This window comes from Patagioenas fasciata, chromosome W, assembly GCF_037038585.1.
Source record: "Patagioenas fasciata isolate bPatFas1 chromosome W, bPatFas1.hap1, whole genome shotgun sequence".
In the NCBI taxonomy this organism is placed as follows: domain Eukaryota; kingdom Metazoa; phylum Chordata; class Aves; order Columbiformes; family Columbidae; genus Patagioenas; species Patagioenas fasciata.
The window spans coordinates 38354875-38426963 of NC_092559.1; positions in this window are offsets into that span (position 1 = coordinate 38354875).

Below are 72089 nucleotides of genomic sequence, written 5' to 3' on the forward strand. Positions count from 1 at the left end.
AACTCACATTCCTGACAACCTGCTTGATTTTCAGAGAGGCAATACACAGCAGCATGTAATATGTACTGTAAAACTCACAGATAACACATTGATAGCAAACATTAGTGTTCTCTACTGCTAATTTGAACACTAGTGCGTCCTTAGCTTCTAAGTTTTCAACCTGCTTATTGATGGCCTCTTGAAGATGGTCAATAAATTGCATGTAATTCTCATTGGGACCCTGATTAATAGTTGTAAATTATTTGGCTGCTATGTTGGTTTCAGGCACCTCTATCATAGCTTGATATGCAAGGTCTGTTGACTGCCTCAGGATTTCAGAAACTAATAGCGCCTGTAATTCTGGTGTGCCAATTAGTGTATCTTCTAAGAGTTGGGGGATACCCGCCCATTTCAATGAATCCCCATCGTTCCGTCCTAAATGATCTATAGCTGTTACATTGCATACGTCAAATTTTGCTTTGAGTCTTTCATGGTTTTTATCTGATCTCGGGGAAACACGTACATATACTCCTTTTCCTTTTAACTTTTAAAGCAAATGCTGCAGACCCTCATCCTCATCCGAGTCATCAGATAACGCGGACTTGAACGGTGCTGGAGAATCATCAGTAACAGGGGGGTTCAGGGTTTGGAACAGTGCACTTTTTTTTTTTTCCAAATCTAGTCCAGGGAAGCCACCCCTCTCTACTGTCTCTGCGTGTTCCTGTTGCTCTTTTAATCCTCTCAAAGTCTCCAGCAACAAGTGCCATGTTGTTAACAGTTCAGTTGTTTCTTTGGATCTTTCAGTACTGCTTTGCCCCATAGTAACATCCTTCGTAAAGTCAATTCCAGAAGGCTAATACCCTGCTTCTTCAGAAGCAATTTCCATGTAGATAATATAATACCCTCTTCTTTAGATAAGTTCCACCCCCTCCCCATTCCCGGTAGCTCACCAGCTCTTGGCGTGGTGTCTTTTCAAGGATCTGGATCTTCAGCTGTACCGGGCTCTGTCTCCCCAGTTTGTCTTTGGCTGTCACAGCTTCACCGTTGTCTCTTCTTCATGCGAAATCCTCTTCATGCAGGATCACGTTGGGGTCACCATATGTCTTGGTTGAGACGGACAAATGACATAGACCAAGTTCTTCCAGGATGAAAGTAGTAGATACCATTTATTGCCACAAGTGCATTTTCATGCAATTTTAACAATTCGTGTGTCTCTTCACTATTGGTTACAAGTTACAGCAGTAACATCTCATTGACTAATTTTGCTATCATCAATGTTACTCTTTTACTCCCTTCTCTCTCACAGGTACATCCTTAACATCTCCAGATATTCCTTTACTCCCATCTTTCTCACGGGTAGGCCTTCATATCTTCAAGGCTAATTTCTGTTCCCATGCCCTCCGTCAGGGAATCCATGGACCCACCGTAGTCCCCAACTTTGTTACCTCACTATCAAAAAATTTATTGTTGCTTCTCTCTTACGAGTGAAGTGCATCCCTCTCACTCCATCCACAATAGTCATCTCTCTTGAGCAGGGTAACCAGAGCTAACAAAATTACTACTGGGTGGAGTATCCCGTAGTGGTTGGTGACCACCCAAAAAAGTTTCCCACCATTAGGGTTCTCCATCCTTTTTTACCCTTTCTGTGATGCGATGTATTTCTTCCACATCATGATGGATGGTAATTAGGGTCTTTTGTACATTGTTTCAGACATTTTCTAACAGTTGATACAAGTCATTATGTCTTTGTAGTTTCCTCACCAATGCAGGATTCATTCTAATGGGGATAGGAAGTAGGAACTAAGGTATAATTGGACTGTAACAGTTGATAAGACATAATGGAAACTGGATAACTGAAACCACATCCTACAATGTCAGCAAAGCCACAAGCACAAGTATTTTAATGATTATTTGTCTCTACAGTGATGTTATCTATGGATAAAAAATCGCAAAGGGTTCTTATACAAACACATCCCTTTCCAATATATAGGAGTAGAGTTCCAGGGGGTTTTCAGGAGTTTAGATACCTGCCCCATAAAAATCTATGAACTACCTCCCCTTTAGTCCTGTTAACTTTGTACTACAGTGGGTTACCCATCGATTTTATACTTAGTCATGCTGCAGTGGTCATCATGGTTAAAAGCACCAAGAGTAGTGAGATTTACCACTTAGTCTTTTCAGTGTATGGATTCTTCCAAATATAGTCATTCGTTAGCTGGTTGGCTATTCATGACCTGCTTGACATGAGAATGGTGTATCCAATTTTCTCTTCCTAAAACTTAAAATAAGAAAACAACAACAAAATAAGAACATAGTAGGACAATATATGGCCACTCCCTTCGAGGTTATAATTTGGATTTTTGTGAAAACACCTTAATTAACACTTCTTCCCCAGGCTTTCTGCCACGTAACTATATTTCAAGTGGTGTGGGTTGATACCACTGAGCATACTTCTTTTTCCTTCAACGTCTTGTTGCATATATAAAACATACTGGATCAACCATTCATTTAAGAGTTTAGTCCTAGTGGGACAAAAGTCCCAGATACAGCTAAATGTCTGCTAAACACTGTTTCTGCTAGTGACAACCCTAGAGGTTGTTGAGGGGTATTTCTAATATCACAGTATCACAGTATCACAGTATGTTTGGGATTGGAAGGGACCTCGAAAGATCATATAGTCCAATCCCCCTGCTGGAGCAGGAACGCCTAGGTGAGGTCGCACAGGAACATGTCCAGGCGGGCCTTGAATGTCTTCTCAAATTTAAGTGGAACTTCTTGTGTTCCAGCTTGATCCCATTACTCCTTGTCCTATCATTGTTTGCCACTGAGAAGAGCCTGGCTCCATTCTCACGGCACTCACCCTTTATATATTTATAAACATTAATAAAGTCACCCCTCAGTCTCCTCTTCTCCAAACTAAAGAGACCCAGCTCTCTCAGCCTTTCTTCATAAGGGAGGTGCTCCACTCCCTTAATCATCTTTGTTGCCCTACGCTGGACCCTCTCCAGCAGTTCCCTGTCCTTCTTGAACTGAGGGGCCCAGAACTGGACACAATATTCCAGATGGGGTCTCACCAGGGCGGAGTAGAGGGGAAGGAGGACCTCTCTCGATCTACTGACCACTCCCCTTGTAATACACCCCAGGATGCCATTGGCCTTCCTGGCCACAAGGGCACAGTGCTGGCTCATGGTCATCCTGCTGTCCACCAGGACCCCCAGGTCCCTTTCCCCTACACTGCTCTCTAATATGTAATTTCCCAACCTATACTGGAACCTGGACTTGTTCCTGCCCAGATGCAGGACTCTACACTTTCCCTTGTTAAATTTCATCAGGTTATTCCCCGCCCAACTCTCCAGCCTGTCCAGATCCCGCTGGATGGCAGCACAGCCTTCTGGCGTGTCAGCCACTCCTCCCAGCTTAGTGTCATCAGCAAACTTGCTGATAGTACACTCAATTCCCTCGTCCAAATCGTTAATGAATATATTGAATAATATTGGCCCCAGTACTGACCCCTGAGGCACTCCACTAGATACTGGCCTCCAACTAGACTCCGCACCATTGACCACCACTCTCTGGCTTCTCTCTTTAAGCCAGTTTGCAACCCACCTCACTACTCTAGTGTCTAGACCACACCTCCTCAATTTAGCTGTGAGGATGCTGTGAGAGACTGTGTCAAAGGCTTTACTGAAGTCAGGGTAGACCACATCCACCGCTCTGCCATCATCCATCCACCTTGTTACATTCTCATAAAAGGCTATGAGGTTGGTCAAGCATGACCTACCCTTGGTAAAGCCGTGCTGACTGCCCCTAATGACCCTCTTATCCCTGATATGCCTTGAGATGACACCAAGGACAAGCTGTTCCATTACTTTCCCAGGGACAGAGGTGAGGCTGACCGGTCTATAATTACCCGGGTCCTCCTTCTTGCCCTTTTTGAAGACTGGAGTGACACTTGCTTTCCTCCAATCCTCGGGCACCTCACCCGTTTCCCAAGACTTGGCAAAAATGATGGAGAGCGGTCCAGCAATTACTTCAGCCAGCTCCCTCAGCACCCGCGGATGCATCCCATCTGGACCCATGGATTTATGGATGTCCAGACTATTTAATTGCTCCCTAACCCAGTCCTCATCGACTAAAGCAAACTCCTCCATTGACCTGGCTTCATCCGGGGTCTCAGGGGTACAGGGTCCCCCACGACAGCCTCCAGCGGAGTAGACAGAGACAAAGAAGGCATTCAGTAATTCTGCCTTCTCTGTATCTTCTGCCACCAGGGCACCCACTCCATTCATCAGTGGGCCTACATTGTCTCTGGTATTAGTTTTATCTGCTATGTATTTGAAAAAGTTCTTTTTGCTGTTCTTGACCCCTCTCGCCAGCTGTAATTCTAAGGAGGCCTTGGCTATCCTAGCTGTCTTCCTACGTCCTCTAACAGCGGCCTTTATTCCCATAGCACTATTTTTAAAAACTTTATCTATTTCAAACCCACTTGGCTACATGTTCAAGCCATTTTATTTTTAGGAGTCCTGTTCATTCTTTCTACCTGTTCTGAGGACTGCAGATGATATAGAACATGTAACTGTCACTGTATATCTAAAATTTTATAAGTGTTGTTTAGTACAGTATACTGCTGTGATTTCCCTTGAAAGCTTAATAGCTTCAAACAACATTTGGATTCCAGTTCCTTCAGAAATATTTATTTTCTGCTGTGTTAAGGAATCCTATTCTTTCCATAGCATACTTGTTGCATGACACAATCTGAAGGCATATTTAAAGTCGGTATAAATACTTACCCGCTGATTGGGCACTCACTGGGAGTTGTAGAGGTTCTTCTTCAAGTACTTTCTCACCATTGCATAGCCCGTGTGTCATTTTCCAATCACATAGTATGAAAATCCATTAGTGAAAACGGTTAGATTCAAGTTCTCTAGAGGTTGATCCTATAGATCATAAAATCATAGAATAGTTTAGATTGGAAAGGACCATCAAAGGTCATCTAGTCCAACCCTACTGCAAGAACATCTTCAACTAGATCAAGTTACTCAGAGCCCTGTCCAGCCCAGCCTTGAATGTCTCCAGGGATGGGGCACCTACCGCCTCTCTGGGTAACCCGTTCCAGTGTTTTACCACCCCCATTGTAAAAAAATTCTTCCTCATGTCTAGCCTGAATCTCCCCTTCTTTAGTTTAAAACCATTACCCTTTGTCTTATTGTAACAGGCCGCTTTTAAGTACTGAAAGGCCTCAATAAGGTCTCCCTGGAGCCTTCTCTTTTCGAGGCTGAACAACCCCATCTCTCTCAACCTGTTCTCATAGGAGAGGTGTTCCATCCCTCTGATCATTTTTGTGGCCCTCCTCTGGACCCTCTCCAACAGGTCCATATCTTTCCTGTAATAAGTAATGATGCAGTACTTGAGGTGGGGTCTCACCAGAGCAGAGGGACAGAATCATCTCCCTCAACCTGCTGGCCACGCTTCTTTTGATGCAGTCCAAGATACAATAGCCCTTCTGGGCTGCAAGTGCACATTGCTGGCTCATGTCCAATCTTTCATCCACCAGTACCCCCAAGTCCTTCTCTGCAGGGCTGCTCTCAATCCCTTCATTCATCAACCTGTATTGATACCGGGGGTTGCCCTGACCCAGGTACATGACCTTGCACTTAGCCTTGTTGAACCTCATGAGGTTTGCATGGGCCCACTTCTGAAGCTTGCCCAGGTCCCTGTAGATGGCATCCCATCCCTCAGGTGTGTCAACGGCACCACTCAGCTTGGTGTACTCCACAAACTTGCCGAGGCTGCATGCAATCCCGCTGTCTATGTCACTGATGAAGATATTAAATAGTACTGGTCCCAGTACAGACTTGTAACCAGTGTCCATCCAGACACTGAGCCATTAACCACTACCCCCTGGATGTGAATATCCAGTCAACTCCTCATCCACTGAACAGTTCACCCATCAAATCCATATCTCTCCAATTTAGAGGGAAGGATGTTGTGTGGGACCATGTCAAAGGCTTTACAGAAGTCAAGATAAATGACATCCATAGCCCTTCCTTTGTCCACTGATGTACTCACTCCATCAAGGTCAATAGGTTGATCAGGCAGGACTTGTGTCACTGTTTACTGCAGGGCAACAAAGTGTGGCAGATGCTCTCTATTAACCCCTGCCCTCCCCACTAAGGAAGAGGAAGAAAAGGGAGAGAGACAAGTTGGAAAGTTTAAAAAAAAAAAAAAAGCTTTACTAACAATAAACACAAGTAGTGTTCTCCTCTGTCCACCCAGTTGCACGGAATCATGAGGGAATCACAGAATGGTTGGAGTTGGAAGGGACCTCTGGAGATTGTCTAGTCCAACCCATCTGCTAAAGCAGGTTCACCTAGAGCAGATCACACAGAAATGCGTCCAGGTGGTTTTTTAATGTCTCCAGAGGAGACTCCACAACCTCTCTGGACAGCCTGTTCCAGTGCTCTGTGACCCTCAAAGTAAATAAGTTTCTCTTCATGTTTACATGGAACCTCCAATGCTTCAGCCTCTGCCCATTGCCCCTCATCCTATTCTTGGGAACCACTGAAAAGAGTCTGGTCCCATCCTCTTGATACCCATCCTTGGGATATTTACAAGCACAGAAGATACAAAAAGACCCAGCAGATCATTACCTGTCTGCAGGACTGGTGTCAGGAGTAAAAATTTGGGCTTTTTGATCATGTTTATATGACACCTAGCCTGCTGGAGACAAATAGGTTGCACCTGTCTCAAAGGGGGAAAGGATCCTTGGACAGGAGTTAGCAGGGCTCATTGAAAGAGCTTTAACCTAGATTTGAAGGGGGAAGGGGAGAAAGCCAAGTACAGTAGAGACAAACCCAATGTTTGAGGGATTGGGTGCTAGCAAGGCCCTTCTGTCTGCCATCTCAGTGGAGGTTTGCAAATGGAGAGCAGTGTGGCAGAAAAGACACGAGGGTTATTGATGTGTTAGTGTTCCTAAAAACTGGATCTCTCGTGCAGGTCCCTTGACCTTGCTTCATTTTATGGCAAAACCAGCATCCAAAAGAATATGAATTATTCATACACCTTTCTCAAAGACTTCTTTCTCTGTGTCGCCCCATACAATGATGTCGTCAATATATTGCAAGTGTTCTGGAGCTTTACCTTGTTCCAGCGTGGTCTGGATCAGTCCATAGCAGATGGTAGGACTGTGTTTCCATCCCTGGGGCAAGCGACTCCATGTGTACTGGATGCCCCTCCAGGTGAAAGCAAACTGCGGCTTGCACTCTGCTGCTAAGGGAATAGAGAAAAATGCATTAGCAATGTCAATTATGTCATACCACTTAGCTGCCTTTGACTCCAGTTCAAATTGAAGTTCTAACATGTCAGGCACAGCAGCACTCAATGGTGGCGTAACTTCATTCAGGCCACGATAGTCTACAGTTAGTCTCCACTCTCCACTAGACTTACGCATTGGCCAAATTGGGCTGTTAAAAAGTGAGTGAATCTTACTGATCACACCCTGGCTCGTCAGTTGACGAATCAACTTCTGGATAGGAATCAAAGAGTCTCGATTGGTGCGATATTGCCGGCGATGCACCGTCGTGGTAGCAATTGGCACCTGCTGATCGTCAAACATCAGCAGTCCTACAGCAGAAGGGTCCTCTGAGAGACCAGGCAAAGTAGACAGCTGTTCAATATTCTCAGTGTCCACAGCTGCTATACCAAATGCCCACCAATACCCTTTTGGGTCCTTAAAATACCCTCTCCTGAGGTAGTCTATGCCAAGGATACATGGAGCATCTGGACCAGTCACAATGGGATGCTTTTGCCAGTTTTTTCCACTTAGGTTCATTTCAGCCTCTACTGCAGTCAGTTCCTGGGATCCCTCAGTCACTCCAGAAATACTGATGGATTGTGTTCCTTTACAGTTTGAGGGGATTATCATGCATTGAGCACCAGTGTCTACCAAAGCTTTGTACTCTTGGGGTTCTGTTGTACCAGGCCATTGTATCTGCACAGTCCAATAAACTCTGTTGTCCCTTTCCTCCGCTTGGCTGGAGGCAGGACCCCTCTAATTTGTGTTATGCACAGTCTCTGGGTATGAATTAGAGGTTCCTTCAAGAGGATCAGAATCTCTTCTACCCCTTCTGGAAACTGGAGCAGCCATTTTCCTAGTATTTTTCCCTTTTAACCCACGTACTTATTCCTGAAGTTCTGAGGTAGGTCTTCCATCCCATCTCCTCATGTTTTCTCCCTGGTCACGTATGAAAAACCACAGTGTGCCTCTTTTTGTGTATTTCTTCTGTCCTCTCTCTTGAGACTGAAAACACCTTCTCCTAATAGTTGAAACATAGGTTTGTACAGGTTGTGAATGGAACTTGTCTTCTCTGAGTGCTATGATTTCGTTCAACAGCTTTTCAAACCAGTCATCAGATTTTTCACACAGTTTCTCCACAGTCAAGGCACAACCTCATAAAGAGCTAGCAAGGCTGTCCTCAAAGTCCTGAAGCTGCTTAATCACTTCAGCAATGTTTTGTTGAGCTGCAGCTGACCAGATCATTGATGCCAATGACTTAGCATATGCCAGTGGTGCGCTTTGTACAAACCTGTGTCACAAAGGTCGTGTACAAAGGATTCTTTCTGGGTCTGTCCCCTTTTGGCTGTTTGGCTCAAAATAGATCTCCCACACAGCTAATTCTCTCAGGAACTGGATACGTCTCTCCCATAGTATACCATTTCCCTGGATTACATATAACATCTTCCTTAAAGGGAAACCTTGCCTTCATGGCTGTCAGGAGTCTACTCCAGAGGGTGGAGGGGTCATTCTCTCTTGAAATTGCCCTATCAAGGGTGGCATCCCTTGACAGAGATCCCAGCTGCTTGACTTTCCCACCTTCTAGTTCCAGACCATCAGCTCCATTATCCCAGCACTGGAGTAGCCAGGTTACAACATTCTCGCCTTCATGACAACTGAAGTCTTTTCGCATATCTTTCTGCTCACTTGGAGAAAAGGATTGATTGGTCACTTCCTCTCCTCCTTGTGTTGATGAGGATGCCTCTTGGGGTGATTATGCCCCTTGGCCATCATCTGCAGCATGAGCAGTCCTTCTTGCGACTCTCTTAACACCAGCAACTGATGCCAACATGGGCTCACCATATCTCGATTTATTTCCAGAAAATTACTGTCACCAGTATTGACATAATTACAGTGGCTGTTGTGGTTGCAGCAGCAGCAGTGCACAGTGTGGGGGGGTAGAGTAGCTGCCTTGTCAGTCTTTGAGACTGGAGAAGCGGCAGTCGGGGGGGTTTACAGCCTTAGCTGCTTTGCTCTGTGTAGGAGCTGGAGATGCTTTGTCACTTGCTGAGGCTGTCAGGGGGGTTACGGGTACTGTAACGGTAGCTTTCGCTGCCTTGCTCCATTTGGGGCGGGCAGCAGCCATAGCCATGCCTGTTGCCGAGGCTTGAGCAAACACAACATAAGTCTCAGGAGTTAGAAAAAATGCAATCCTCTTATTTAACCTCATCTCTCTTATCACTAGCATGAACTGACACACATTCAGCAAACCTGACAATACCAACAAAGTACGGTCAAAACTCCAAGGATATTCAAAGCTCTCAAAAACATCTGTAATCTGTCCTAACGTAAAAGGAAAGGTATTATTAGTCAGTTTTTCTATAGATTGGCTTATCAAATTGAAACAAAGGTAGGTATATTTCTCTTTAATCTCTACTGGAAGTTTCTCTAGATACAACAGTAATGAATATCAATTCATTATCGGCTGGAGTATAATAAAATAAACCAGTGCCAAACCACAAAGTAAAATCATCACCACCATCCAGTTTCCAGATGTAATAGAATGCACAAAACTATTAGTGAAATATGACCAGCACAAATAAGGTAGTGCAGAACACAGTGTAGAGACTAATTGATACAACTTATGCCACAGCATCTTTAAACCAATGTAATTCAATCTACTTTAATACTACTAGATGATGTCTAAAGCACACAGACCTGTGAACATCTCAACCCTATGAGCTGGCACCATGCCAAAAAATTGAATCTGCGCCACAGTATTAAAAACACCAAAATCTCCACATTTTGCCCCTTTTTAGTGTCAAATTTTAGCGTTTTCAAGCCCCACATGGGGGCCAATAGATCTGGCATAATTTACTACAGGGCATCAGTAAACCACAGTAGATGCTCTCTGTTACCCCCAACCCTCCCCAACAAGGAAAGGCAATAGGAGGAAAAGGGAGAGAGACTTGCATGTTGGAAAAAGTTAAAAAATCTTTACTAATGCTACTAATAAATAAAGAAAACAATTCAAAATGTACAAATTCAATCCTGAATGTCCCAGGGCGGCGCAGTGCTGCCCATGGCGGAGCCAGCATTGCTCCAGCAGCTACAGAGAAGGCACCTGGAAAGTCCTGGTCTGGACTCCACAGCAAACAGGAACTGGAGGCCTCCCATACCCCTAGGGTGAAATCGGTGTGCTCAATTCAGTCTCTGAAATGCCTGTATACCGATGCGTGCAGTATGGGGAATAAGCAGGATGAGTTAGAAACCTGTGGTTGGGCAGGAGACTATGACCTGGTGGCAATTATGGAGACATGGTGGGACAGCACACATGACTGCAATGTGGTCATGGATGGCTATGTCCTTTTCAGGAAAGACAGGCCAGTCAGGCGTGGTGGTGGAGTTGCTCTTTACGTGAGAGAGCAACTACAGTGTATTGAGTATTGTCCGGGCACGGATGAGGGGCGAGTTGAGAGTCTATGGGTGAAAATTAAGGGGCAGGATGGCAGGGGTGATACTGTTGTGGGTGTCTATTACAGGCCACCAGATCAGGGTGAGGAAGTTGATGAGGCCTTCTACAGGTAGCTGAGAGCAGCCTCACAATCACAGGCCCTGGTTGTGGTGGGGGATTTTAACTTCCCTGATGTTTGCTGGAAGGACCATTCAGCCAGCCAGACACAGTCCAGGAGGTTCCTCCAGCGCACTGATGATAACTTCCTCATGCAGATGGTGGAGGAGCCAACTAGGAGAGATGCATGCTGGATCTCATCCTCACTAACAAGGAGGGTCTGGTCGAAGCAGTAAAGGTTGAGGGCTGCCTGGGTTGCAGCAACCATGAAATGGTAGAGTTCAGGATCTTGTGTGGCAGGAACAGAATAGCAAGCAGAATTGCAACCCTGGACTTCAGCAGGGCAAACTTGGGCCTTTTCAAGCAATTGCTAGGGGAAATCCCATGGGCAAGGCTGCTTGAAGGTAAAGGGTCCCAAGATAGTTGATTAGTGTTCAGGGACTGCTTCTACTGGGCTCAAGGTCAGAGCATCCCGACACGTAGGAAGTCAAGGAAGGGAGCATGGTTAAACAGGGAGCTGCTGGGTAAGCCCAAGTGGAAGAGGAGAGTTTATAGATCATGGAAGGAGGGGCTGGCCACTTGGGGAGAATATAAGGCTGTTGTCAGAGGGTATAGGGAGGCAACTAGGAAAGCTAAGGCCTCAGAATTAAACCTGGCGAGAGGGGTCAAAGACAACAGAAAGAGTTTTTTCAAATATGTGGCAGATAGATAAAACTAACACCAGAGGCAACGTAGGCTCACTGATGAACGAGGTGGGTGCCCTGGTGACAGAAGATACAGAGAAGGCAGAGTTACTGAATGCCTTCTTTGTCTCTGTCTACTCTGCCAGAGACTGTCATGGAGGAACCCCAAAGTTAGTTAGGGGACAACAGGGTCCAAAACAATCTTTTATTCAGTAAAATTGTTCAGGAGATTGACCGGTGAAAGATGGGGTTTTAGCTCTCCAAACTGACTGGAATACAGGTTCGGATATCAGTTGAGTAAATTATTAAGGGGCAGCAACTAATACAACAGGAGGTCCACAGTGTGCATGCACGTGGCTTCACCAACAACAATGCCAGAGCCGTCCCTGAGTCCGGGAAGAGTACACACTTGCCTGAACACACGTGGGATTATTTTAAAGGGATACACGTACTCGTATTGAGTACAAACGTGTACACTCCCGATTCTGCGAGGATTACTTTATAATACACTCGCAATCCCGCAAGGAGAAATACACTTGCAAATGTGCACGGAATATTACACATGCTTATGTGGAAGCACAGGAGGAAAACACACTCGCGATTATGCGAGGAAATAATTTATACACGCCATGGAAGCAGGGGCTGGCCACTTGGGAGGAATATAAGGCTGCTGTTAGAGGATGTAGGAAGGCAGCTAGGATAACCAAGGCCTCCTTAGAATTAAACCTGGTGAAAGGGGTCAAGGACAGCAAAAAGAGCGTTTTCAAATACATAGCAGATAAAACTAATACTACAGGCAATGTAGGCCCACTGATGAATGGGGTGGGTGCCCTGGTGACAGAAGATACAGAGAAGGCAGAATTACTGAATGCCTTCTTTGTCTCTGTCTACTCTGTCGGAGGCTGTCCTGGGGAGCCCTGTACCTCTGAGACCCCGGATGAAGCCAGGTCAATGGAGGAGTTTGCTTTAGTTGATGAGGACTGGGTTAGGGAGCTATTAAATAGTCTGGACATCCATAAATCCATGTGTCCAGATGGGATGCATCCGTGGGTGCTGAGGGAGCTGGCTGAAGTAATTGCTGGACCGCTCTCCATCATCTTTGCCAAGTCTTGGGAAACGAGAGAGGTGCCCGAGGATTGGAGGAAAGCAAATGTCACTCCAGTCTTCAAAAAGGGCAAGAAGGAGGACCCGGGTAATTATAGACCGGTCAGCCTCACCTCCATCCCTGGGAGAGTAATGGAACAGCTTGTCCTTGATGCCATCTCAAGGCATATCAAGGATAAGAGGGTTATTAGGGGCAGTCAGCATGGCTTTACCAAGGGTAAGTCATGCTTGACCAACCTCACAGCCTTTTATGAGAATGTAACAAGGTGGATGGATGATGGCAGAGTGGTGGATGTGGTCTACCTTGACTTCAGCAAAGAGTTTGATACAGTCTCTCACAGCATCCTCACAGCTAAATTGAGGAGGTGTGGTCTGGACAATAGAGTAGTGAGATGAATTGCAAACTGGCTTAAGGAGAGAAGCCAGAGAGTGGTGGTCAATGGTGCGGAGTCTAGTTGGAGGCCAGTATCTAGTGGAGTGCCTCAGGGGTCAGTATTGGGGCCAGTATTATTCAATATATTCATTAACAATTTAGATGAGAGAATTGAGTGTACTATCAGCAGGTTTGCTGATGACACTAAGCTGGGAGGAGTGGCTGACACACCAGAAGGCTGTGCTGCCATCCAGCGCTGTAGAGGGGTTGCTGTTAGATGGAGATTTGTTACCGAACCAGCCAGGAATTTCAAGGCTGGAAACAGGACCTGCCGTGGGAGAGAAGCATCTTCGAAATAACAAGGCCCCAACATGGTGTAAATCAACAGACCTGTCAGCAGTGAGACTTCAGCACGTGGACAGCTCGTGAACATAGATGATATCCAATTAGCAAATGCATGCTTGGAGCGTGGACGCATGATCAGAGAACAGTTGCATATATAAGGAGGTTTGTTTCTGTAATAAATGGCTTTGTGTGATTCACATTGAATCAGAATGCTGAGTCCTTTATCGTTCCAAAAAATGGTGACCCCGACGTGATACTCTGAATGGCGTCTCACTACAATCAGGGAAAAGCCTGGAGCGGCCCAGCCGGAGGCGGTTCACCTGGACTGGAGACTGGACAGAGGCGTACGGATGTCCCGGGGATAAATTCGTCGACGGATCACCGGAAAAGGTGAGCGGCTGAGGGCAGGAGGAGGGAAGAGTGAAGTTATGGAGCAAAATGTATTTTCTGAAGAACAAGCCGTAGTTAAGCTCCTCCTGCATATTCTTTCTGTGAGAGGACTTAAATAGGAAGAAAGTAACATACGTAGACCGTTAGTTTGGTGTAGAATTAACAGCTACCTGGGAGAAACCGAGAAGGCTTTTAAACTTGAACTTTGGGACGATATAAGGCAGAAATTATGGAATAAGGTCAGCAATGGAGATGTTAAAGAAGCTAAATCATTAGTAACTACATGGAAGCTTATAAAAGATTTTAAGGCTGAACGGTCTGCTGCTGCTGGAGTTTTTGTAGCGTTGCAGCCTGATAAGAATCCTGAAAGTCGTTGTGAAGCTTACCCGGTTCGTGTCTTTGATACCTTCTCTACTCCATCCCCTGCTGTGCTTTCAACACCTCTGATTGTTCAGCAGTCCGGGGCGGGGGGGAGGAAAAATGCCGAGCGGGTGTCCTCCTACAACTATTAGCAAACCCTGATGAGAACAGCAAGTCAAAAGGATTGGAATCAGACAACTTGCCCAAAGAACCTGTGAAAGCTGAGAATGCTAAAGTTGTAAACAAGTCTTTTTACCAATTTGTATCTGCTTTTACCACCTTTTAACTCTCCAACTTCCATGAGAGAGCAGAAGGAGTCGCCGGATAAGAACTGGGCAAAAGAACTGTGTGAAATATCAGATCAGGTATTAGCGAATGAATCCAACAGTCATCAATGCGGTCATGCTGATTGTGTCGGGAAAGGGGATGCGCTTGGGAACTCAGGTTATATGAATAATTATGATGCTAGAAAGTATTGGAGAGAATGTGCACTGTTCTGACCGTTCAAGTCCGTGTTACCTGATGACTCGGAAGAGGATGAGGGTTTGCAGCATTTTCTTGGAAAGTTAAAGGAGTATGTGTGTGAGTTGCTCTGAAATCAGATAAGAACCATGAAAGACTCAAGCAAAAGTAGACCTATGCAATATAACAGCTATAGATCATTTAGGACAGAACGATGGGGATTAATTGAAAGGGGCAGGTATCCCCCAACTCTTGGAACAGACACTAATTAGAGGCACCACAATTGGAGGCGCAATTAGTTTCTGAAATCCTGAGGCAGTCAGCAGACCTTGCATATCAAGCTATGAGAGAGGTGCCTGAAACCAACAAAGCAGCCAAATTATTTGCAACTATTAATCAGGGTCCCAATGAGAATTACATGCAATTTATTGACCACCTTCAAGAGGCCATCAATAAGCAGGTTGAAAACTTAGAAGCTAAGGAAGCACTGGTGTTGAAATTAGCAGTAGAGAACACTAATGTTTGCTATCAGCATGTTATTTGCGAGTTTCACAGTACATATTATGTGCTCCTGTGTATTGCCTCTCTGAAAATCAAGCAGCTTGTCAGGAATGCGAGTTAATTTTTTTATTAGTTGTTTTTAAGTCCGCCGTAAAACCTTCTCCCTGCTTTTCCCACTCACGCTGCAAGCAGCCCAGTGTTTACCCCCCTCCCTCCCTCTTCTCAAGGTTTTTACTTGCAAGATGGGGTCAGGAATGATTGTTTTCAGTTGTGTTCCTAAAAAATTGGTATCGGGAGGTGTTTTAAAACATAGGAAAGCACTCGGACAAGAAATCATTAAATCTTTTCAGACGGTTTTACAGGCGGGGCGATTTGAACTTCAACAAGCTGAGAGAGAATTAACTGATAACACACAGGTCAGAAAACTTGTTAAAGTCTGCAAGATGCTTTCCTTATTAACCTGTTTTCTTTGTGGGTATCTGTTTAAGCATGTTGCAATTTTGGTAGGCCTTTGTTATATGGTACGATAAGTTCACAGTCTGTTAAATCATGAGAATCCGTTGACTCAAAATGTGCATTTTGTGATAATACAGAAGATCATGAGTAATTTAGTTCTTTACTGCGTGAATGTGATGGTAAAATTTTGTGTGTAGTAGCTGTAATTTTTCTTTCTAGCACGCTAGCTTTATTCCAGTATCCAGAATTGCGTAACCCTGTGATAGGCTGTGTCTCATCTCGATGTGCTGGATTTGTATGCACACAATTGATAGGATTTACAGGTACGGGCCTGGACTAAGGTGTTTACAAAAGGTGTTTTTCCACTAATTGCTATTAAAACCACACTCAACTCATGTGAAGTTTGTCTCACTTGTTTTTCCATTCATTCACAGACCAGGCCCAAGGACACATCCCATGCACTTGGGGGCGGTTATCCGGCCCGAGATACCATTCTCGCGAGTCTGGGCTATAATTTTTTACAATTATGAGAAACATACTTCAAAATAATCTGTCCAAGGCCCTTTATATATTATTATGTCAGTATTATGTCTTTGACCGTCCAGATGGTCATTTTAGTATTGATCTTCCTTTATCATCCAGATGGCTGGAACCGCACATCTTGCTTTCCCACGTTTTACTTTCCAACACTGATCTTGAGCCTTGTAGAAGCAGTCCCTGAACACTAACCAACTATCTTGGGCCCCTTTACCTTCAAGCAGCCTTGCCCATGGGATTTCCCCTAGCAATTGCTTGAAAAGGCCCAAGTTTGCCCTGCTAAATTCCAGGGTTGTAATTCTGCTTGCTATTCTTTTCCTGACACACAAGATCCTGAACTCCACCATTTCACGGTCTCTGCAACCCAGGCAGCCCTCAACCTTCACCGCTTCAACCAGACCCTCCTTGTTAGTGAGGATGAGATCCAGCAGTGCACCTCTCCTGGTTGGCTCCTCCACCATTTGCAACAGAAAGTTATCATCAAGGCACTGGAGGAACCTCCTAGACTGTGGCTGGCTGGCTGAGTAATCCTTCCAGCAAACAGCAGGGTAGTTAAAATCCCCCACCACAACCAGGGCCTGTGATTGTGAGGCTGCTCTCAGCTACCTGTAGAAGGCCTCATCAACTTCCTCACCCTGATCTGGTGGCCTGTAATAGACACCTACAACAGTATCACCCCTGCCCACCTGCCCCTTAATTTTCACCCATAGACTCTCAACTCACTCCTCATCCATGCCTGGACAGTACTCAAAACATTGTAGTTGCTCTCTCACGTAAAGAGCAACTCCACCACCACGCCTGGCTGGCCTGTCTTTCCTGAAAAGGACATAGCCATCCATGACCACATTCCAGTCATGTGAACTGTCCCACCACGTCTCCATAATTGCCGCCAGGTCATAATCTCCTGCCTGAACACAGGTTTCTAACTCCTGCTTATTCCCCATGCTGTGCACAGGCATTTCAGAGAGCGAGCTGTGTACACCGATTTCACCCTAGGGGGGTGGGAGGCCTCCCAGCCTTCACCAACTCTAGAGTGCTGCCCCACTGATGCAAGCCCAGCTACAACCCCATTCCCCTTCGAGTGTAGGTTAAAGCTCTCCAAATGAGTCCTGCTAATTCCCGTCCCAGCATCCTTTTGCCCCTGGGAGATAAACCTTTCCCGTGTATCGCTGTCTGGACTGGTGTCTTGTGAAACCAGCCGTTATCAAAGAAACCAAAGCCCTGCCTGTAACACCAGTTTTGTAGCCAGTTGTTTATGGACTGAATTTTTCTATTCCATTCCATGTCATCACCCAAAACTGGAAGGAGGAAAGAGAAAAATCACTTGAGCCCCAGACTCTTTTACCATCCATCCCAAGGCCTTGAAATCTTTCTTTATTCCCCTCAGACTGCAGGATGCAGCTTCCTCCCCACCTGTCTGGAAGATCAGCAGTGGCTAGTAGTCTGTTGGGTGCACCAGGTTGGGGAGAGTCCTATTGATGTCCCTGATCCAGGCTCCAGGTAGAATACAAACTTCCCTACGATGAGGGTCAACTCTGCATATTGGGTCCTCCGTCCCTCTCAGAAGGGCATTGCCTACTAGAATTACCCTTCTTTCTTTCTTATTGGAGGCCGTCTTGAGGCATGGAGTCAACTGCCTCTTTCTATGTGACCTTGTAGGCGGGCCTTCCACCACATCCTCACCTACCTCTTCTTCAAGATCTAGGCCTCAAACCTATTACGGAGGGGCACCTGGGGAAGCAAAGCAGGTAGGGAGGGGGGTTGCCTGCGGCGCCTAACTGGAACTAGCTTCCAACCCTCCTCATCTTTTTGGTGCTCTACCTCTGCCCAACAGCAACAGGGCAGGGGCTGTCTTGGGTCTTCCCCCTCTTCCCGACAGGGCAGGGGGTCCATCACCTTCTGAGGGGGAACCCCCTGAAGCCTCTCTGAGTGGCACACCAGGGAGTTACTCCACCAGTCGATCTCCTTTTCACACTCCCTGATGGACCTCAGCATCACGACCTCTTCCTTAAGTTTTGTGACCATGATGAGCAGATCTTGCATCTGCTCACACCTCACGCAGGTAGAATGTTGGCTGTCCTCCCCCGGCAGCAGTAGGCTCTGGCATTCCCTGCAACCGGAAACCTGAACAGCCACGGTTCGGAGCAGGCAGTCAGTCTGAATTGCTACAGTCTTTTTGAGACAAGTTCTCTTTCTGGAGGTCACCATGGTCGGCAGCGGTCTGGGACAGTGGCAATAAGTGAGAGGGTCTAACAAGCAAAAAGTGACAACCTGTGCACCCTAGTGCATGAGTTATACACGCGCTGCTGCAGCACAGTGTGGGTGTTACTCACCCGCGTCACAAGCTGGTTGCCCCTCCTAGTGCCTGGCGAGCAGTGATGCCTTATTGCCCTCCCAGAGGCTTTTTCAAGGCAAGGGGCGGGGGTGTGATCGCCCTCACCGTGGTAACGCCCACTCCACATCACCTGCTCTTGCAAGGGCTGCCGGGAGCTTCTGGGTCTCTCGAGAACGAAAGTGCCCAACTCAGAGAAAAAAAAAAGGCTTCTCTGTACCTCGAAGATTTTGCTTAATTGGGACCCGCTGAGCTGGTACTGATCAGCTGATCTCAGGAACTGGATGGATATCTATAAACTCTTCAGAAGGGATAGGCAAGGAAGGAGAAGAGGTGGAATAGCCCTGTATGTTTGAGAGCATTTTGACTGTCTAGAGCTTGATGGTGGTGATGATAGGGTTGAGTGTTTATGGGTAAGAATCAGAAAACCAGCAAGGCAGATATTGTGATGGGAGTATGTTACAGATCACCCAACTAGCAAAAAGAGGCAAATAAAATATTCTGCAGGCAGATGGGAGAAGTCTCATGATCGCTAACCCTAGTTCTCATGAGGGACTTCAACTTACCAAATGTCTGCTGGAAATATAACACAGCAGAGAGAAAACAGTCTTGGAGGCTCCTGGAGACAACTTCCTGACACAGTTGGTCAGTGAGCCAACCAGGGAAGGTGCCCCACTGGACCTGTTTGTGAACAGAGAAGGACTTGTGGGTGATGTGATGGTTGGAGGTTTTGTTGGGCACAGCAATCATGAAATGATCGAGTTTTCCATTTTTGGAAAAGGAGGGGGATTCATAGAACTGCTACCTTGGACTTCCAAAGGGCAGACTTTGATCTGTTTAGGAGGCTGGGTGACAGAGTCCCTTGGGAGGCAGTCCAGAAGGACAAAGGAGTCCAGGAAGGCTGAACATTCTTCAAGAAGGAAATCTTAAAGGTGCAGGAGAAGGCTGTCCCAAAAGACGAGCCGGCAGGGAAAAAGACTGGCCTGGTTGAACAGAGAGCTTTGGCTGGAACTCAAGAAAAAATAAAAACGGAGAATTTATGACCTTTGGAAGAAGGCACAGGCAACTCAGGAGGACTACAAGGATATTGTGAGGCTATGCAGGGAGAAAATTAGAAGGGCTGAAGCCCAACTAGAGCTGAGTCTGACCACTGCTATCCTGACAACAAAAAATGTTTCTATAAATACCTGAGCAACAAAAGGAGGGCTAAGGAGAATCTCCACCCTCCGGTGGATGTGGGGGGAAACATAGTAACAGAGGACGAGGGAAAAGCTGAGGTACTAAATGCCTTCTTTGCCTCAGTGTCTAATAGTAAAATCATTTGTGTTCCAGGTACTCAGTCCCCTCAGCTGGAAGACAGGGATATGGAGCAGAATGAAGGGGTAATGGTTAGTTACTTGCTACACCACTTAGACATGCACAAGTCTGTGGGGCTGGATGGGATCCACCCAAGGATACTGAGGGAGCTGGTAGAGATGCTCACTGAGCCACTTTTAATCCTTTGTCAGCAGTCCTGTCTAACCGGGGAGATCCCAGTTGATTGAAAGTTGGAAAATGTGACTCCCATCTACAAGAAGGGCTGAAAGGAGGATCCAGGGAATTACAGGTCTGTCAGTCTGACCTTGGTGCCAGGGAAAGTCATGGAACAGATCATCCTGAGTGCCATCATGCTGCACATACAAGACAACCAAGCGATCAGACCCAGTCAGCATGGGTTTATGAAAGGCAGGTCCTGCTTGACCAACCTGTTCTCCTTCTATGGCAAGGTGACCCACTTAGTGGATGAGGGAAAGGCTGTGGATGTTGTCTACCTAGACTTCAGTAAAGCCTTTGACACTGTTTCCCACAGCATTCTCCTGGAGAATCTCCTGGAGTCTTCTCATGGCTTGGACAGGCATATTCTTTGCTGGGTAAAGAACTGGCTGGATGGCTGGGCCCAAAAAGTTGTGGTAAATGGAGTCAAATCCAGTTGGCGGCTACTCATGAGTGGTGTTCCCCAGGGCTCAGTGTTGGGGCCAGTTCTGTTTAATCTCTTTATCAATTATCTCGATGAGGGGATTGAGTGCACCCTCATTAAGTTTGCAGATGACACCAAATTGGGTGGGAGTGTTGATCTACTTGAGGGTAGGAAGGCTCAACAGAGGGATCTGGACCAGCTGGATTAATGAACTGAGGCCAATTGTATGAGGTTTAACAAGGCCAAGTGCCTGGTCCTGCACTTGGGTCACAACAACCCCATGTGATGCTACAGGCTCAGGGAAGAGTGGCTGGAAAACTGCCTGGCAGAGAGTGATCTGAGGGTGTTGATCAACAGCCGATTGAATATGAGCTATCAGTGTGCTCAGGTGGCCAAAAAGGCCAACAGCATCCTGGCTTGTATCAAGAACACTGTGGCCAGCAGGACTAAGGAAGTGATTGTCCCTTTGTACTGGGCACTGGTGAGGCCACACCTTGAATACTGCATTCATTATTGGGCCCCTCACTACAAAGAAGACATTGAGGTACTGGAGAGAGTTCAGAGGAGGGTGACAAAGCTGGTGAAGTGCCTAGAGAACAAGTCTTATGAGCAGAGGCTGAGGGAACTGGGGTTGTTTAACCTGGAGAAAAGGAGGCTGAGAGGAGACCTTATCACACTCTACAACTACCTGAAAGAAGGTTGTAGCATGGAGGGTGTTGGTGTCTTCTCCCAAGTAGCAAGTAATAGGACAAGAGTGAATGGTCTCAAGTTGCACTAGGGGAGGTTTAGATTGGATATTAAGAAATATTCTTTCATGGAAAGAGTTGTGAAGCACTGGAACAGGCTGCTCAGGGAAGTGGTAGAGTCACCATCCCTGGAGGCGTTTAAAAGATGTGTAGATGAGGTTCTTAGGGACATGGTTTAGTGCCAGTGTTAGGTTAAAAGTTGGACTCAGTCTTGAGGGTCTCTTCCAACCAAAATGATTCTATGAATATTAATAATTAGAGAAAATAATGCAAAATATAGAAAACCAATGCTGAATTTCCCAGCGGCCTGCAGGTGGCTGGCGTCATGCCAGCCAGTGCTGGGCAAACATTGGGGAGTCCTGGACTGGACTTGGCAGTAGACAGGAACTAGATTCAGAGATTCACAGACTGGAATCAGGATCAGGATTGCAGGCAGGAGAACAGGCAGGGTCCTCTACAGATGTGTCACGGTCCATTCGGTGACGGACTCATGATGGTTCGTTTACCTTGATCTCGAAGTGCAAAATTAAGGCAACCAAAATGCCAAGGGGTTATAATTCAATCAAACAGTGTTACTTTATTAATTTGCCCATAAAGCGGCACGCAATAGAGAGAGAGAGAGTAAGAAAAAGAAAAGGGAAAAGAAATGGGGAAAAGTAAAGATGAGAAATGAGGTTGCGTTTATCACCAGTCCAGTTTCAGAAGCATCCCTCTGGTCTCCGGTCCTGTGGAGTCCTGCCGGTCCTCCGTCATGGTTCGGGATCCTCTGGCGGGAAGATCTTCAACGGTGTCCATTCGGGAGTCATCTCTTATGCTTCTTCACCCCTCCTCGCTCCCATTGTTTGAGGCCAATCTCCGCCTTGATTTCGCAATCCAGGCTTGTACTGCGCAGCCTCGAAAGATTCATGCTTTCTTTTGCCAACGCTTACGTGTCCAGCATTCAGGGATCTTTCTCTGGTCCATTGGGTGACCTCAGGACCCTTGGCGAGCTTCTGGGCATACTCCTTTTTGTTGACCATTGTTTGGGGGAGCAGGTGGGGGACACATGTAACTGAGGCTGCAGGTGAGAACACATCTTCTGGACGGCAGCTATTGTCCCTGGGTCGAAGAGACCCCTCATAACAATAACTTTCAGGAGGTGGGGGCTGGTTTGGCTGAAGCAGCAGGCGAAGTCCACACAACAACCATTGTAAGCAGCAGTCCCCCTGTATCGGAGAAACCAGTGCAACACAATGCTTCTCGGGCCTCTCTCCAAGTCATTGTCCATGCATTCTTTCTGTCAGGGCCTCAGTTCTCTAAGTTCTTGATGGCGATGTTCAGGCAAATACTGCTCCATCTTCGGACCAACTCTCACAAGATGCCACATGGATGAAGACAGCCAGTCCTTTGTCATCTTCCACCTTTAAACTGAGTATGTCATGGATGGCATGGAATACCTAGTTGGTCAATTTGGGTCACTTGTTCTGTCTGCCTCTCCCTACATTTATTTGTCATAAGTTTATCAGCAGCCTTGGCTGCTATAGCAATAAAAGATAAACCTGGGTCTTTTCTGCATACCATTCCTACAATTAGCTCAGTAAAACTGGAAATATCAGCTGTTATCAGCTCCAGAGCAAACACTGTCCTAAAAACATGCAACCAACTTCATAAAAATGCAGTTACTTAGAAGAACCTAGCTGAAAGGAAAATTCACTAACCAAAACCAGGACAACTTGCCCTTGTTGAAGCCATGCTGGGTGTCTTGAATCAGATCCCTGTCCTCCATGTGCCTTAGCATAGCTACTAGGAAGATCTGTTCCATGATCTTCCAGGGCACAGAGGTGAGGCTGACAGGTCAGTAGTTTCTGGGGTCCTCCTTTCTACCCTTTTTAAAAATGAGTGCTGTTTCCCTTTTTCCAGTCTCCAGGGACTTCACCTGACTGCCATGACTTCTCACATATCATGGAGAATGGCTTGGCAACTACATCAGCCAATTCCTTCAGGACTCTGGGATGCATCTCATTGCAAGGGTGAAAAATCATGGACTCCACACAAAACAATATGAATTCAAGCAAAGCCATTTATTACAGAAACAAGTCTCCTTATATATGCAGTTATTTCCTGATCACGCATCCACATTCCAAGCATGCATTAGCTGATTGGATATTGTCCATGTTCACAAGCTGTCTACGTGCCCGAGTCTCACTGCTAATAGGACTGTTGATTTATGTCGTGTTTTCAGCTTTCCGAGGTGACCTTGAAATTCCTTTGGGCCTGGCTAGTTTAATAACAAATCTCCATCTCATAGAAACCCATCCATACATTAACTTCAAGAAAATCCCTCAAATCTCCCACATGAAAGTGTTAATATATCTATATGAATCCTGTTTTTCACAATGAGGTGCAAAACAGGACTTATCTTGCAGGTTGTGTCTATGGTTTGCAGCCATTTTGTTTTCAAAGATAGAATGCAAGTAGATAAAATTTTGGTAAAATATGAGCAGAACTTTACAACATACAGTTTAAGATTTCAGCAAATTTAGCTTACTAAGTAACGTGAAACAGACAGTATATTAAAAATCACATAATTTAATAATTCTAAGTGATTAATTCTATCTGAAATGCACTTACTTAAGCTAAATGATTAATATAAAACTTGGGCTCATCTATTGATCTGTGATTAGTAAAAGATCATTGCCATACAGACATGTCTAGTAGAGAGAGCTCAATGTAGGCTCACCCAGGCTGTCATATTTATGGAATAAAGTGATTGACTCATAGTCAAACGGGAAAGGTATGCATGAGACTCCTTGCACCCACAACTTATCGGTGTTCAGTGTGTTGTTCTGCTTCCTTGTGAGTTTCCTAAAAGGAGTTATTGGGTTGGCTACTGTTCAGGCCTTTACCTCATTTGGAGCCTGTAGCAAACTGCTGCTGGTTTGGTTGGGGGAGGAGTCAAGTGCATCCATCACAGAATTATTATTGTTGCTACCCACTGGCATGCATCCTCTGAAAGAATGAGTAGTCCACCACTGAGAGGGCGAAAAATCATGCACTCCACACAATCCAATATGAATTCAAGTGAAGCCATTTATTACAGAAACAAACCTCCTTATATATGCAGTTATTTCCTGATTACACATCCATGCTCCAAGCATGCATTAGCTGATTGGATATCATCTATGTTCACAAGCTGTCCACGCGCCCGAGTCTCACTGCTAATAGGTCTGTTGGTTTATGTTGTGTTTTCAGCTTTCCAAGGTGGCCTTGAAATTCTTTTGGGCCTGGCTAGTTTAATAACAAATATCCATTCTATAGAAACCCATCCACACAGTAACTTCAAGAAAATCCCTCATATCTCCCACACGCCACTTCAGGTCATGCACAGCCAACCCTGAAGACCTCATATTCAGCACAAGATATGCTATTCACTATCCCAAGCAGCTATACGAAAGAATGGGAGACTAAAGCTGTCCAGGGAATGGAGGCTGAAAAGATCAGTAACTTCAGTCTCACATGCACTAATCACAAAATTGGTTGGCCACAGGGGTTGACTACAGCACTGAAAGAGATGAAGACAGTTAGGTACCTCTGTGTACCCTGTGAAACACTGGTCTGAGAGCGTATAACCCACGCTGCCTTGCTGCCTGCAGTATCAGATCATTCCAGGAAGAAGCTTGCCCCTGGAATACTGGGGCTCCATATCACATCTTACAAGGTCTGTTTTTTCAGTAGTTATTTACTAGCCTTGTTATCTGGTACTAGTTTCGCCAGCAGAGTAGAATTCCACCTTACATTATGTTATCTTCACTGCAGCTTGAATCTCCAACATCCACTGTTGCACAGACAACAAATGCCTTCTCCATCAAATCCAACTGCGTGTGGTTTTTAAACAATCAAGATCCTCTTGACCCAGAAGAGAATGCAGGGGATACCGTTAACTGTGATGTTAAGACTGTAGTGGTTGTGGGTAAACAGCCTTCAGGGTCCTCTTTCCAGCTGTTCTTTCCTGCTGACAACATGACTGACCACATAAAAGATCATCATCAAGGGATGGGTATTTCAGGAATGTCACCATTTACTGCAGGGCAACAATAAAACATGGCAGATGCTGTTAACCCCCTGCCCCCCCACTAAGGAAAAGTAATAAGAGGAAAAGGGAGAGAGACAAATTGGAAAAGTTAAAAATGCTCTACTAATGGTACTAATAAGTAGAGAAAATAATACAAAATCAATCTTGACTTTCCCAGTGTAGCACGGCTGGCCCGCAGTGGAGTTGGCATTGCTCCAGCGGTTGCAGGGCAGCTACCTGGAAGTCCTGGGCTGGACTCAGCAGTAAACCAGAACTGGATTAAGGGATGCAGTGAAACAAAGAAATAAACTTATCAGCAAAGTCAATTATACTGTTAAGCAGGCATTCTTTATTGACAGAACTGGGACTGGATGCTGTTGCACTGCTTATATTCACACAATTATTACATATTCATTACAATTTTTGGGAATTTTTAACATGCTATCATCTATACTAAGAAATAATTGCATAATCATTAGGTTAGTATGAAGTTATTTATTTCACAGTCTTTGCTGCCATGTAGCGTCGTTTACAGTTACTGCTGCCTCTTTCAGGGGGGCTTCTGAGGGTCCACTGATTGACCTCTCCACATTGGCAGTTCTTCATGGAAGTGCAATTGGTACACACTTACAGAAGTAATTGATTACTTTTTTACTTACAATATATCTACTGATTACTAGTCAAACATAAGCTAAGCACTCTGCTTCTAAACAATGTATTACTTAATCTTCTGTCTCCAGCTTGTCATGCAGGAGGATCTAAAATTTGAAAATTATCCTCTTGTTTTGCAGGTGATTAGAAAGCATTTATCATGTCAATTGATTAATGATGGGTGTGTCTTTTATAACTTAATCACAGTATACATTAATTTAGCAGCTTCTCTTCAGCAGGGCCTGGAACTAGGCCAAAGATCACAGGCAGAACAGGCAGGGTCCTCTTCAGATGCCGGCCATGGCTGAAGAGAGCGAGACCCTCGTGATCTCGCACTTTTATGTGGTGTATGACGTGTATGGGATTGAATACTTAGTTGGTCAGTTTTGGTCACCTGTTCTGTCTTCCCCTCCTTGCAAATACACCCCTATAATTTACAGGACATGCAAAATTTATCAGTAACCTTGGCTGCCATAGCAATAAGTCTAAACCTGTGTCTCTTCTGCATACCATTGCTACTGTTATCAGCTCCAGAGTGAACAGTGTCTGAAAAAACATGCAGCCAACATCAGAGAAGTGCAGTTACTTAGAAGAACTAAGCTGAAAGGAAAATTCACTAAAAGAGAACTGATCTTATGCAACGATGAGAATGATGCATACAGACATGCATATGGAAAAGCAAACAGAAATGCAGACACAGAGTTCTTGTTAGCAGCAAGAACAGACCCAGGCAGAGCTGAGCCGAGCTGAGCTGAGCCTTCTTTAATTAGCCTTTCTCCATTTATAGCTTTACAGATACGGGCCTGGACCAAGAGATTAAACAGGATGTTTTTTTCAAAAAATGTTATTCCAAACACAGGCTCAGACCCAACACTCACATGCCATACATCCTGGGGATGGTGTTTTGGCCCGAGATATCATTCTTACTGGTCTGGGATATCACTCCTTCACAAACACACAATCCTGTGTAACTTGTCAAGGCCACCTTTTTTTTTACTGATTGCTGTGATTTAATCATGTTAGTATTAGTCTACTTTGGCGGTTCAGATGGTCATGTTAGTATTGATCTTCCTTTATCATCCAGGTGGCTGGAGCCATATGTCCTGCCATTCCCAGTCTTGTTTTAAACAAAACCAGGACATTCCACCCCTTATTCCATACCATTTACATCATACCCAAATCACTACTGCTTTTTACCTGTCTTCAAATGTATATACACACACATATCACTAGTTCATGATTCATCTTTCTTCACAAAAAGTTTGTTAAGATCATTTAGTTCATGGCTGCAGGTCTCTGTCACAGTAGTCTCTCTAGGCAGGAGAGATGGTGTATAATCTGGTGCACTTCATGCCCAGGAACTGCAGCTTAGGGATGTCAGTCTTGAGGAAGTTACTGAACGCCACTCAGTGAAGCTAGCTCAGGTTTCATCAACACTGCATCAACCTAAAAGATAGTTACTAAACACTTAGTATCATGCAGCAATTAACATCATACAGTTTGAAACTGAGTATTCTCACCCAGAATCAAATCTCCTTGAGGTATACATTAGACTTCACCATCCTTCAGCATCACCCACCAAGTACATCCAGGCCCTTGAGCAAAAACAATCCCACAGATGGGTTTGCCTTTGCCTAAAGAAAGAATAACCCAGACAGCTTTTCCTAACATATTCCTTCCATGCACCACAGGGACTTTATCCCCTTCTACTGTGTGTAAAAGGTCTGACTAAGCAGGGCCAGCTCGACTGATTGATACCGTGGTGTTAACTAACCAGGTGGCTTGTGCTAAATGCTTATCCCAGTTTTTAAAAGTTCCACCTCCAATTGCCTTCAGGGTAGTTTTTAACAAGCCATTGTATTGCTCAATCTTCCCAGAGGATGGTGCATGATAGGTGTCACGGAGGCACCCCGAGGCTAGTTTAAGGGACAACAGGGTCCAAAACAACTTTTATTAAACCAGTGAGAAACAGGGTTTTAGCACTCCAAAAGTGACTTAAATATAGGTTCGGATATCAGTTGAGGAAAATTATTAAGGGGCAGCAACTAGTACAACAGGCGGTCCACAGAGTGCATGCACATGGCTTCACCCAAAACAATGTCGGAGCCGCCCCTGAGTCCCAGAGGAGTACACACTTGCCTGAACACGATGCGGGATTATTCTTAAAGAGATACAGGTACAGAAAGTGTACGCTCGCAATTCCGCGAGGGTAAATTTATAATACACTCGCAATCCTGCGAGGGTTAATTTACTTACACATGCGAATGTGCACGGAATACTACACGTGCTTATGTGGAAGCACGGGAGGAAAATACACTCGCGACTGTGCGAGGAATTAATTTAAAGTACGCGTGCAAATGTGCACGGAAAGTTACTCATGCTTGTATTAAACGTGGAAAGTTACTCATGCATATGTGCACGGAAAGGATAAATACACTCGCGACTGTGCGAGGAAATAATTTTATACGTGCTTGTATTAAGCATGGGAAGTTACACGTGCATATGTGCACGGAAAGTATAAATATACTCGCAATCCTGTGAGAAGTTTTACTCACACACGTGGCGGCAAGGCAAGCAGAGTCTCCATCCCGAGGAGGGGGGCTCTCGGCCGCGGCATCTCGCTCGTGCTCCGAGAGACCCGCGACAATGGGCGAAGTCTCGACGAGAGTCCCGGTTTTTATAGGCTGATCAGACCTGACTGTAGGCATTCTAGAAGTTTCTCTGCACCCCCACACCGGCTGTGGGGTGCCCCTGAAGCCTCCAAACATCCTCCACACTGGCCGCAGGTGCCCAGCGGCTCACTGGCACCTCGGCACTCCCTTCTCCTAATGGCCCTGGCCAGAGTGCTCCGGGACCAAAGAAAAGAAGCTGTTAGCCTCAAGTAGCAGAGAGAGAGGGAGATGTGCCTACTCCTTCCATACTGAAGGGGGGGGGGTTAGGGGGGGTTTGCATTCTGCCACAATAGGAAATATGATATACTCATTCAATGCCATGCTCTTTGGCCCAGTTGTTTATGAGACTGTTTTTAAAATGAGTCCCATTGTCTGACTCGATTCTTTCTGGAGTGCTATGTCACCACAGGACTTGCTTTTCAAGGCCCAGGATAGTGTTCCAGGCAGTGGCATGAGACACAGGATATGTTTCCAGCCATCCTGCAGTTGCTTCCACCATTGTGAGGACATAGTGCTTGCCCTGGCAGGTTTGAGGGAGTATAATATAGTCAATCTGCCAGGCCTCCCCATATTTATTTTTCAACCACTGCCCCCCATACCACACAGGTTTTAACCTTTTGGCCTGCTTGATTGCAGCACATGTTTCACAATCATGGATAACCTGTCTATGGTTAAGTCAGTCCACCTCTCGGTCATGAGCCCATCTATTCTTGCATCCCTTCCTTGATGACCTGAAGCAGCATGGGCCCACTGAGCTAGAAGAAGTTCACCTTTACATTGCCAGTCAAAATCCACCTCAGCTACCTTAATCTTAGCAGCCTGATCCACTTGCTGATTGTTTTGGTGTTCCTCAGTGGCTCAACTTTTAGGCACATAAACATCTACATGATGTACTTTTACAGTCAGGTTCTCTAGCCAAGCACCAATGTCCTGCCACAAGGAGGCAACCCAAATAGGTTGGTCTCTGTGCTACCAGTTATTTTACTTCCACTGCTTTAACCACCCCCACAGGGCATTTGCTACCATCCATGAGTCAATGTAGAGATAAAGTACTGGCCACTTTTCTCTTTCAGCAATGTCTAACGCCAGCTGTATGGCTTTTACCTCTACAAACTGGCTTGATTCACCTTGTCCCTCATCAGCCTCTGTGACTTGTGTAGAACTCCATAGAGCAGCTTTCCACTTTCGATGTTTTCCTACAAGACAACAGGATCCGTCAGTGAACAGGGCATACTGCTTTTCATTATCTGGTAATTCATTATATGGTGAGGCTTCTTCAGCACACATCACCTCTTCTTCTGGTAACATTGCAAAATCTCTGCCTTCTGGCCAGTTTGTGATCATTTCTAAGATCCCTGGGCAATTAGATTTTCCTCTTTGAGCCTGCTGTGTGATTAATGCAACCCACTTACTCCATGTAACACTGGTTGTATGATGAGTGGAAGGAATCTTACCCTTGAACATCCAGCTCAGTACTGGTAATTGGGGTGCCAGGATGAGCTGTGATTCAGTACCAACCACTTCTGAAGGAGCTCAGACCCCTTCATATGCTGCCGGTATCTCTTTTTCAGTTGGAGTATAGTTGGCCTCCGAGCCTTTATATCCTCTACTCCAAAACCCTAGAGGTCAACCTCAAGTCTCACCTGGTGCCTTTTGCCAGAGGCTCCAGGTGGGACCATTGTCCCCAGCTGCAGTATAGAGCACATTCTTAATATCTTGTCCTGTCTGGACTGGTCCAAGGGCGACTGCATGTACAATCTCTTGTTTAATTTGTTCAAAGGCTTGTCGTTGCTCAGGACCGCATAGAAAATCATGTTTCTTTCGAGTCACTTGGTAGAGAGGGCACACAATCTGGATGTAGTCCAGCATATGCATTTTCCAGAAACCCACAACACCTAAGATAGCCTGTGTTTCCTTTTTGTTAGCTGGTGGGGACATAGCTGTTATTTTGTTAATCACCTCTATCGGGATCTGGCGACGCCCATCTTGCCATTTAATTCCCAGAAACTGAATCTCTTGGGCAAGCTTCTTGACCTTACCTCTCTTTATGGCGAAACCAGCTTTCAAAAGAATTCGAATTATTCTCTCACCTTTCTTGAAGACTTCTGCTGCTGTGTCACCCCATACAATGATGTCATCAATGAACTGCAGGTGTTCCAGAGCTTTACTTGGTTCCAGTGCAGTCTGGATCAGTCCATGGCAGACAGTAGGGCTATGCTTCCACCCCTGCAGCACTCGATTCCAAGTGTACTGGATACCCCTCTAGATAAAGGCAAACTGTGGCCTGCATTCTGCTGCCAAAGGAATAGAGAAAAATGCATTAGCAATGTCAATTGTAGCATACCACTTGGTTGCCTTTGACTCCAGTTTATATTGCAGTTCTAACATGTGCGGCATGGCAGCACTTAACAGTGGTGTAACTTCATTTAGGCCATGAGAGTCTACTATTAGTCTACATTCTCCACTAGGCTTTGGCACTGGCCATATAGGACTGTTGAAAGGTGAGTCTTACTGGTCACTCCTGGATTCTCTAGTTGTCAAATCAGTTTATGAATGGGGATCAGGGAATCTTGATTGGTGCGATATTGTTGTCTGTGCACCATCGTGGTAGCAATCGGCACCTGTTGCTCTTTGACCTTAAGCAGTCCTACAACAGAAGGGTTGTCTGAGAGATCAGACAAGGTAGACAGCTGTTTAATGTCCTCAGTCTCTACAGCTGCTATACTAAAGGCCTATCGATACCCTTTTGGATCCTTAAAATACCCTCTCATGAGGTAAGCTATACCAAGAATGCATGGAGCATCTAGGCCAGTCAGAATAGGGTGCCTTTCCCACTCATTTCCAGTTAGGTTCACTTCAGCCTCTAACACAGTCAATTCTTTGTTTCCCCCAGTCGCTCCAACAATACCGATAGATTCTGACCCTTTATGATTTGATGGCATCATTGTTCACTGTGCGCCAGTGTCTACCAGGGCTTTATACTCATGTGGTTCTGACATACCAGGCCATCGAATCCACACAGTCAAACTCGGTTGCCATTGTCCCTCTCCTCCACCTGGCTAGGGGCAGGGTCCCCCTAATTCTCTTTGATTGACTCTGGTAGGGAGACACAAGAATCCCATCTACCTTGGCTGGAAAGCTGCTCACTGGAAACCAGAGCAACTTTTCTCTTGGGAGCTTTCTTTTTCAACTCACGTACTCATGCCTCTAGGTCAGCAGTGGAATTACTCATATATTCCCCCTGGTCACACAGGAAAAAACATAATTCACCTTGTGATGTGTTCCATTTCTCTCGAGCTGGTCCTGCAGAAGGGCATCTTCTCCTAATAACTGTGACTTGCACCCGTGCAGGTAACAAGTAGAATCTATGCTCCCTCTTGGACAGTTTGTCACACAGTTTCTCCACAGCTGAGACACAGGCTTGCAGGGGAGGTGTGCTGGTTTTGTTAAAAACAAGTTTCTCTTTTAGTGAATTTGCCTGTCAGCTAAAGCCTTCATGTTAGCTGCATTTTCCTGGAGAACCCAACACATGTTTTAGTTAAACCTAGCAATGGAATGCAAGCTTATTGATAAGCACGGATGGACATCTCGCGAGAGTGGCAACAAGAAAACTGATGACCGAGAGACTGACCAATGGTGTATAACATTCCATTCACGTGAATACTTCATATAAAAGTGGAAGATCACGAGGATCTCGTCCCTTTGCCTTTTCCCTTTTTTCCTCATGGCTGACATTAGGAGAGGACCTTGCTGGTCGTCCCTGCGAACTGAGGCCTAGTGAGAGACTGAATCCAGCTCCGGTTGGCTACAGAGTCTAATCCAGGACTTTGGGTGCTGGCTCTGCAGTTGCTGAGACTTACAAGATTGGTTTTGTATATTTTGTATTATTTTCTCTATTCTTATTAGTAGCGTTAGTAAAACATCTTTAACTTTTCCAACTCTCTTCTCTCTGTCCTTCTTTCCCTCCCGATCGCCTGTCCTGAGTGGGAAGGGGGGAGAGGGAGGGGCAAAAGGGGGAAGTGGGGGGGAGAGGAGGTTAACAATACATCTGCCAGGGTTTGATTGTCACCCCGCAATCTTAACCCTCGACAATCGTCCCAAAGTTCAAGTTTAAGTTTTGAGTCACTAATGCTCGTAACAGTCTTTTCAGGTTTTAATTGCTTCACTGCAGTAATTATCAGTTTCCAGGTGGTTACAAGGCCAAGAAAATATTTTTCACTGTGACTGATTGTCTTCCACAACACAGTTCCCACTTTTTCCCAAGTCTCTATTTGAAAAACTCATAACAGGTCAGCAGGAAACCCACTGCCTCTGCACCAAATTAATAGTCTTTTGAGGTTACTCTCCTCATACTTCACCCCTCTCTTAGAGAGAATATGCGAGAGGAGTCGCAGTATTTCTTCTTCTTCTTTAAAAATATTCTGCCCCATCTCCTCTTGCCCCCATCTACTCACCTCTTTGGGTGTCCGTTGCAACGATATTGGATCCTTTATCCCTCCTCTGTCGCTTCTGTAGTGATCAATCAGGAGTCACACAGCCCGCAGACTGTGTCCCGGTCACGGTCCAGCCAAGTTGTTCCAGCTGGGGCTCGCTCCCTGCAGCAGTCGTCCCCCTTCTGTAAATTCTCCTTATGGATCACGTCGGGGTCACCAATTGCTAGGGGAAATCCCATGGGCAAGACTGCTTGAAGGAAAAGGGACCCAAGAGAGCTGGATCGCATTCAGAGATTGCTTCTTCCATGCTCAGGATCAGAGCATCCCCACACGCAGGAAGTCGAGGAAGGGAGCCAGGAGGCCTGTGTGGTTGAATAGGGATCTGTTGGGTATGCTCAAGCAGAAGAGGAGAGTTTACAGGTCATGGAAGCAGGGACTGGCCACTTGGGAGGAATATAAGGCTGCTGTTAGAGGATGTAGGAAGGTAGCTAAGACAGCCAAGACCTCCTTAGAATTACAGCTGGTGAGAGGGGTCAAGAACAGCAAAAAGAACTTTTTCAAATACATAGCAGATAAAACTAATACCAGAGACAATGTAGGCCCACTGATGAATGGAGTGGGTGCCCTGGTGGCAGAAGATACAGAGAAGGCAGAATTACTGAATGCCTTCTTTGTCTCTGTCTACTCTGCTGGAGGCTGTCCTGGGGAGCCCCATACCCCTGAGACCCCGGATGAAGCCAGGTCAATGGAGGAGTTTGCTTTAGTCGATGAGGACTGGGTTAGGGAGCTATTAAATAGTCTGGACATCCATAAATCCATGGGTCCAGATGGGATGCATCCGCGGGTGCTGAGGGAGCTGGCTGAAGTCATTGCTAGACCGCTCTCCATCATTTTTGCCAAGTCTTGGGAAACGGGAGAGGTGCCCGAGGATTGGAGGAAAGCAAATGTCACTCCAGTCTTCAAAAAGGGCAAGAAGGAGGACCCGGGTAATTATAGACCGGTCAGCCTCACCTCTGTCCCAGGGAAAGTAATGGAACAGTTTGTCCTTGGTGTCATCTCAAGGCACATCAGGGATAAGAGGGTCATTAGGGGCAGTCAGCATGGCTTTACCAAGGGTAGGTCATGCTTGACCAATCTCATAGCCTTTTATGAGAATTTAACAAGGTGGATGGATGATGGCAGAGCGGTGGATGTGGTCTACCCTGACTTCAGTAAAGCCTTTGACACAGTCTCTCACAGCATCCTCACAGCTAAATTGAGGAGGTGTGGTCTAGACAATAGAGTAGTGAGGTGGGTTAAAGAGAGAAGCCAGAGAGTGGTGGTCAATGGTGCGGAGTCTAGTTGGAGGCCAGTATCTAGTGGAGTGCCTCAGGGGTCAGTACTGGGGCCAATATTATTCAATATATTCATTAACGATTTGCACGAGGGAATTGAGTGTACTATCAGCAAGTTTGCTGATGACACTAAGCTGGGCGGAGTGGCTGACACGCCAGAAGGCTGTGCTGCCATCCAGCGGGATCTGGACAGGTTGGAGAGTTGAGCAGGGAATAACCTGATGAAATTTAACAAGGGAAAGTGTAGAGTCCTGCATCTGGGCAGGAACAACCCCAGGTTCCAGTATAGGTTGGGAAATTACATATTAGAGAGCAGTGTAGGGGAAAGGGACCTGGGGGTCCTGGTGGACAACAGGATGACCATGAGCCAGCACTGTGCCCTTGTGGCCAGGAAGGCCAATGGCATCCTGGGGTGTATTACAAGGGGAGTGGTCAGTAGATCGAGAGAGGTCCTCCTTCCCCTCTACTCCGCCCTGGTGAGACCCCATCTGGAATATTGTGTCCAGTTCTGGGCCCCTCAGTTCAAGAAGGACAGGGAACTGCTGGAGAGGGTCCAGCGTAGGGCAACAAAGATGATTAAGGGAGTGGAGCATCTCCCTTATGAAGAAAGGCTGAGGGAGCTGGGTCTCTTCAGTTTGGAGAAGAGGAGACTGAGGGGTGACCTTATTAATGTTTATAAATATATAAAGGGTGAGTGCCATGAGGATGGAACCAGGCTCTTCTTGGTGGCAAACAACGATAGGACAAGGAGTAATGGGATCAAGCTGGAACACAAGAGGTTCCACTTAAATTTGAGAAAAAACTTCTTCTCAGTGAGGGTGACAGAGCACTGGAACAGGCTACCCAGGGAGGTTGTGGAGTCTCCTTCCCTGGAGACATTCAAGGTCTACCTGGACATGTTCCTGTGCGACCTCACCTAGGCGTTCCTGCTCCAGCAGGAGGATTGGACTAGATGATCTTTTGAGGTCCCTTCCCATCCCAAACATACTGTGATACTGTGAAAACACACCCTAATACTGATTTGTTAAGAACACCACTGGGAACAGACGTTCCTGAGCCTATCTTCTAAGTAAAAACCATGAGAAGGGGTAAGAGGAGAGGGAAGCACAGAGCGGCGTACAGCGTAAGTGGGAGAAGGGGGGAAGAAGCCTTACAGTGTTTTTACACAAACAACACCATAAAGAGAGAGTTGTAACAACAACCAATAAAACAATTTACTTACATTCCTGACAAGTTGTTTGATTTTCAGAAAGGCAATACACAGAAACACGTAATATGTGCTATAAAACTTGCAGATATAGCTTATGTACAGGGGAAGCAGCTTGTCCCATACTAACTCAGTCCCACAGCTCTCTCATTCAGTGAGGACTGCTTATCCCTGTTATACCCAGGGATGTGTGGCCACAAAAATTTACTCACCCACTGGATTGCATGGTTACCGCCATACACACTCTGCTAGATGAAGAGCCTCACAGGGGTCAGACACTCACACGGGTCACCATTTGCGGCGATGAGGAACAATGCATACAGACGCAGACAGAGATGCACAGATACAAGGCCAAGCTGAGCCAGGCTGAGATCACTTTTATTAACAGTTCTCAATTTATAGATTTACAGATATGGGCCTGGACCAAGAGATCTCCTTAAGTATGAAGCATGACGCTAATGGGATGGAATACTCTTACTGATCAGTCTGGATGTCAGTCAAGCTCTGCCCCATCCGTACCCCCCTTCCTTGATGCCTCACACCTGTGGGTAGAGCACTCAGGTGTCCTTGGCTCTCCGACCAGAGCAATTAAAAACATAAACTCTGTGCTAGGGTGTTATCTCTTGTTCTCAAACTAAGTTCAAATGATGAGCGTGCTAGCTATGAAAAAGAAAGATTTCTAACTGCATGAAGAAAAATAACCCATTTTCAGTCAAACCACCACAAGTGGCAAGCACCATCTCTGTACTACTCCCATGTTGCCTGACCTTACTTCCCCTGACCATGTAATTTCTTTTTTTGCTGTATTTCAAGAAGAAGATCCCTGCTCAACCAAGCTGGCTTTTTGCCTCACCTGCTAGATATTTGGAGTTTTGGAAAGTACTTGGAAATACAAGGAAGGAGGATCTTGCGAAATATTGTAATCAATGGTGTCCGCTGTGTAAGTTAGATGACTAGAAGAAGTGGCCAGAGAATGGAACCTTGAAGTATAATACTTTGTTACAATGTATGTTGTTTTTAAAGTGAGAAGAGCAGGACAAAAAATAAATCTTTGCAAGAGATCATTAAATCGTTGCAGACAGTTTTACAGGTGGAATGGTTTGACCTTCAACAAGCTGGGAGAGAACTAACTGATAACACACAAGTCACAGAGAACTTGCAGAACACTCTGTGAGATGCTTTTCGTTATTAACCTGTTTTCTTTGTAGGTATCTGTTTAAGCACATTACAGTTTCATAAGTCTTTGCCAGTTATATGGTACAGTAAGTTCACAGACTGCTAAATCACGAGAATCCGTGGATTCAAAATGTACATTTTGTGATGATATGAAGACCATGAGTAATTCAGTTCTTTACCACGTGAATGTGATTATAAGATTTTGTGCGTGGTAGCTGATACTTTTATTTCTAGCATGCTAGCTTTATTCTGGTATCCAGACTTGCGCAACTCTCTGATAGGCTGTGTCTCATCTCGGTGTACTAAATTTGGCTCTTTTGTATGCGCACCAGGTAAAGAATCCTGTTTTTGGGATAACAGTTGTAGCACGCTAGATGAGACACTAATAAAAGCCTTGCCCAGTTCAATTTGCTAGGGCACCAGGGGGGGCAGGTGCCAATGGGGCTCCACCGTGCACTGACCTGTTTTGTCAGGGAGACCCAGCGATACCTCTACCTGGCTGAGCAGTAAGCAGATCAAAGGTGCAATGCTAAAATTTGGTTCAGGTACTAAAGTACCACCTTGCTCCCCATTAGGATGCATCCTTACACATTAGAGTAGATTTGTGGGGGAATCCTCTAAGAAAAGAAAGTTTGAAACAATATTGTATTCACGTGTGGCTTGAATGTGGGATTCTGGGTTATAGTGCTGTATTGCAATTACTGTTGTTCTGCAGATCTTTGGAAAAAATGGGATGAAGTACAGTACTGTAAGTTAATTTCCTCTTATTTTTATCTAACAATTTTGAGACGAGAAAAGAATTTAAGTTGTTAAACTCTGATTCACATTGAATTTACATGCTAGCTGCAGATATGGGAAAGAAAAGTAAATGCTATGATGGATGTGAACCTGGGAGAGGTTGTATTTAAAAGTTGGTAGAATATTAACTCATTCGGATCTAGGAAATTGAAAATAATGGATTGGTGGTTAATAAGCTGTTTATTGACACCTGTAAGAAATTGCAAAAGGTAAATGGGGCTGAGGAATGTAACTATTGCTCACCTAATAGGAACTGCATATAAAGTGTACTATGGCTGGAATGATATGGTAAAATAAAAAAGCAAAATATCCCAGGCCTGTGGTGTACAGCTTGAACATACATTTCAGGCCTGTGTCAAGCTGCAAGATAAACTCAGCTCATTGTAACTGAGGAGTCTGCTAGGGCCTGGCAACTCCCACTTGGTACCAGTGATTATACCACCTGCATGTCCTTGCCTGTATCTAAACTGCAGCGAGAAGAGAAATAAAATTAAAAAAAAATTAAAAAAAATAAAAAAAAAGGAAAAATCTATCTGCCCACTGCTAAAGCGGCGAAAGAGGGGCTTTAGTCCACCCCCCAGCAATGTTGCTGTTGGAGAACTGTAATTCTGAATGAAGGAGTCTGAGGGTGAAATTTAAAGGCATCCCCAGTGGATCCGTAGTTCTGATAAAGCTGGGAAATTAAACCAAAAATCTCTTAATAGACTTATTCTGTGCTAAATGGTTGTAAGAGACTTCTTCTGCTAGTTATGGAGGTCATGGGAAAGAAAGAAAGAAACCGCGACATATGGTGACTCCAACGTGATCCTGCATGAAGAGGATTTCGCATGAAGAAGAGACAGAGGTGAAGCTGTGACAGCCGAAGACGAACGAGATGTGGAGACGGAGCCCAGTACAGCTGATAGAGTAGCAGGGGGGAGCTGCCAAAGATCCGGATCCTTGAAAAGACACAACACCAAGAGTAGGTGAGCTGCTGGGAACAGGAGGGGGAACTTATATTATCTACATGAAAGTTGCTTCTGAAGAAGGAGGGTATTAGCCTTCTGGAATTGACTTTACGAAGGATGTTACTATGCGGCAAAGCACTACCCAAAGATGGAAAGAAACAACTGTTAACGCCATGGCACTTGTTGCTAGAGACTTTGAGAGGATTAAATGAGCAATGGGACATTGGCTTTCCCACAAAGATTTCTCAAATATCAGGCTAAATCATCGTCACTAACATTGTCAATCCAGCTTCTTTCCTCAGTGGTTACATTGGAAAACCAGTTCATCATAATTGCCTGGAAACCATCGAAGCAACATACTCCAGCCGACCAGATCTAAAGGGCAATCCTATGGAGAAAACTGAGAACTGCTTTATGTACGACAGCAGCAATATCCTGAACGGTGAAAGGCATGCTGGTTATGCTAGAACTACTAGTCATGAAGTGATGGAATCTGGACCTCTGCCTAAAATACTTCAGCACAAAAGGCAGAAATAATCGCCCTTACTTGTGCTCTGGAACTAGCTGAAGGTAAAACTGTGAACTTTTATGCAGACTCTAAGTATGCTTTCAGGGTTGTGCATGCGCACGGAACAATTTGGAAAGAAAAAGGACTCTTGAACTCTCAAGGCAAACATATCAAACATGCAGAAGAAATACTGGCAGCTCAACTTCCTAAGAAGGTGGCAATCATGCATATCAAGGCGCACCAGAAAGTGAGCTCGGAATTGGAAAGAGGAAATGAGCTGGTGGACAGAGAGGCAAAACTGGTGCCTAAGCAAAAGATAAAAGTAGAAAGTGCCCTAGTCCCCGACGGGCAGGTTATTTTAGAAGGTAAGCCAGAATATACTAAGGAAGGCCAGAAACTTATTATAGATTTAGAGGAATCATATAATGAGGAAGGGTGGGCTCACACCCCACAAGGGAAAACTTATTGTTACCTCCTATTTAGTTTGGCCTTTAGTAGCAGAAGCATTATATAAACATATGCAATAATGGCAAATTGATTTTTCGGAACTCCCAAGAAAAGGGGGGTGCCGATATTTGTTGGTACTGATACCTTTTCAAGTTGGTCAGAAGCACTCCCTACCAGAACAGCAAAAGCTCGGCAGGTAACTAAAACATTAGTACAAGAAATAATACCAAGGTTTGGAGTTCCAGCTGATATATCCTCTGATAAAGGGCCACATTTTATTTCAAAAATTGTACAGCAAATCAGTCAGCACTTGGGAATAGTGTCTGAATCAAAGACTGCTGCTACTGTTGTTGGAGTGCCGTTTAAACCATTTTAGCATTAACTTAACAATATGTTCTTCATATTTTATTCTCTGCTTTTGTAAAATTCACAAAAATAGTTTCACTATAGCTTCTTCTTCTGCAGACAAATTAGATCCCATATTTAACTATCCAGCCGCTCACCTGTATTCGTGAGACGGTGATTGCCCAGGCGTGTTTCTCGATCAGTCCAGCTGTCGAGATGATCGTTCGGCTGGAGTCCCTCCAGACGCTCGCTTCAGTGTTTCTGTGACCCTATCACGTTGGGGTCACCATTTGAGGGATTGACGACACGGACTCCTGGTGCAGGTGAACCAAAAGACCCTTTATTTAGGCAAGGCACTTACATTTATAGCTGGTAGCTATCGTACACACATTTAACTTTCTGTTTCGATTGGTTTATGCTAGCTGTTCATGCACTTAAAGCTATCTCGCAATTGGTTTATTTAATCTTGCACACGCTCTGGCAGTTTGGCTAACACACTGTAAATTGTTGGAGCGAATAAAGGACTCAGCATTCTGATTCAATATGTGAATCATGCAAAGCCGATTTATTACAGAAACAAGCCTTTTTATATATGCAGTTATTTTCTGATCACGCGTCCACGCTCCAAGCATGCATTAACTGATTGGATATCATCTATGTTCACGAACTGTCCATGCGTCTGAGTCTCACTGCTGATAGGTCTGTTGATTTACGTCGTGTTGCTGCCTTGTAGCTGCTGAATTGTTTTGCTTCTACAGCAGATCCTGTTTTCAGTTTTCCAAGGTGGCCTTGAAATTCCTTTGGGCCTGTCTAGTTCAATAACAAATCTCCGTCTAATAGAAACCCATCCACAGTAAATATCATGCTGACAGTGTTTCATCGACCTCCTCTTATCTTGTAGAAAATCATCCTGGTTCCTCATTCTATTTTAGTCAAGGACGTTCCAATAACTCAAGGTGACTGTCTGTAAGATATTCCACAAAGAAGGGCTTCTTCAAGTACATCAAGAGCAAAAGGAAGGCTAGAGAAAATGTAGGTCCAGTGCTGAGTGAGGTGGGTGCCCTGGTGATAGAGGATACAGAGAAGGCAGAATTACTGAATATTGCCTTTGCTTCCATCTTTACTGCTAAGACAAGCCCTCAGGAATCCCAGACCCTGGAGGTAAGAGAGAAAGACTGGAGAAAAGAAAACTTTCCCTTGGTTGAAGAGGATCAGGTTAGAGATTGTTAGGCAAACTGGACACCCACAAATCCATGGCCTCTGATGGGACGCACCCATGAGTGCTGAGAGAGCTGGAAGATGTTATTGCTAAGCCACTCTCCATCATCTTGGAAACGTCATGGATGAGAGGTGCCTGAGGACTAGAAGAAGGCCAACATCACTCCGGTCTTCAAAAAGGGCAAGAAGGAGGACCCAGGAAACTACAGACCAGTCAGCCTCACCTCCATCCCTAGAAAGGTGATGGAACAACTCATTCTGGACATCATCCCCAAGCATGTGGAGGAAAAGAAGGTTATCAGGAGTAGTCAGCATGGGTTCACCAAAGGGAAATCATGTTTGACCAACCTGATAGCCTTTTATGATGGTATGACTGGCTGGGTAGATGAGGGAAGAGCAGTGGATGTTGTCTACCGTGACTTGAGCAAGGCTTTTGACACTGTCTCTCACAACATCCTCATAGATAAGCTCAGGAAGTGTAGGTTGGATGAGTGCGCGGTGAGATGGATCAAGAACTGGCTGTATGGCAGAGCTCAGAGGGTTGTGATCAATGGTGCAGAGTCTAGTTGGAGGTCTGTAGTTAGTGGGGTTCCCCAGGGGTTAGTACTGGGTCCAGTCTTGTTCAACCTGTTCATCAGTGACCTGGATGAAAAGACTGAGTGTACCCTCAGCAAGTTTGCTGATGATACAAAACTGGGAGGAGTGTTTGATACACCAGAAGGCTGTGCTGCCATTCAGTGAGATCTGGACAGGCTGGAGAACTGGGCAGAGAAGAACCTAATGAAGTTGAACAAGTGTAGGTTCTTGTATCTGGGGAGGAATAACCCCAGGCACCATACAGGTTAGGGGTTGATGTGTGGGAAAGCAGCATTGCAGAGAAGAACCTGGGAGTCCTGGTCAACAACAGGTTGATCAAGAATCAGCGATGTGCCCTTGTGGCCAAGAAAGCCAATGGTATCCTGGGGTGCATTGGGAAGAGTGTGGCCAGCAGGTCAAGGGAGGTTATCCTCCCTCTCTGCTCTGCCCTGGTGAGGCCGCATCTGGAGTACTGTGTCCAGTTCTGGGCTCCCCAGTTTAAGAAGGACAAGGAATTACTGAAGGGAGTCCAGCAGAGGGCTCCAACTATGACTGGAGCATCTTTCTTATGAAGAGAGACTGAGAGAGCTGGGTCTGTTCAGCCTGGAGAAGGCTGAGAAGGGATCTTAGTTATGCTTATAAATATCTCAAGGTTGGGTGTCAAGAAAATGAGATTAGACCCTTGTCAGTGGTGCCTAACAATAGGATGAGGGGCAATGGGCACAGACTGAAACATAGGAGGTTCCATATGAATATGGGAAGAAACTTCTTTACTTTGAGGGTGACAGAGCACTGGAACAGGCTGCCCAGAGAGGTTGTGCAGTCTCCTTCCTTGGAGACATTAAAAACCCACCTGAACGCATTTCTGTGTGATCTGCTCTAGGTGAACCTGCTTTAGCAGGTGGGTTACACTAGATGATCTCCAGAGGTCCCCTCCAACCCCAACCATTCGGTGACTCTGTAAATTTTTGGTTTTTACTGTAAGAACAATCATCCACTGGAACAGCCTCCCCAGGGACATGGTAGAGTCCCCATCGCTGGAGGTTTTCAAGATGCCTTTAGATAGGGTGCTAGATAATCTCATCTGTGCTCCTGTTCTCACAAAAGGTTGGAGCAGATGTTCTTTCCAGGTCCCTTCCCACCTGGGCTGCTCTAGGACTCTACGATTCTTCATTGGATCATTGTTTAACAGCCCTTCACTCTCTCTGGTTTGGAGCCCAGTATCAGCAACAATGTCTGCGAGGCAAGACAAATTCCACCAGGCACCACAGACTTCTAAAACCTATGATAATCATCCAATCACCCAGTCTCTCTGAATGTATAAGTCATACTTTCCTTCTTCAGAATTCCCCTGCCCCCAGAAGAAGGAACACCTTCTAGATACCTTAGGGAGTTTACACTGACAAAACAATAGATCGCTACCTGGCTCAGTCAGTCAGCAAGCAAACACTGCACCAGTGTAATTTCAAGGAAACGTCATTGTCACGGAGGGACCCCGAAGTTAGTTTTAGGCGGACAACCAGGTCCAAAACGGGCTTTTATTCTGTCCGGGAAAGTCCGGGAAAACAACCAATTAGAAACGGGGTTTATACAATCAGTCACTCCGGTAACATAAAATACAGATTCGGATATCAACTTTGAGGAAATTATTGGGGTACAGCAAATAAGAATAATGGAGATCCACAGTGTGTATACACGTGGCTCACCAAAAACAATGCCAGAGCCGTCCCTGACTCCAGGAAAAAAATACACCCACGTGTTTAGGGAGAAATTATATTAAGGATATACGCTTGCCTGAATCTGGCAAGGAATTATTAAAGAAAATACACGTGCTTATATTTAAGCATGGAATACACTCACGTGTCTAGTGAGGAAAACATCCACCCAAGTGGCGAGGAATTATTTAATACACTCGCTTATCTGGTGAGGAAATATCTAAGTTATCACTCACCCACACGTGGAGACGAGGCAGTCCCATTTTTCTTTCGGGAGGTTACCTTAGACGGTATCCCAGTCCCGGGAAGGTTCTCGGCGGCAGCATTTGGCCCGCGCTCCAAGAGGACCACACAAAAGGCAGCCTCGGCGGACCCCATTTATAGCCGTGTCAGATCTGGCTGTGGGCAGTCTAGAAGCTTCGCGGCTTCTCTGCACCCCCCTACTGTGGCTACGTGCACCTCTGCACCCCCCTACTGTGGCTACATGAGCCCCCTCCTCTCTCCTAATGACTCTGGCCTGGGTCTCCCAATAAGGACCATTAACTTGCCCCATTGAAGGAGAGGAGGGAGGTGTGCACACATGCAGCTGCCACATCAGTTCTCAGCGAGGGGGGGGGAGGGGGGAGAGGTAGGGGGACAGTGTACTGCCACAGTCATGTGTCAGTTTCCACCTACTTCAGGTAAATAATTTCCATCTCCTCCCCGGGAAGATGAAAGATAAGTGAAGCCCTCAGCTTACTTAACACGCCTGTGTCACCAAACTTCACCTGATGGCTTGGGGATATAGAAGAGAAGAAGATGCCTTCCAGCGGGCATCTCAGATGCCTCAGTAATATAGTGAAGGATTGCCCTGCTTTGCCATGCACATCTCCCTTTTTTAATAGCTGTTAAAGATTAAATTTGCCGTCTCGTGATGTACTTCTGATTTGCTCTCACAGCATGAAGACGGTCTCTCCAACCACCCCCACCTCCACCATCCAGTGAGCTGGGGGTGGGCAAGAGGTTGGGAGGGGACAGAGCCAGGACAACTGACCCAAACTGACAGAAGAGATATTCCACTCTGTCAGAGAAGCACCAGAACTGCCATTCGGACCAATTGTTTTCTCCTACCATATCCCTCCTCACCAGAAAAGGGATACCAGAACCATAGAATAGAATAATATAAAAATAGAATCACTTTGGTTAGAAGAGATCCTTCAAGGTCATTGAGTCCAACCATAACCTAACTCTAGCACTAAACCATGTCCCTAAGAACCTCATCTATATGCCATTTAAACACCTCCAGGGATGGTGACTCCACCACTTCCCTGGGCAGCCTGTTCCAATGCCTGACAACCCTTTCCGTGAAGAATTTTTTCCTAATATCCAGTCTAAACCTCCCCTGGCACAACTTGAGACCGTTTCCTCTTGTCCTATCACTTGCTACTTGGGAGAAGAGACCAACACCCTCCATGCTACAACCTCCTTTCAGATAGTTGTAGACAGCACTGAAGTCTCCCCTCAGCCTTCTTTTCTCGAGGCTAAACAGCCCCAGTTCCCTCAACCACTCCTCATAAGACTTGTGCTCCAGGCCCCTCACCAGCTTCATCGTCCTCCTCTGCACTCTCTCTAGTATTTCAATGTCTTTCTTATAATGAGGGGCCCAAAACTGAACACAGCATTCAAGATGGGGTCTCACCAGCGCCAAGTACAGTGGAACAATCACTTCCCTAGTCCTGCTGGCCACACTATGCCTGATACAATCCAGGATGCTGTTGGCCTTTTTGGCCACCTGGGCACACTGCTGGCTCATATTCAGCTGGCTGTCAATCAACACCCCCAGATCCTTTTCTGCTAGGCAGCTTTCCAGCCGCTGTTCCCCGAGCCTGTAGTGCTGCCTGGGGTTGTTGTCACCCAAGTGCAGGACCCAGGACTTGCCCTTGTTAAACCTCGTACAATTGGCCTGAGCCCAACAATCCAGCCGGTCCAGATCCCTCTGTATAGCCTTCTGACCCTCAAGCAGATCAACACTCCTACTGAACTTAGTGTCGTCTGCAAACTTACTAAGGGTGCACTCAATCCGTGGCGATGAGAACGACGCATACAGAGATGCATAGACAGAGACGCACAGACACAGCGTTCTTGTTGGCAGCGAGAGCAGAACCAGGCAGAGCAGACCTGAGCTGGCCTGAGCCTTCTTTAATTAGCCTTTCTCCATTTATAGCTTTAAAGATATGGGCCTGGACCAAGAGGTTAAACAGAACGTTTTTTTCAAAAAATGTTATTCCAAACACACACGCCCAGGCCCAACACTCACACGCCATACATCCTAAGGGCGGTGTTCTGGCCTGAGATATCATTCTCACTGTTTTGACTGATTGCTGTGATTTAATCTTGTTAGTAGTATTTCTTCTTTGACGCTCTGGATGGTCATGTTAGTATTGATCTTCCTTTATCATACAAGTGGCTGGACCTGCATGTCCTGCCGTTCCCACACAATCCCCTCATCTGGATCATCGATAAAGATATTAAACAGAACTGGCCCCAATACTGAGCCCTGAGGAACACCACTCATGACCGGCTGCCAACTGGATTTGGCTCCATTCACAACTCTTTGGGCCCAGCCATCCAGCAAGTTCTTTATCCATCAAAGAGTACACCCATCCAGGCCATGAGCTGTCAGCTTCTCCAGGAGAATGCCGTGGGATACAGTGTCAAAGGCCTTACTGAAGTCTAAGTACACAATATCCACAGCCTTTCCCTCATCTACAAGGTGGGTCACCTTGTCATAGAAGGAGATCAGGTTGCCTGCCTTTCATAAACCCATGCTGACTGGGACTGATCGCTTGGTTGTCTCGTATGTGCTGTGTGATGGCATTTAGGATGATCTGCTCCCTGACCTTCCCCGGCACTGAGGTCAGACTGGCAGGCCTGTAATTCCCTGGATCTTCCTTTCGGCCCTTCTTGTAGATGGGCATCATGTTTGCCAACTTCCAGTAAACTGGGACCTCCCCAGTTAGCCAACATTGCTGATAGATAATGGAAAGTGGCTTAGTGATAACCTCCGCCAGTTCCCTCAGCACCCTTGGGTGTATCCCATCCGGCCCCATAGACTTTTGGGTGTCCAAATGGTGTAGCAGGTTGCTAAGCATTTCCCTTTGGAGTATTGGGGCTTCATTCTGCTCCCCATCCCTGTCTTCTGGCTCAGGGGGCTGGGTACCTGGAGCACAACTGGTCTTACTATTAAAGACTAAGGCAAAGAAGATATTTAGTACATCAGCCTTTCCCTCATCTTCTGTCACTGTTTCCCCTCACATCCATCAGGAGATGGAGATTCTCCTTAGCCTTTCTTTTGTTGCTGATATATTTATAGAAACATTTCTTGTTGCCTTTTACAACAGTGGCTGGGATTAAGTTCTAGTTGGGCTTTGGTCCTTCTAATTTTCTCCCTGCATAACCTCACAGAGTTCTTGTATTCCTCTTGAGTCACCTGCCCCTCCTTCCAAAGGTTATAAATTTTCTTTTTATTCCTAAGTTCCAGACACAGCTCTCTATTCAGCCAGGCCAGCCTTCTTCCCCGCCAGCTCGCTTTTGGGCACATGGGGACAGCCTGCTCCTGTGCCTCTAAGATTACCTTATTGAAGAGAGACCAGCCTTCCTGGACTCCTTTGTCCTTCAGGACTGCCTCCCAAGGGACTCTGCCAACCAGCCTCCTAAACAGATCAAAGTCTCCCCTTCGGAAGTCCAAAGTAGCAGTTCTGCTGACCACCCTCCTTACTTCTCCAAGAACAGAAAACTCAATCGTTTCATGATCACTATGCCCAAGGTGACCTCCAACCAACACATTGCCCACAAGTCCTTCTCTATTTACAAACAACAGATCCAGCGGGGTACCTTCCCCAGTAGGTTCGCTGACCAGCTGTGTCAAGGAGTTGTCCTCCATACACTCCAGGAGCCTCCTAGACTACTTCCTCTCTGCTGTGTTTTATTTCCAGCAGACATTCGGTAGGTTTAAGTCCCCCACAAAAACAAGGGCTAGCGATTGGGAGACTTCTCCCAGCTGCCTGCAAAATATTTCATCTGCCTCTTCATCCTGGTTGGGTGGTCTGTAACAGACTCCTACCAGGATATCTGCCTTGTTGCTCTTCCCCTTGATTCTCACCCATAGACACTCAACCCTATCATCACCCTCATCATGCTCCAGACTATCATAACACCCCCTGACATACATGGCTACCCCACCTCCTCTCCTTCCTTGCCTATCTCTTCTGAAGATTTTATAACCATCTAATGCAGCACTCCAGTTGTCAGAATCATCCCACCATGTTTCTGAGATGGCTACTATATCATAGCTTTTCTGCCTCACAATGGCTTCCCACCCCTCCTGTTTGTTGCCCATGCTGTGTGCATTCATACAGATGCACTTCAGCTGGGCCATTAATCCCGCCACCTTTTTCTGGTGAGAAGCCCTAAATTCCTTGGTGGCCATCCTCAAGTGCTTCCACGATTTCTGACAGATCATTAACCCTTGTGTTTATCCTACTGCGTGGCTCTCCATTCCCTACCTCCACTGGGATGGCAGTCTGAAGGGCCTCGCTAGCACCCCTTCCCTCAAATGCTGGCATGCCGCCCTTGGGTATGCTTCTGCCACATCTGGTTTCCTCCCCTCCCCGCTTCAAATCTAGTTTAAAGTCCTCTCAATGAGTCCTGCTAACTCCTGCCCCAGGATCCTTTTCCCTTTTTGAGACAGGTGTGTCATATTTCTTGCTAGCAGACCAGGTGCCGTGTAACCCAGCCCATGATCAAAACCAAAAAATTCTGCCAGTGACACCAGTCCCACAGCCAGGTACTGATCTGGCGGTCTTCCTGCATCTTTCCTCCTGAAACCCTGCAACTGTGGGGACAGAGGGGACACTACTTGTGCTCCTGACCCTTTGATCAGTCATCCCAAGATCCTGAAGTCTCTCTTGATTGCCTTTCGTTTTCCCTTTTCACTTACATCATTGCCTACCTGAAAAATTATTAGGGGATAATAGTCTGAGAGCCTAACATGGGCAGGAAGTTTACTTTTTATGTCTTTAACGCTGGCCCCAGGGAGGCATCAGACTTCCCGAAGAAGTGGGTCTAGCCTGCATATAGGGCCTTCTGTTCCCTTTAGAAGGGAGTCTCCCACGAACACAACCCACCTTTTTTCCTTTGTGGGAGCTGTTTTGATGGAGGGCACAGAATGACTTATCCTCTGCGGCACTTCCAACTTAGCGGAACCGCCTCCCTCAATGTTGTTGCTTGGTTCCACTTGCAAGGCCTCATACCTGTTTTGCGAGGGAACCTGGGAAGGTGGGGTGGTCACAAAAGGGACCCTCCTCCTTCTACGCCGAGCAGGAACACGCTGCCATTGCCCCCTATCCCTCGTGTCACTGCATTCCACATCCAGAGCCTCATGCCTGTTGAACGGAGGCACCCGGGAGGGTGGGGTGGGTAAGGGGGTGTTTCTCCTGCCAACCCAAGTGTGGACTTTATTCCATTCATCCCTTTCCCTTGCCCTGATTTTTTCAGTCAGGCAAGGGGAGGATACAGGAATCCCTTGATCTTCATTTCTTGCTGGTGGTCTTATCTGTCTGTGGGTGACCAAAGCTTGATCCCACAGGTCGATTTCCTTTACCAGCTCCCTGATACTTCTCGACCTTTCTAACTCCTCTTTCAGTTCTACTACCAGGCTGAGGAGGTCATCCAACTTCTCACACCTCACACAAATGTTTTCTCTACTGCCACTCTATACCAGTGAAAGGCTCTGGCATACTCTGCAGACTGAGGTCTGGGTGGCTGCATGTTCCCATGGCAGCTCTGTCTGGGTTGTTACCTCTATGTTGTTGAGTGCAGAGTACTTACCTTTGCCCCGAGTGGGTACCATAGTTGGCTCCTTCTGCGAGGGTGACGAAAACCAATTGAGGTAATCACTTGAGCCAGCAAAGCTTCCTCACCCTACCCACTCACCCTTCAGTGCAAACTGCCACACTAACTGCCTCACCCCTGTTTGCTGGCCTTGTTTGCTACGCTCCCTAGGAGGCCATTTGAATCTTCCTTGGTTGCTCCTGGCAATGCCCCCTCTGCATCAGCCCCTCTCACAAGATCAGCTGGTTCACAGCAATTCTCTCAGCATGACCACAGTTTTGCCCGGCTACAGGATTCCCTCCTCATCTCCTCAATCCATGCCTAGGCTCAGCTCTTAACATAGCCACTGCTGCGCTCTTCGTTTCACCACGTTAAAATATCTGGCAGTTTCTCTGTAGCCGTTGCTGTGCTTGTTGCACGTCGCTGACTGAGAGGCCATAAAACACAGCCATTGATAAAGCACTCCAACAGGAGTTGGATGCTTCCAACACATTGCACTGTGCCGAAACCACCCTTGTATGGCACACCTGTAGCGTCACATATGGTATTTTCTACCGTTTTAGCAGCAGCCTACACTGGTGTGCTGGTTTGACTGAAAGTGAGTTAATTTTTTCATGCAGTTAGAATTTTTTTTCATAGCTAGCACGGTCATCATTTAGATTTAATTGGAGAACAAGAAGATAACAGCCTGGGACAGAGTAAATGGTTTTAATTGCTCTGGTCCGAGAGCCAAGAACAGTTCCGAGTGCTCTGCCCACAGGCATGAGGCAGCTAGTAAGGGGGGCATAGATGGGGCAGACCATGACCGACATCCAGACTGATCAATAAGAATATTCCACGCCATTAGCATCATGCTTCATACTTAAGGAGAGTCAAGATCTTGCAGCTAGCTCTTTGTCAGAGCCGGGCCAGAGACCCGTTTGGGAGAGTTCTGTTCAGGACTTTATTTTGGCCTCTGGCCATCCTGCCATTTTGCACAGGCCTCTGGACCTTACAGTCTTTTTCTCTCTTCTCTCTCTCTTTTATTTTAGATTCTATTTTCCATTTTCTATATATGACTATTAGTACATTGGTGTTATTTTATTAAACTGTGTTTGTTTATCTCAATCCAAGTTTCTCCCTTCCCTTTTGATTCTCTCACGCATGCAGGATGGGGGGAAGTGAGCGAGCAGCTATGGTGGTTATATTGCTAGCTTGATTTAAACCATGACAGCTGGCTTCAAGTACATTTGCATACTACTTCCAAAAAGCAAAGAGTTTGCTTCCTACAAGATGCAGGAGACTATTGCTAAGCAGTTCCAGCATCACGTTTCAAATGACTGGGCAAATCATTATCTATCTATAGAACACTGTTAACGGACTGAAATGTTCCACATACTTAAGCTCAGGGGAGACACCATTTTAACTCATACAACTATTTCCCTCAGTAAAAACGCACAAGACAGAGATGATATCCCCATGCTAAATCTTTATTGTGCAACCGCTGCTCAAAGCTTTTAGTACTTTCCACAGACACACATCACACAAAATCAGACATCAACTGTGTCGAGATTGACGGGCAACAAACAAAATCCATTCAGTGGCCACTCGTACACATGCAGCAACTCCCGCGGTGCAAAAATCTTAGCCAGGCGGCCAGCCCAACTCACAACCACCTAGAATAGGTAGATGTACGCGACAGACAGACTGCCCACACTCAGGCCCTTCATCCACAACCATCCGGAATCCATTGGTCAGGCCCAGGTGAGCAGCACGCTTCTTGCCCACAATCATTAAATGCCTAAGAAGCTGGAGAAGGAAGTACAGAACCATAAATAAATAAAATAAAAAGCCACACGCAAAGAGGAGAAAGGGCACGAAGGGAAGGAATGAGAACAGATAACCACACAGAGAAACCAGTTAGCCCATTCCTACCAATTCAACCATTGCGCTTCAAATTACTGTCTGTCCACCCACCTGCAACTGACATTTTCCAAGCAAAGCTACAAAGACCGATTATGCACACCACTGTGGGGGAAAAACAGAGCTATGCCATTTTCTTCAGGCTAGACACTAGCAGGCTGCATAACAGTCACAAAAGCTAAGTTTGTCTCTGGGTTAAAGCCCCCATTATAACTTCAGGCAACATAAGCAATTCTGGTGCAAAATAAACTTTAGGCTGCCTTTTGCATGGGTTTACAGAGTCTTTGAACTTGACTTTCATAGCTAAAAAAAAAACATCCAGCACCTCTCAGCCAGTTTTGCCCTTCCTCACCCCTGACCTACCAAAGACCCCAAGCCATTTTCTCCGTATTAGAAAAAGTACTACTAGTAGTAGTACTCTTACTCTATAAACCATGACAAAAGGCATCAGACTGCGCTCCGAAACAACGCTGCATTTTGCACCAGAAGTACATACTCAGAGGTGAGCATTGCTTTATATCACTGCTTTTAGTCAAAAAGCTCAATTGCATTGCAAGCTAGAGGCAAGAAACTATAGCGTCAGAAAACCCAAAATAGCCTGTTGTGCCCTATCAAGAAGAAAAGAGGGGATAGGAAAGAGTCTAATAAATTAGGAACTATTTACAGGTACAGTTTAGCATACAAAAAGCTTCCACAGTACTTACAGAGTCACCAGAATCTTCTGCTTCAGATAACCTGATAATTGGTTCCTTAGGCATGGCTAGAAAAAGTGTCCAAGCTTGGGGTGAAAGACCATGGAACGCAAGGCACTGGAGGAAGAGTAAACAGTTAAAATGTAATTGGCTTCAGAGAAAGGTAATAGCTTAAGCAAATCAATATGCCGCACTGGACTTGTACAGCAGCAGATTACCAGATAGCCCAAACGTTGATTTTTCTTATGTGACATTAATACTTTCTATATGCATAATAAAACACATTTACAGAGTCCCCTCTAGAAGTGGGATTCAGCATGCAAGACAATGGGGGCAAGGAAATGGGCCAGTCCTTCAGATTAGCAACCTCCACTATGTTTTCATTTGGGTTGATTGTTTCTTAAGCAGCTTTTCTATTCAATGCGGTCCACGCAGAGGCAGGAGACAAATGGCTTAACTCAATCAGCAAATAATTTAGCAAAGTGGAAGATCAGCGGCCACTCATTTTCCATGGTACAGGGGGAGCTCAAGTATGGAATGAAAGCATAATCGCAGAAAAAATAATAAGAAAAATAAGAAAAGCTGTAATTCTTTGCTTTAATAATCCAGTTTTGGGCTTCAGAACCAAAGCCTAGCACATCAGAGCTGTGAAATCTCTATAATACTATTATGAGGCACATCAAGCCCTGCATTTCTCTGTTGGAAAGTAAAATGTGGGAAAGCAAGATGTGCGGTTCCAGTCATCTGGATGATAAAGGAAGATCAATACTAACATGACCATCTGGACAGTCGAAGACATAATACTAACATAATAGCATATAAAGGGCCTTGGACAGATTACTTTGAAGTACGTTTCTCGTAATTGTAAAAAGTTATAGCCCAGACTCGTGACAATGGTATCTCGGGCCAGATAACCGCCCCCAAGTGCATGGGATGTGTGAATGTCCTTGGGCCGGGTCTGTGAATGAGTGGAACAACAAGTGAGACAAACATCACATGAGTTTAGTGTGTTCTTAATAACAATTAGTGGAAAAGCACCTTTTTGTAAACATCTTAGTCCAGGCCTGTACCTGTAAATCCTATAAATTGTCAATGGTGAATAAAGAAGGCAGCCTAGGCCTAGGTCAGCTCTCTGCTTGGCCAGGCTCTGCGCTCCTTCCTGAACAAGATCTCTGCCTCTGCGTGAATTTCTGTCTGCGTCCTGGTACGTGTCGTTCCTAATCGACGCATTTCTCCTATGTGGAACCAACTCATTACGGTTGTGAAAAATATGATAATGATTTGTGCTAAGTGGAAAATTCTGCTAAGCTGCAGAAATGACTCTTGTTGACCAAATAAGGCATGGCACCTGTTTAATTTGGAAAGATTGTTACAGTTGGTCGTTGGGCAAACTGTTGTGAGGGGGGACACTGAGGAAGAAGGAACTCTTCAGCCACCAATGAGAAAGAGAGAAGACCCCTAGTGACAACCAACCACGGAGTCTGAGTGCAAGAAGGACTAGCCGAGGCAATAAAAAGAGTTCATCAGAAACCTAAGGCATGCATGTTGGCAGAGCGCAGACTCCCCATGCACCCAGTGCTGTTTTGCTTATGCTTTAATGAACACGTTTTTAATGAGTTGTATTAAACGTTGTTATTCATGAGGAAAAAGCGTGAGTTATTTCAACTGGTGACCTCGATGTGACAACCTTGGATAGCTCTGTGTTACCCCAGGTTCAAGGGGGGCGCCTCACTTTAATAGTGGCTCTTGGACTCGGGTGTGCGAAGAGCTACCAACGTTATTCAAAATTAAAGCATAAGCAAAAGAATTGAGCTCCCTCCCTCCGAATTACAGCAGTACACCCGTAATTCAAGGTGCACGAAGACCCCGGCAGAAACAGCGGACTGTAAGCACTGCCGGGTTGGGTGGTCTAAATGGTGCTGAATGTGTGAGACATTAATGCAGTTATGAAGCGAGTGCGGAGTCCTTCTAGGTGCGGTTCCAACACCCCGCGAGGGGCTTGGCCACCGAAGGGACGAAGCGAAAGGACAAAGGAGTGAAAGAGCACCATTTGGGATGGGCCAGGGAAAGAGTAAATCCTTAAGTTCTCCTTTCTGGGATCCCCTAGAGGGATCCCAAGAGAAGTTTACGGGATCTCCAGAGAGATCCCAAGCGGGACTAAATCCCAAGAGGTCAAGAGGGAGCGACCTTCCAGGTATACCCCCAGACAGTCCCCTGGGGATGATGTTAGAGTCCTGGAGAATCCCAGGTCTTCAGGACCCTAGAAAGGGTGGTCCCAAGAGGTCGAGAGGGAGCGACCTTCCAGGTATGCCCCCAGACAGTCCCCTGGGGATGATGTTAGAATTCTGGAAAGATGAGGAAAGTACAAGGGAAAAAAGTAAAGAAAAGATGATCCAATATTGTATGGTTGAATGGGCCAAAGAAGAAATTAGGCCAGAGCATTTATTTTGGCCCATTTTTGGATAATTTGACGATTGGATGTGTCAAGCTTTAAATTTATATGTAAACAGAAAGGAGTCTTTTAGTCAAGAAGAGAGTGATTATGTTTCATGCTGGAAAGGAAGTTTGAGAACTGTAGGAATATATGTATTTGAGAAAAAGGATAAACGTACTCGGGAGTGGACCCCCCAGTTTGTAGCAAAATCCTGAGGAGATATAAGAAAGAAACTAGAAAAACTCGAAGAGATGAGGAGAAACAAAGAGCAAAGGAAAAAATCTTAGTAGCCGCAGTAAGGGAGAGTCAAAAGAAAGAAAAAAAAAACAAAAAAAAAAAAACAAAAAAAAAAAACCTGCCCTCGTAGTGGAAGCAAAGGGAGAACCCTTTAAAGTTCCCATACTGGATAATGTGGAAATTGAATCTGAAAAAAGAATTTACCCAGAGGCTGAAAATAATCTATTGGGGAGAGATTTAATTGTGGCATCAGGCATGACTATAGAAATTGAACAGGGAACATTAAAAGTAAAACTTTATGTGTTAACACCGCAGGACAAAGTTAAAATCAACCATATATATTGATTCAAAGTATGCTTACATAGTAGTTCACACATTTGGGAAAATTTGGAAAGAGAGAGGGTTAATAAATACCCAAGGAAAGGAATTAGTACATCAAGAACTAGTGGTTAGAGTTTTATAGGTCCTTAGAGGATCATCAGCAGTAGCAGTAGTCCATGTAAAAGGACATCAGAGAGGAACCAGGTTTAAAATTAGAGGAAACAACTTGGTGAATCATGAAGCTAAACAGGCAGCAATGTTATCTTTAAAACCTATTGTCCTACAACCTCTAAGAGACAAACAAACAAAAAGGCAGAGAAAAAGTTCACTATAAAAGAAAAAGCAAAATTAGAGAATATAGGTGCAGAATTCAAGAATGGGGGATGGTTTTTTTTTTTACCAGATAGTAGAGAGATGGTCCCCAAAAATTAAGTTAGGGGAATTCTAAATTTACTACATCAGAAAACTCATTGGGGAAACAGAGCTCTCTGTGATCAGTTTTTGAAGTGTTTTGGATGTTTTGGGATATTTGAAATAGCTAAACAAATTACGTATGGGTGCTTGACTTGTCAAAAAGTAAATAAAGTAAGTATGAGAAAATCACCCGCAGGGGGAAGAAAAACAGCATAGATCTTTTGAAAGGATTCAAGTGGATTATACTGAATTGCCCAAAGTGGGAATATATAAATACTTATTGGTTATAATAGACTAACTAACGCACTGGGTGGAAGCCTTTCCTGCCATGAGAGCAACCGCCTAATTTGTAGAAAACTTGCTGAACTCTGCGAGATACTGTTCCTTATTAACCTGTTTTCTTTGTAGGTATCTGTTTAAGCACATTACAGTTTAAATAAGTGCCTGTTACATGGTACAGTAAGTTCACAGACTGCTAAATCATGAGAATCCATTGACTGAATATGTACATTTTGTGATTATACAGAAGATTTTGTGATTATACAGAAGACCGTGAGCTCTTTACTGCGTGAATGTGATGATAATATTTTGTGTGTGACAGCTGTTACTTTTCTTTCTAGCATGCTAGCTTTATTCCAGTATCCAGACTTGTGCAACTCTGTGATAGGCTGTGTCTCATCTCAATGTGCTGGATTTGGCTCTTTTGTATGCACACCAAGTAAAGAATCCTGGTTTTGGAATAACAGTTGTAGCACACCAGGTGAGACACTAATAAAAGCCTTGCCCAGTCCAGCTTGTTGCGGTGGTGGGGGGGCGGGTGCCGACTGGGCTCCAGCGCGCACTGACCTGTTTTGTCAGGGAGACCCAGAGGCACCTCTACCTGGCTGAGCAGTAAGCAGTTCAAAGGTGCAATGCAAAAACTGAGATATTGTCTTGAATATGTGTAACTGTGATCTATCTGCATATTTGACCTTGGTATTTGGTTTTCATATCTGAGTTCAGCATTTTAATTTGCATATTTATATTCGGTACCAAAAGAATTTTGTTTGGGGAGATAATTATAAAATGGGAACCGATTCCGCTACTAAAATACCACCTTGCTCCCCTCTTAGGATGCATCCTTATACATTAGAGTAATTGCTCTTATTGCTATTTAATAAAGTTGAGACCAGAAAAGAAGTGAGGTTGTTAAACTCTGATTCGCATTGAATTTGTGTGTTTGTTGGAGGAATGGGAAAGAAAACTAAATGTGGAGGGGTTTGGTTAGATGGAGATATGTTGTTGAATTAGTCAGGCCCAAAGGAATCTCAAGGCCACTTTGAGAAGCTGAGAACAGAATCTGCTGTGAGAAAGAGAGAGGGGCGTTTCTTCATTAACAGGGCCTCAGCATGGCGTGAGTCATCGGACCTATCATCGGTGGGGCTCCAGCGTGTGGACTGCCCATGATACTCATTTAGCGAATCCATGCTGGGAGCGTGGATGCATGATTAGAGAATAGTTGCGTATATAAGGAGGCTTGTTTCTGTAATAAATGGCTTTGCGTGATTCACATTGAATCGGAATGCTGAGTCCTTTATCGCTCCAACAAATGGTGACCCCGACGTGATACTCCAAACGGCGTCTCACTAAGATCGGGGAAAAGCCTGGAGCGGCCCAGCCAGAGGCGGATCAGCTGGACTGAGAACCGGGCGGAGGCGTACGGACATTCCGCAGATAAATTTGTTGAAGAAGTCCCCGGAAAAGGTGAGCAGCTGGGAGCAGGAGGAGGGAAGAGTGAAGCTATGGGGCAAAATATATCCTCTGAGGAAAAAGTCATAGTTAAACTCCTCCTGCATATTCTCTCTATGAGAGGACTTAAATATGAAGAAAGTAACATACGTAGACTGTTGGTTCGGTGTAGAACTAACGGCTACCCGACAGAAGCTGAGAAGGTTTTTAAAATTGAACTTTGGGATGATATAGGGCAGAAATTATGGGATAAGGTTAGCAATGGAGATAAAGAAGCTAAATCATTAGCGACTACATGGAAGCTTATAATTTCCACCTTAAAAGAATTTAAGGCTGAACGGGCTGCGGTTACCAGAATTTTTGCAGCATTGCAGCTTGATAAGAACTCTAAAAATAATTGTGAAGCTTACCCGGTTCCTGTCTTTGATACCTTCTCTACTCCATCCCCTGCTGTGCTTTTGGCACCCCCGATACCTCAGCAGTCCGGGGTGGGGGGAGGAAAAATGCCGAGCGGGTGTCCTCCTACACTATTAGCAAACCCTGATGAGAACAGCAAGTCAAAAGGATTGGAATCAGACAACTTGCCCAAAGAACCTGTGAAAGCTGAGAATGCTAAAGTTGTAAACAAGCCCTTTTATCAATTTGTATCTGCTTTTACCACCTTTTAACCCTCCAACTTCCATGAGAGAGCAGAAGGAGTCGCCGGATAAGAATTGGGCAAAAGAACTGTGTGAAAGATCAGATCAACTATTAGCGAGTGAATCCAACAGTCAGCAATATCAAGCTATGAGAGAGGTGCCTGAAACCAACAAAGCAGCCAAATCATTTGCAACTATTAATCAGGGTCCCAATGAGAATTACATGCAATTTATTGACCACCTTCAAGAGGCCATCAATAAGGAGGTTGAAAACTTGGAAGTTAAGGAAGCACTGGTGTTGAAATTAGCAGTAGAGAATGCTAACGTTTGCTATCAGCATGTTATTTGCGGGTTTTACAGTACATATTATGTGCTCCTGTGTACTGTCTCTCTGAAAATCAAGCAACTTGTCAGGAATGTGAGTTAATTGTTTTACTAGTTGTTCTTAAGTGCACCGTGAAACCTTCTCCCCGCTTTTCCCACTCACGCTGCAAGCAGCCCTGTGCTTCCCCCCCCCCCCCACCCCTCAAAGTTTTTACTTGCAAGATGGGGTCAGGAATGATTGTTTTCAGTTGTGTTCCTAAAAAATCAGCATTGGGAGGTGTTTTAAAACATAAGAAAGCACTCGGACAAGAAATCATTAAATCTTTTCAGACAGTTTTACAGGCGGGGCGATTTGAACTTCAACAAGCTGAGAGAGAATTAACTGATAACACACAGGTCAGAAAACTTGTTAAAGTCTGCAAGATGCTTTCCTTATTAACCTGTTTTCTTTGTGGGTATCTGTTTAAGCATGTTGCAATTTTGGTAGGCCTTTGTTATATGGTACGATAAGTTCACAGTCTGTTAAATCATGAGAATCCGTTGACTCAAAATGTGCATTTTGTGATAATACAGAAGATCATGAGTAATTTAGTTCTTTACTGCATGAATGCGATGGTAAAATTTTGTGTGTAGTAGCTGTTATTTTTCTTTCTAGCACGCTAGCTTTATTTCGGTATCCAGACTTGCGCAACTCTGTGATGGGCTGTGTCACATCTCGATGTGCTGGATTTGGCTCTTTTGTATGCACATCAAGTAAAGAATCCTGGTTTTGGGATAACAGTTGTAGCACACCAGATGAGACACTGATAAAAACCTTGCCCGGTCCAGCTTGCTGCGGTGGCGGGGGGGCGGGTGCCGGTTGGGCTCCAGCACACACTGACCTGTTTTGTCAGGGAGACCCAGCGGTACCTCTGCCTGGCTGAGCAGTAAGCAGTTCAAAGGTGCAATGCAAAAATTGAGAGATTGTCTTAAATTAGTGTAACTGTGATCCATCTGCATATTTGAACTTGGTATTTGGTTTTCATATCTGAGTTCAGTATTTTAATTTGCATATTTGTATTTGGTACCATGACAATTTTGTTTGGGGAAATAATTACAAAATGGGAACCGGTTCCACTGCTAAAATTTCACTGCTAAAATTCTACCTTGCTCCCCCTTAGGATGCATCCTTGCGCATTAGAGTAATTGCTTATATTGTTAGCTAATAATTTTGAGACCAGAAAAGAATTTAAATTATTAAACTCTGCTTTGCAAAAAAAAAAAAAAAGAAAAAAAAAAAAGAAACAAAAAAAAGAAACAAACACCTAAATGCTATGATGGATGTGAACTTGGTATTGTATGAAGTTGTATTTAAAAGTTGCTGGAATGTGAACTGATTTGGATCTAGGAAAATGGAATAATGGATTGATGTTTAATATACTGTATTTTGACATCTTTAAATTGTGAAAGGTAAATGGGGCTGAGGAATGTAACAACTGTTGAGCTAATTGGAATCGTGTATAAAACTCAGCTCATTGTAACCGAGGAGTTTGCCAGAGCCTCCCACTTCGTACCAGCGATTACGCCAGCTGCGTGGCCATGACTATATCTGAACTGCAGCAAGAAGAGAAAGAAGAAAAAAAAAAGGAAAAACCTGTTTGCCCGCTGCTAAGCGGAGAAAGGGAGGCTTTACTCCCCCCCGCTCTGTCTTTCTTCTCTCTCTGGAGTATTGTCATCCATCCTTATTGTGGCACTGTGTTGCTTCTTGGCTTTGAATCAGGGGTTGTTGGTGATGTTTCTTTTTGCTTCTGTCTTGTTTCCTAGGTTTTGGCACATATGGGGAAAGAGCTCATAATTTTACCTCCCTACTGAAGTCATTCTTTTCACACTGGTCAGCTTTGGGGAGGTCAGAGTGCTCAGTGCTTCTCTGGGTCAGACTGGTACTGATTTGGGTGTGGAGTGCAGCCAGGTTGGTTTGATGTGGAGTTGGAACTGATTTGTTTTCATGCTGGGCTGGAGATCCTGCCAATCCCAGATGGGGGCGAGAGGGAGGTTTTATTCCCCCCCGCGCCCCTCCCCTAAGCAATGTTACTGCTAGAGAACTGTAATACTGCATGAAGGAGTCTGAGGGTTGAAATTTAAAGGCATTACCAATGGGTCCATAGTTCTAATGAAGCTCAGAAATTAAACAAAAAAAATTTTTTAATAGACTTATTCTGTGGTAACTGGTTGTAAGAGACTTCTTAGTAAATTCACCATGCTAGTTTTTGAGGTCATGGGAGAGAACGAAAGAAAGGCTGTTTTTTGAGACCAATAGAATGCCAAATTTGGAACAAAGTTTTAATACATGAATTCTTGTAGTTGCCAGAAAGTCCTATACCTCTCTTGGGTCAGGATTTGTTAAGTAAATTGCAAGCTCAAATAACGTTTTCTGAGAATTCTGTTTAGTTGCATGGCCTACAAGAAGCTGCTTGGATGGTGCAGATCTGCTTGCTGCAAGTGAGAAATCTCCAAGGAAATTTCAAATGCTGTATTTCCACTAGTATTAACAGCCAATGTTTCGATAAAGCAAATACTACACTGATAGAACTGAAACAGGACTTCGATCCGGTAAGGGAAAACAATATCCAATAAATATGGCAGCCAAAATGGAGTTGGAAACTTTGAGGAATAAATTTATGACAACCTTACAGGCTGACTGCATTCGATTGGACTTGCAGATTTGTCTATTTATAGCTACAACATAGAAACAACCTGTGGCTATTGTGGGACAGTATGATGAGAATGCAAACAGACTGATATACTTGGAATGGATTTTTTTGCCCAATTCTTTTCCTAAAACTATTACTGAGCCCCTGGAATTGATTGTTACTCTGATCAAAAAAGGCAGAGAATGGATTCAGGCTTTAGTAGGCCGTGATCCATCTGTCATATATGTACCTTTTGCGAAAGCAGATTTTGATTGTTTTTATTCACAATCTCTGTCCTTGCAAATTGCGCTAGCAGATTTTCTTAACAGCATAGGTTTTGGCATGCCTAAATGTAAACTGCTTCAAAATCTGTGTGTCTTTGATATCAGACCAGAGACCGTACTTGTATTCGGTCCTATCCCAAATGCTCGCACAGTTTTTGTTGATGGTTCAGGGAAGTGTCATGAAGCTGTAGTGGTCTGGCGTGAAGATAGCGATTGGCATCATTCTGTTACAATTGTTGAAGGCTCAACCCAATTAGTGGAACTTGGTGCAGTTTTGCATGCCTTAGAGCTTTTTAGGGAGGAACCTCTAAATTTGGTTTGTGATTCTGAGTACGTAGTCAAGGTCCTACAGCGCATCCCCTCCACTTAAAGAAATCTCGCAACAGCAACTTTTTGATATGTTTTTATCATTGCAAACTGCATTACAGCTTTGCAAACACCCACTGTTTGTTACTCATATACGCTCTCATACAACTTTACCAGGTCCCATAACTGAAGGTAATGCAGTTGCGGATTCTTATACTGTAGCTACAGTCCGTTTCCAGTCTGCCAGGGCTTCACATGATTTCTTCCATCAGAATGCTGCTGCCTTAAAAAAGATGTTTGGTCTCACTCTCGAGCAAGCGATAGACATAGTGCGCTCTTGCCCGGAATGTCAAGGTCTGATTACAAGCTCGCCCTCCCTTGGAGTCAACCCTCGCGGACTCTCAGCTAATGACATTTGGCAGTCTGATGTTACACGTTTCATCTTTTGGCCATTTGAGTATGAGAAAATCACCCACAGGGGGAAGAAAAACAGCATAGATCTTTTGAAGGGATTCAAGTGGATTATACTGAATTGTCCCAAGTGGGAATATATAAATACTTATTGGTTATAATAGACTAACTAACGTGCTGGGTGGAAGCCTTTCCTGCCACGAGAGCAACTGCCTAATTTGTAGTTAAAAGGTTATTGGAACAGGTTATTCCGAGATTTGGCCAGTAACAAAAAAATTAATTCCTGCTCTGTTTTACAAAGTGGTATTCTCAACATTGGCTACATCCATTGCTAAAAGCGATAACACCTCTGAGGTTAAGGGTTGTCATCATTGCAATCGGTTTCTTCTTTGTTAGCTAGCCAAGGTCTCACCCACTTTGCTGGGATCCACGAATTTTTATGGTTACCTGTAGAAACACAAGCATATCCCCTTCCCCAGGTTATTAATGACATAGGACCTTCCCATTGTTGTGTTGTCACATTAAACACACTAACCTTAGGTCCATTTTCGGAAAAATCTTTGACATTTATGATATGGTGCATAACAACAGGTTCCATTTCAATCTCACTTTTAGGATTAAGCCAGTTCAGCACATACAATGCCTTCATCAATACCTCCTCTGGACTCACACCAATTCCCCCTTGTTTTTTCAAAACAGACAAAAGATTTTTCAGAGTGCGGTGTGCACGCTCAATAATTGCCTGGCCAGTAGAATTATAAGGGACTCCGAACAGGTGTTGTACTTTCCACTGGGCGAGGAAGGTTGCAAGTGTATCAGAACGGTATGCGGGACCATCATCTGTTTTGATCTGTGTAGGAACACCCATGACAGCAAAAGCTTGTAATAAATGACGCTTTACCACTTTTGCATTTGCTGAGGTCAAAGCTGTAGCCCACAGCAGTCCTGAACAGGTATCTATGGACACATGAATGTACTTTTGTCAGCCAAACGGTGCAAATTCAGTAATATCAGTTTGCCATAACTGGCCTGGCTGCTTGCAGCGCGAGTGGGAAAAGTGGGGAGAAAGTTTTACGGTGTACTTATACCACAAAGAAACAATTCTAACAACAACCAGTGAAACAATTAAATCACATTCCTGACAAGCTGCTTGATTTTCAGAGGGGCAATACACAGATGCATATAATATGTACTGTAAAACTCACAAATAACACGTTGAAAGTAAACATTAGCATTCTCTACTTCTAATTTCAACACCAGTGCTTCCTTAGCTTCTAGGTTTTCAACCTGCTTATTGATGACGTCTTGAAGATGGTCAATAAATTGCATGTAATTCTCACTGGGACCCTGATAGTAGTTATAAAAGATTTGGCTGCTATGTTGGTTTCAGACACATCTATCATAGCTTGATATGCAAGGTCTGTTGACTGCCTCAGGATTTCAGAAACTAATAGCGCCTGTAATTGTGGTGTGTCAATTAGTGTCTGTTCCAAGAGCTGGGATACCTGCCCCTTTCAACGAGTCCCCATCATTCCATCCTAAATGATCTATAGCTGTTACATTGCATAGGTCTAATTTTGCTTGAGTCTTTCATAGTTTTTATCTGATCTTGGGGCAACATGTACACATACTCTTTTTCCTGTTAACTTTTGAAGAAAATGCTGCAAACCCCCATCCTCATCCGAGTCATCAGATAACGCAGAATTGAACGGTGCTGGAGAATCTGATATCCTTGAATAATTCCTTGCTGGGTCAGGCAAGTGCAAGCCCCTTGCCGAACCCAGGCAAGTGTAAGTTCCTGCCTAATTCAGACAAGTGTAGTCCTTGTAAGCTTAAATAACGTTTTCTGAGAATTCTGTTTAGTTGCATGTCCCACGAAAAGATACTTGGAAGCTGCAGATCTGCTTGCTGCAAGCAGGAAATCTCCAAGGAAATTTTGGATGTTATATTTCCACTAGTATTGGCAGCTGAAGTATCGGTAAAGCCAACACTACACTGATAGAACTGAAACAGGACTTTGATCCGGTAAGGGAAAACAATATCCAATAAACATGAAAGCCAAAATGGGGTTGGAGACTTCGATGAAAAAATTTATGACAACCTTACAGGCTGACTGCATTCGATTGGACTTGCAGATTTGTCTATTTATAGCTACAGCATAGAAACAACCTCTCTTTGGTTTCCTTAAATGCGATGGAGGAAAAACAAGCGTCTGGTCAGCCCTTGTGGTCCTTTTTAGAATATACCACAATAGGAAGCATGTTCTGCGAACCCCCGTTCCGCCCTCAATGGATCTTGTGGGTGCAGCAGACCCAGGTTCTGGTAGATTTTAAGTTCATCTGTCAGAACATTAAGGGCCTCCATATGCTGTGAGGTCCATTTCCATTTTCTGTTTTTCAAAATCAGGTCTGTCACGGAGGGACCCCTAAGTCAGTTTTAGGGGAGGCAAACAAGGTCCAAAACAGACTTTTATTTTGACCGGAAGAGTCTGGCAAGTCCACCGACTAGAAACGGGGTTTATACAATTAGTTAGCACTCCGGTAACATAAAATACAGGTTTGGATATCAGTTGAGGAAATTATTGGGGTACAGCAAATAAGAATAATGGAGATCCAGTGTGTGCATGCACACACTCACAGCAAACAAAGCCAGAGACGTCTCTGACTCCAGGTTACTACACTTTCTTCTATTAGCAAGGACTACGCTTGCCTGAATTAGGCAGGGACTTACACTTGCCTGGGTTCAGCAAGGGGCTTACACTTGCCTGACCCGGCAAGGAATTATTCAAGGATATCAGTCCAACTGTTGAGATGATCGTTTGACTGGAGTCCCTCCGGACGCTCGCTTCAACATTTCTTCAACCCTATCACATCGGGGTTACCATTTGAGGGATTGACGACATGGACTCCTGGTGCAGGTGAACCAAGAGACCCTTTATTTTGGCAAGGCATTTACATTTATAGCTAGTAGCTGATGTACACATGTTTAACTTTCTGTTTTTATTGACTTATGCTAGCTGTTCACGCGCTTAAAGTTATCTTGCGATTGGTTTACTTAACCTTGCACGCGCTCTGGCAGTTTGGCTAACACATTGTAAATATCTTTTACTGTACAAAAACATTCTGGTTTCTCATTCTATTTTGGTCAAGGTCGTTCCAGTAACTCAAGGTGACTGTCTGTAAGATATTCCACAAGTGGGAAAGGAACAGGACCTTTTAGAGATAGGAAAGTCGGGAAATAGCTGGGGAGCCAATCACTTTAAGGGGGGGAATTGCAAGAGAAAAAGCCTTCTTTCTTGCAACAAGAGGTTCTTGTGAGAAAAAGGTACTAGTCTCCATTTTTTTCCCTGGTAGACTCCTCCGTTACAATGAGCTAAGTTTATCTTGCAGCTTGACACAGGCCTGAAATTTATGTTCAAGCTGTACACCACAGGCCTGGGATATTTTGCTTTTTTTTTTTCCATTTCATTCCAGTCATAATACACTTTATATGCAGTGCCGATTAGCCCAGCAACAGCTGATCTATGCTGACATCCTCCCCCCCCCAAACAGACCTCCCAAGGACTGATAGAGCTGTCTATACCTTGGGTTGCATGGAGCTCCAGAACCTGAAGTCCCCCAGCACCTGAAGGCAGCAGTGGATGCCATAGCTGGAAGCATGCCCAGCTGGAAGATCTCCTTGGACAAGTAACTATGTTACAAGAGGAGCTCGAGATGCAGTATGGTATCTGGGAAGGCAAGCAGGAGATGGATGTGTGGTATTGTACGCTGTACCAGGCTGAGCGACAGCCTGCCTTAACGCTGTGTGAGAGGAAGGTAAGCCTGAATCCAGCCTCAAGCTGACTGATACAAGTAACTCACGAGATGAAGGAGACTGGACACTTGCTTGTACTCGGGGTAGGAGGAAGACTCCCCCCGCTCCACCCCCCCATCTCCTGAAGCATCCCTACATAACAGAGAGGATGCTCTGGAGTTGGAGGCTGAAGAGCATGTGAGCAACGGACAGGATTCAGGACAAGGCAACACTACACTGATAGAACTGAAACAGGACTTTGATCCGGTAAGGGAAAACAATATCCAATAAACATGAAAGCCAAAATGGGGTTGGAGACTTCGATGAAAAAATTTATGACAACCTTACAGGCTGACTGCATTCGATTGGACTTGCAGATTTGTCTATTTATAGCTACAGCATAGAAACAACCTCTCTTTGGTTTCCTTAAATGCGATGGAGGAAAAACAAGCGTCTGGTCAGCCCTTGTGGTCCTTTTTAGAATATACCACAATAGGAAGCATGTTCTGCGAACCCCTGTTCCGACCTCAATGGATCTTGTGGGTGCAGCAGACCCAGGTTCTGGTAGATTTTAAGTTCATCTGTCAGAACATTAAGGGCCTCCATATGCTGTGAGAATCTACTACCAGATTAATTGGGCAGTTATGCCATTTTTGTAATGCTGCTATCACCACTTGCAACTCTAAAATTTGAACCGATCCTTCAGCTACAACAATCTGTGAATGCCACTGACCATTCTCAAACCATACAAAACCTCCTTTGCGCGAACGACTACTCACATCTGTGAAAATGGTTATGGCATCTAATGGACACTCACTAACAAATTACATAGGCTCCAAGGGGAGGTTGGTTTTAAATATGGGATGTGGTGGATAATGATTGTCCACCTGCACCGAAATCCAGGCAAGAGCTAAGGCAAGATCGTCATGTTTGAGAAGGATCTGGTCAAACAAATTGAAAGAAATGGGGATCACAATTTTAGCAACATACAATCCAGACAAGGTCAGAAATCAGCTTAGTCCTTTCACTATAACTTGGGCAATGGCTTCCCACCTTTGAATGATGTTTTTTTGGTTTTGGCTGTTTAAAAATATTCATTCTAATACTAACAATGGATCCTTTTCTTCCATGCTCCACTGGGCCAAAAGTCCTGCCACCTCCTTATTGGTATTATAGACATTAAGAGTAACAGGCAATTCTGATCTTACCCGCTGAGCAGTATTCTGTGAAATTTTTCTTGCAATCTGCTCAAGCGCTTTTTGTGCTTCTGGTGTAAGGCACCGTGGTTCTTTGGGGTCTCATCCCCCACGAAGGAGACTAAACGACGGTTGCAAATCTGTATTTGTAATTCCCACAACATTTCTTATCCACTGCAAGTCCCCTACCAACTTCATTGCATCGTGAAGGGTTGCTACCTTTGCTTTCACAGTAAGCTTCTGAGGTCTAATCATGGCCTGAGTTAGTTCATATCCTAAATATTTCCATGGTGCGGTTCGCTGTACCTTTTCTGGTGCCACAACCAGACCCCACTGACCTAATTGCTTCATCAACTGAATTATTGTATCCTGACTAATTTCCTTTTCATTGCACAAAAGGATATCATCCATATAATGATAGATGATCATCTGAGGGTGTTGTTGCCTAAATGACTTTAAAGTCAAATCTACATACCATTGGCAAATAGTAAGAGAATTTTTCATTCCCTGAGGTAACACTACCCAACGATATCTTTTCATGGGAGCTTGATGATTAAGCACTGGAACAGTAAAGGCAAACTTTTCACAATCCTCTGGGTGTAATGGGATTGTGAAAAAACAATCCTTCAAATCAATGACAGTTATATCCCAATCTTTTGGAAGCATGGTTGGGGTAGGAAGACCTGGTTGCTGTGCCCCCATATCTTTCATTACTGCATTAATTTCCCTGAGGTCCTGTAACAAATGCCACTTCCCCGATTTCTTCTGGATAGTAAAAACAGGTGTATTCCACGGGCTGGTGGAAGGGACCAAATGTCCGAGACGGAGTTGCTCTTCAACCAACTCCTCTAAATGTGCGAGCTTTTCTTTTGGTAATGGCCATTGATCCACCCAGACAGGATCATTTGTTTCCCAACTCAGCTTCATACTCGGCCGGGTGTCGCTCGCCGCAATGGCCATTATCAAAAAGGTGACTGCATGACTATTCCCCACTGAGACATCACATCTCTTCCTAATAATGCAATTGTCGTGTTCAGAACATAAGGTCGTACCCATGCCTCTAACCCTTGACCTCTTCTCTTATCTTAACCATATGTGTGCTGATGTGAGTAGGAGTGGCCCCCCCTATCCCCACTACCATGGTATTTACTGCTTCGAAAGGCCAACACGGAGGCCAATCAGCGCGAGGGATAATCATCACATCTGCGCCTGAATCTAAAAGCATTCTTTTTCTTTTAATCTCACTTCCAGGCCCATATATGGAAACTACCCTAGATGGTTTGTCCAAAGTCAGTTTTTCTGTGAAAGCAACCACAGGGGCTCCGGTAGAGCCAAAACCTTTCTGACCTCTTTCCGCATCTAAAGCCTTTGGAACACATGTTCTAAAGGGTACCAATTGCGCTATACGGGTTCCCTGTTTAATAGTCACAGGGGGTGTTAAGACTTGCAACACAATGCCTATGGGTCCAACATAATCAGAGTCTATTAATCCTGGCAAAACAAACAATCCCTGTCTTGAAGCAGAAGAACAACCTATTAAAAGTGCACTCAATCCATACCCTAGGGGCCCCGTTACTGTAGATGGAACTACATGTACAGACCGGTCTGTTATTGTGACGTCTGTTCCCACAGCCAGATGGACGCCTGCGCTTCCTGAGGTTGCTGCCCTGAGCTCGGACAAGCAACCATGGCTGTTCCCCCTCTCGGCTGGTATTGTGGTGTCATCGCACCCCAGCCCCTGGCGCTGGCCCTCCCGTTTCCCGGCAGCGGTGTCCCATCTTTTTTAAATTTTGATCGACACTCCACTGCTCGATGTCCATACTTATCACACCGACTGCATGTGCCATCGAAGCACAAATAATTGAGGGGAGCTGGCGACTGACTAGTGCCATTACTAGGTCCCCCTCTCCGAGTGTACTGAGGGCAGTTTCTTTCAATATGTCCTGTCTGTCCACAAGTAAAACATGCTAGACCGCGAGAAGAAGGGCTTTGGCCTTTCATTGCAGGCTTAAGTGCTGCAGCCAAGGCCTCAGCGTGGGCTTGAGCATGTATTTTTGCCTTTTCTGCCTCCTGTTGCATAATCGGTACCCGTGTACAAGCTTCACCATCTCTGCCAGAGAAGCAGTTTTTCCCAAGCCGGCTAATATCTGTTGGCCTTGGGTGTTTGCATTCAGCATGGCCAAATCTTTCCCCACAGCAGCTTTTGCCTCTGGAGTCAGACTCTGCCACTACACATCTTAGTCCAGGCCCATACCTGTAAATCCTATAAATTGTCAATGGTGAACAAAGAAGGAGGCCTAGGCCTAGGTCAGCTCTCTGCTTGGCCAGGCTCTGCACTCCTTCCTGAACAAGATCTCTGCCTCTGCATGAATCTCTGTCTGCGTCCCGGTATGCGTCGTTTCTAATCGCCACAACCTGGAAAATGGTGTTTCTTACACTCATAACCTTAGCACACGGGTGGGATGAAAACTGGCATGAGCAAGATCTGAATAAAACCATGGGGGGACGCTTTAAATTGGTGCTTTGGAATCAAAACAATCAGAGTATATATATTACATTGCCCACTTCTGCAGGAGAGAGCTTTAAATTTGTAGTAATTAACCAAAACCTTTCTGAAATTCTATCAAAGAAATTAGGTTATGTCCACCTTGACATGTTTTGGTCCTTCTGGGTGGTTGGCCTGGGCAGCACTTAGTACCTCAGCAAGAAGAAACCCAAAAGAGAAGACAAATGCTACAGCTGCAGTGAGTGGGGTCACCAGGCCAAAGAATGCAAACTCCCGTCACAGCCCAGAAGATGCCGTTTCTGCCGGAGCACCAGCCATATGGTTGTCAGCTGCCCCAAAAGAGCTCAGCAGTGCAATAGACAAACACCAGGAGTCTGACTTTTGCATTAACATTAAAAATCTGTTTAAGGATAGAGATGGGTTTTCTCAGGTAGAAGTAGACTTCTTACCTGTGGCCAGAGAAAACATAGATGAAGAATCATCACATTAGTAAAAGAACTTACTAACCTCTTAGAAAAGGGGGGAATGATACAGGGAATTTACAATTAACTAATTAACACTTAAAGAACTAACCCTTGACACTTAAAGAACTAACCCTACCCCACATCACTAAAGAGCCAACAGAGAGTTAAACCTTTAACCCACATAGCCTTGCTTAGCTTTGTGTAACTTATTGTACGAGAAACAGGACTTCACTGACGCCTTGCAAAGATAATAATCCTTGGGTGCATCCTTGGTGCATCCTTGAGTGAACTAGATAACAGAAACTTGGGCACAGGACAGGAGGTACGCCAGTTTTAACCAACTTAGCAGTCTGAGATCTAATCAACTCATCACACTGGACCAAAGGTGACTGTGTACAGAGAAAGAGGACCCGGGTTCACGATCACTGCACAGCTGCAACCAGGAGGAGCCAGAGGTGGAGACTATGGAAATGGTCTCCTGGAACTCATTGTAATAAGAACCGCCTTCTCGGGGACAGGTTATGAATATGTATAGGCATTCCTAAAATCTTTCATGAATACGTAACACTTTACTGTATTTACCCAAGCTCACAACTACTGTGAAAACACAGACACACATCTTGGGTGAAGCTATTCCCTGTGTGTCTGACGTAAATACATACCTTCCTTACAACCTCAAGGGTTGTAAGGTCATTTCCGTGCCTCAACGGGGCCTGATTTGCACTTCACTGAGAAGAAAAGGATTGATTCAGACAAAACAGCACCTGCAAGGCTATGGACTATAAACAGTATCTGCAGCTAAACAAAACCAAGGCACATATGAGATCAGTGAAAAAGATCCAATGAGAAGCAAGAAGACCCCAAACTGAAATATTGCTATTGGACTGAATCATGGTATGAATGGTCTGTAAAGATATAAAAATCTATGGCTTTCTACGCTTAGTTGGACCTCTGTGCAGGTACCCTGCTTGAGCCAGCCCTTCTGCGATTCTATTCCATTCATTTTTAAATTTGTTTTTATTTTATTTCTGCGAATTCTGATGTCTGAAAGTTTGTTTCGTGAACGGTTATCAGGCCTTGCCTGGAAGTTTGCCTCCGGAGTTCTGGAATACAGGTTCCAGAGTGAACAGTTATCAGGAGACAAGACATCTGGAAGGTATACAGCATTTGACTTGGTATATTTCCTCCATGCAGTGAATAATAGAGTGAACCTGCCACCGAACTCTTTTAAGTCACACTTTTCTTTGATAAATCTAAATATTGTTCTGCAATAAGCAGAACCTTAAATCACTCCCCTGCGACACCTGGTTGAGAGTATTTTCTGGACAACTACCATAAGTGACCACAGCTCAGATTCAACTAGCTCACTGGAAACCCCCTTTGAGTTGGTCTTCCTTGGTGCAGCGGGTATGCAGTCAAAGACTCTCCTCCTTAGACTGGCCAACTAAGGAACATTCCCTGGGGATCGAGACACCTTACTGACCTGGTAAGCAATCTGGGTACCCTTGAGAGTCCTCAGTTTGACACAGAGTGGGAAGATGCAAATTTTGAATCATTACTCTAGAATTTTGGGATCTAATCCCCTTGAGATTTGAGTCGGTTGTGTAATAATTGAACTCCTAACCAGTATCCAAGCATGTGTTTTATAATTTTGTCAGAATGCTGAATAAGTTTGGAAGAACCCCATTTGTAATTGGTTTCTGTTCAACATCTCTAGTTAAAGTCTGTGCAGAGCTTGTTGCCTGCCTGAATTGACTTTTGGGGTGCCTCCGTGACATTTTTTATTGGCATAGTCAACAGTATATCGGCAAACATGGAGAAATTATGGAGTCACAGCTATAATCCTTCCACCCCCGGTACAGAATGGGTAGAAGCAAAATGGTTCAATCCTAGTGTGGTCTTAATCACATGTGCTGTTTTGGGTGCCATTGTGTGTGCAGTCCAACGTGTCTGTTTAAAACAGGCATGGGTCTTGTGTAAATATTGTGAGCAATTTTAACAGGATAATTTTAAGAGGCAGTCAGAGATAAACAATGTAAAGGTAGAATTGCAAAGAGAAAGAGAACAGATAATTGTGTTGGAACAAAGGTTTGAGATTGCCCTGGCACAAGCAGGGGAGCCCCCCCCTGCATTATGCAAAATCAAAAGTTGATGGTGGGTGTGGATTCTGGGGATTGGGATGGAGAAGTCTGGGGAGACCCTGATGTAAGTGTAAGGAATGTTTAATGAAGCAATGTTGTTTTTACAAAACTGGGGACCTGGTGTCTGACCCCAGTGGGGAGGAAGGACTGAGAGACATCAGATTATGAATCTTTAATGTAAAACAAAGTCTCTTTGAACTAATCCCGGAATGCAAACTGATTACTGTATTTTAAAAAATTAAGCTGGGGGAAGGGTAACCAAAGAACCAGGAACCCATATTTTAAATAAATCGGTAAAGGGAGGGGGTTGTTAGAATTAGATGGGTAGTTTGTAAACCCTGAAGTACCCAACCAATGGGGAACAGGGGAGGGAATTTGTGGCCAGGATTTGGGGAAGATATAAGCAGGGGCTTTTTGCCTTATTATGTGTACCTACCTTTAGGTAGAACACTAGGTCTTGCAAAATTGTTAATAAAATATGCTTTGCTGAGAGATCCTGCCTAGACCTAAATCCTGCAGGGTTTACAGACTACCCGATGCTTCCTGGATGCCCTACCTCAGTTTACCTATCTCACTAATCTAATTCTAACAACCCCCTCCCCTTATTTATTT